The sequence below is a fragment of the Acipenser ruthenus genome, chromosome 38 (genome assembly GCF_902713425.1).
Source record: "Acipenser ruthenus chromosome 38, fAciRut3.2 maternal haplotype, whole genome shotgun sequence".
In the NCBI taxonomy this organism is placed as follows: Eukaryota; Metazoa; Chordata; class Actinopteri; order Acipenseriformes; family Acipenseridae; genus Acipenser; species Acipenser ruthenus.
This window is the reverse complement of record NC_081226.1, coordinates 2,442,023-2,503,232: the sequence shown is the minus strand read 5'-3', so window position 1 is coordinate 2,503,232 and position 61,210 is coordinate 2,442,023. Positions and strand designations below refer to the sequence as shown.

Here is a 61,210-nt window from a genome sequence, read left to right as displayed (position 1 = left end):
TTTTCCTAAGTGGGGGTTGAGCAAGATAAACAAAGCACAGGTATTCAAAAATCTCAGTGCGCCAACTTATGGAATGTTTACAAAAACTTAAATTTGTTCTTATCAGTACTAATCAATAATTCTGCAACCAAGGGTACATTCCGCGAAATCGCACCGGGAACCGCGATCGGATTTTTAATGGAGTATTATACATAGGGATTTAGAAAAAAAAAAGAAAAAAAAAAAAAAAAAACAATAACAAATAAATACATAATAATAATAATAATAATAATAATACTAATAATAATAATAATAATAATAATAATAATGAAATTCTTGTTCACCCTCTGACGCAGTTAAGAATGTTTCCCACACATCCCTGTTCATTTCCATTACCTGTCTGAATCTTCAGTGACGTGATTCATAATCCCTACCACACCCTGTGTATTTTAACTTGATACACCCAGTGTATTTCAAATTAAAACAGAACAAACAGCAAACTTATTTACAGGCCATACAGGTTTCTTCCCTAAACCCAATAAATATTGCATTTTTTTGTTGTTGTTTTTTGAATATATGGTTTTATGACATGTAGGGTTAGTGTTTCATATCTGTGTGGAATAATAGGCTTCAGGCAGACTTTTGAGATATCATTTTGTAGTTTATTTGATTACATTATGTTACATAAAAGGTCTAAATTATGTTCATATAGTTTTTTGGTTTGTTTGTTTGTTTTAAAATGCTCGGTGATGCAACACGTTTGGCCATAGCTCTACTGATGATGATGATGATGATGATGATGATGATGATGATGATGATGATGATGATGATGATGATGATGATGATGATGATGATGATGATGATGATGATGATGATGATGATGATGATGGGCTGTGTGGTCCAGTGGTTAAATAAAAGGGTTTGTAACCAGGAGGTCCCCGGTTCAAATCCCACCTCAGCCACTGACTCATTGTGTGACCCTGAGCAAGTCACTTAACCTCCTTGTGCTCTGTCTTTCTAGTTAGATGTAATTGTAAGTGACTCTGCAGCTGATGCATAGTTCACACACCCTAGTCTCTGTTAGTCACCTTGGATAAAGGCGTCTGCTAAATAAACAAATAATTTCTTAGCAGACGCCCTCATCCAGGGCGACTTACAATTGTTACAAGACATCACATTATTTTTACATACACAGATAAACACTATATTGAAAAGCTAGTGTTTTTGCTTCATCCTTCTTGTAGCTTAGAAGACATCTGCAGGCTGATGATGTTTTGAAAGATGCACATTACAATCTGTGCCTTTGAATAGATAGTTATGATTCCACAAAACGAAAAATCTGTATACTCGTCACACATGAAAATGATGTGCAAAACAGCACCACAAGCAAATCACTGTGATCCTATGACTAATCGTTTTCGTGTGTAGACCACATACACATGTTAAGCTACTGGTACTTATTGGTAAATCCTGTATATAATCACTGTGCTGCAGGAAATAATGAACATTTCAAAACAAGCTACACGATTCCTTTTTGACAAGTTCTTTCTAGCAGTTGTAATAGTACTGATTTGCATCAGTACAAGACAATTATGATATGAGGTTAGTGTCAGATAATTTCATCACCCTTTCATATACTCTATAAAGCAACTGAGACATACACAGTACATATGAAAAATTAATAATATTCAGTCACTTTTTTATTTGATGTAACATCATTGAACAGGTGCTGGAGAACATGTTGTTGGTGTTGAATTACAAGGGAGGTTCTGCAACTCTCATTTCAATTGTAGGAATGCTTATCAACCGTAGAATGATTTCTAATAACATTAATAATAATTCAGACAGACAAAGCTTACCTTGGATTCCAGGCAAAAGGCTGTGGAACTTGATGAGCGAGAGAGAGCAGGCTGTGCAGTGTGGGTGCTTTGAGCAGGCAGTGTGTACAGTAGTGGAAGTGCGCATCATTTCTTATTTGAATAAAGAGCAACCCAACCTATTTTTCTCCTTCCCCTCTCTGATGGGCTGGGTTTGAACATGGATGCTGGTAGACTCTTTAGGCCATAACTGTACATGCCAAACATATTGAATTATAGTTTAGTATTTCCTAATGCAGCAGAGTGTTTAATAGTTTTGGACAAACTAATTGCAGTAACCCGTGCCATCAAAGGAGTGTCTGACTCATGAATACATTCCTTTGCTCTGCTTTAATGACATCTCAATTCTTTAGAGAAAACGGTTTATTAAAACTGCTTTGACTTTTGCCGTTGTAAGTCACTGCTTTTAAGTTCTGTCGATATTTTAGCATCTAGTACGTTGGCCCCTGTATCAATAAGCCTAAAAGGTAACATCAGTTTGATCATTTTTGATCAGGCCCTGCACATGTGAATATTGTTTGTTTTTGATGTGCTTGAAAATGGCAGGGCTGGGGTAAGACTCCCCTCCCTGATAAAACGATTGGAATGTGGTCAGAAATGAATTGGTTTATTGTAAATTTGAGGGGGTGTGAAGGAGGTGGTTCCTGCAGCAGGTATGAATGAATACACAGTGCTAATAAGTTTTTACAATAACACACAGGGTGTAATTTATTGGTTTGGGGGTGGTTCTGCTAAAGGTAACAAAGGGATCATAATGGGATTCCAATTGGGTTTTCTGTTAGGGAAGGTACATTAAATCAATTGTTTAAAAAGCAAACCCATCATAAATTAAACTTGTATTGCAGGTTTGTACTGTATTTACAGATGTTGGCAGTATCAATGACAAACATCTCCTTTGTTTCGAGAAACAAAACGGAATGCAAATATTTGTACAGGGTATGGTTTTGCTGTCGGCCAACACCCCTGCAATCAGATCACAGGAACTTCAGCCAGGTTACCAGGATGTAGCAGCTGATCTACAGTGGAGCGTCAAAATATTTGCATCTGAATTAACTTAAAACAAAAAAATCAAATGATTCTCTGAATAAGGGATGGGAACCAGTAATCATGTTAAAGATCAGAGAGGTAGAAAATGGATTTTAAAAGAATTCAAGTTTATATTCAATGAAATAACTTTAATTTGGGACTAATATTTAAAATCTATATAAAATAATCCTAAAAATTAAAAAATAAATGGACCACACTTTTTTAGAACTACAACAGGGCCTTCCAAGGAACCTGAAAATGCCATTATCCTGGAATTTCATGCATAGTAACAATGGTACTATGGACCAGCTGAGAATTGATTAAAAAACAAACAAGATTTTATAATGATATTCCAAACACGTTCCTGTTTCATTTACTGGTACTTAAATCGTGGCCAGCTGTGTTTAAAGGCTATGTAACTTTAGCACACTTTGTCATTATTTCTTTTTTAAATGCTTCCTTTTACAAATTCCTCCAGTTTTTTTTTTTTTATTGTACCAATACATGTAAGTATTGCTTTCCTGGGGAGTGCACACGGTTCTGATAAATGTGCACAATCAAGTTGTAATTTTGAACATAAAAACCTTTTCCGGAGCCACTCAACAGGAAGAATGCAACCTGTACTACAGTAATAACACAGTACAGTTATATAATTTATTTATTATTTTTCAAATGTCAAACACCGCATAACAAAATAAAAATGATCTTCAAACTTCAGACCTTTTCACGGTTTCAAAAAACAAAAATCCATTCTTACAAGTTATAGAATTACTTACATTTTAGTGCCCCCACCCGAAAACAAAAACATATCTTCTGCTGTTTGTTGCTGAATAATCCCTACCTGCCTCAAAAAGTGAATAAAAAACCCTACCCACTAACCCATCTCTCCTGCCCCTCCCTCCCCAGTTGAAATCACTGTTTCTGCTGCATGGCCTCTTTGCGAGCGGCGTCCTGCAGTAGCTGCGTGTCCACCTCGTCCGCAGGTAGCTGTACGTACCGCACCACGGAGCCACGGATAAAACAGTTCTTCACCGAAAGCTGTGGAACATAAGCAAACACTACAATTGTACTGCGAGCTTCCCAGTTCAATCCCAGCTCAGCCACTGACTCACTGTGCGTGACCCTGAGCAAGTCACTTCATCTCCTTGCGCTCCGTCCTTCGGATGAGACGTAAAACCGAGGTCCTATTGTAAGTGACTCTGCAGCAGCAGTCTCTATTATTATTATTATTAGTAATAATAATACTGCTATTATTATTATTATTATTATTATTATTATTATTATTATTATTATTATTATTAATAATAATAATAATAATAATAATAATAATAATAATAATAATAACTGTGTTATGGTACTTGCTGACACATATGCCTTGGGCTTGACATTTGAATATCCCCCAAATTCTGGTAGTCTCAATAAAGAATGCCCAAGTTTCATTAGACTTGGTTAACAGGTTCTGTTCATTTATGTTAACATACAAGTGTTACAGGCAAACAGCCTCTATGTACCACAGATTATGATATCATCAACAAAATGTGTTAATGAACAGCCTAAGCAAGTTTTAACATACACTGTTCTCTAGAACTAATGGAGTGTGACTAAAAAGTGTGACTTAATTATGCATATATGGAAACGTTCATTATATCACCAGCACAATAATAAAAAAAAAATACTTCTGCATTTATGAAAAACTATTTTAATTCTCAAAAGTACTAAAAGATACCCCACGTTAACGGGCTGTCCCGTTAACACATTATTGAGATTAGGGACAGCATGTGTATTCCTTTTAAAAACAATTACTTTCATTAAATTAAAGTACTTTTTAAGGAGGTCTTAGTGTGAACTACTATTAAAAAAACTGAATAATCCTTGTTGTTTGTCTAAATGTAGTACCAACTTTCTTTCTAGTACTTCTGTGTGTGAGGGTGACCATGTGGGGGTATTTTCCCTGGGTTGGTTACCCTGGCTCAGCTCTGTGTGTGTCTGTGTGTGTGTATATATATATTTGTATATATATATATATGTAGGACTCACCATGTGGGGGTATTTCTCCGGGTCTGTGACACTGATGTCTGTAAGCTTGATGTTCAGATACTGAACAGGAAAGAGAGCAAAATTAGCAACCATATTGAGGAGGCAGAAAAGCTTGGACTGTCTATCCCACAATCTTGATATAAATAAATAAAATAAAAAGTCACAAAAGATAATGAATATTATTCATGACTTATTCAAGATGAACTTGGGGATTATTGAAGGTTTTTACTGTAAAAGTAGGTTACTGGTTTTTGCTCAGTTCCCCCATGCATTAAACTTCCTCATAACGAATATCTGTCAGCTTTCTTATATTTAAAAGACTAAGCTGAGAGTACAAATGCTTCCTAAAAGGGGCAGGCAGTGTCCCTGTTCATCTACCGATGCAAACACGGAGGGTTTCAAAGTGCTTTTAAAAATCAGTTGTAATTTAGTAACTCACTGAGAAACAATTCTAGTCAAAAAAATAAAAGATTTTTTAGTATCACTATCGTCGTGACCTACCTCCACTGGCTGCGAATATAAAAATGTAAGCTGACCATATGTGCAAATGGACAGGCACTGCCTTATCTACCCAGATTCTGACCCTCTTAAAAAAAAACCTTTCTAAATGTCATAAGCAAATTTCATTACAATGGAAAACCGGTTCTCTAAATCAGGGGTTCTCAAACTAGGGTTCTCCTGGGTGGGGCACGAAACAACCACATTAGTTATTTATTTTAAATGTTAAAAATCTACGTGCAGGTTTAGATGCATGTATTTCTGTTTAACAGATCGTCAAACCTTTTACCTGTCATTCAAAAAAAATGTCTGTGTCACATACCCGCATCTCTCTAATTTAATGTATAAAATTGCCTCCTTTCGGATTCTCTGTCGGTTGACAGGACAGATGTACCGCTTTTGATTTTTTTTTTTAAACCTGTTGTATATGAAGTACAAACTCAGGACATCTCCTAAAATGTCAGTTTTCAGATTTCGCGAACGCATTCTTTATTTAATGTATGAACGACAACTACGCAGTCAAAAGGGCTTTGACACGATGCGTCCTTCTTACAGCAAATAGTGAAGCTGCACAGCTGACATATCGCATTCACATGCAACAGAAGTATGAGCCAGCCTTTAATCTCCAAAGTGTGACATGTGTAAAGATAGATAAACTACATTACATCCTTGAAAAGCATACATACCTGATCAACCGAATGCAGAGTTCCACAGATACTACAAAGAATGGAAAAATAAAGCAAGCTGTTATTGAATTACATGTTTTGCTTTGAAAGAAGCAGGGATATAAAAATGGCACTCCAGGACCAGAGTTTTCTGCATACATAGACCACTCTGTAGTCTGGGCTTTAACATGGTTCAGTCATGCCAGAATCAGAGCATGCAGTACTGCGGCATGGACACACGTCAATATGCTTTAAATCAACAGAAAATCTGATTCAAAGCTCACCTCAAATCATTCTTCAGCTCCACCACCACGTCCTTCCCCACCAACGACTTAAAGAACGAGTAGAACAGCTGCAAAGATTGACAAGCTGTTTAATCCACAGAAATATTGCCAGACTGCGTCCCATGCTTTCTCTACCTGCAGCTGAAAAACTGGTTCATGCTTTTGTTTTCTCCAGGATCGATTACTGTAACGCCCTGCTCGCTGGGGTGTCTAACAGCATCCTCACTAAAATTCAATTTGTCCAAAACTTTGCAGCCAGAATTTTGTCTCGGCCCCGCTCAAGAGATCACATTACTCCTGTCTTGGAGGCCTTGCACTGGCATGCCTATCAGGTTCAGAATTGATTTTTGAATGCTGACATACAAGGCTCTTCATGGGCTAGTAAGAGAGCAGGCCATTCGGCCCATCTTGCTCGTTTGGTTGTTAGTAGCTTATTAATCCCAAAATCTTATCAAGCAGCTTCTTGAAGGATCACAGGTTGTCAGTTTCAACAACATTACTGGGGAGTTGGTTCCAGACCCTCACGATTCTCTGTGTAAAAAAGTGCCTCCTATTTTCTGTTCTGAATGCCCCTTTATCTAATCTCCATTTGTGACCCCTGGTCCTTGTTTCTTTTTTCAGGTCAAAAAAGTCCCCTGGGTCGACATTGTCTATACCTTTTAGGATTTGGAATACTTGAATCAGATACACTGTAGCTAATCAAGCTCGTAATAAAATCTGGAATGGGTGAAACTGCTTTGCAACAGGTGTCTTTACTTCCATCCCTGCAACGTTTTTCATGTTGATTTATTGCAGACAGCCACTTAATTGTGTGGACAAAAGTCCCGAGTGTACTGTATTAAGAAATAACCTGGGTTTCTAGTTGCTCAGGTCACACAAAAGAAATGAGTCTCGACTCCACTTAGCCGGCATCATGGTTAACAGCATCACAAAACAAACAATTCTGCACAATTGTCAGGCTCTGCTTGAGAGAGGCCCAGGACTGAATGGCAGATAAGGGGGGGACTGAGGCACAGTGAGAACTAGAAGCGACTGCTACCGGCAGCACAGTATAATCGAACTTGCTTTACTACTCAGAGATTCCTAGACTGTGTTACTGATACATGCTGCACCAGAAATGCATTTCTAGCGTGAAATCAAAATAACGGCCCGAGTCAAACTGACAATATAACAAGTATGGTACTATAACAATCAATTTGTAAATATCTGTTTACATCTCGTCTATTCACAATGGATGCAAGGTTGTTGTCCTCTTAGTTATGCAACGTAAATGTTAAATGCAATGCCGGTTTTGTATTTTAAACACGCCAAAAATGTAATTTCCAGGTTATGATCTAACGTTACAGACCACCTGTGTAGTGTTTTAGTTATTTGTGAATAAATAAATAAATAATAAACAGGATCCTACAAGAAAATGTAAACAACTCTACATTACGGCAGTTTAAAAAAAGCAAGTATTTAATGAACAATATTTATTTCAACATAATACAATCTTACCATTTTCAGATACGAATTCCCTTCTCGCTGCGCGCTAATTCTTCGTTGACAGCTCGCGAGAGTTGATCAGAAACGAGAATTCAGTTCTTATAGTCATCGATAGGAAAATTTGACATGATGTCATCAGGCTGCGCCGGAGTGTGTAACTGTTTTTTTTGTTGACCCACAAGAAAATATAATACTAAGTTTCAGCGTTTTTTTATAAAAACAAAAAAACTGTAGTTTTATAAATAACTCAATAGTTATTTTAGTTTTAGTGTATTAATAAGCTTTTGAGGAAAACGGAGACAACTGTATACAAACTTCCCAGAGTTATGAACGGTTTCTGCAGGTTGCAGCACGCATTTAATTGAGATGGCCTGGTTAATTCGGTCTACCATGGCCAGTGGCAACGAACTTGAGATTTTAGTCCTTAGTTCTGTACTAAATTGAGTACTGTACTAGATACTAATATCTCTGCGGGTCATCCCCAGCTCCTTAAACTATCTTAATAGCAGTTGCAACGGGAACGTACATAACATTAACAGGGTTAAACTGGTCATTTCTAAATAATGGCAGCGAGTGGGGCGGGGGCAGCAGTTAGAGGAGTGCTGCATTTTTCTACTGCATACTTAAACTATAATGTTAAAGCTCCATTATTTTAGGCATTTTCTTACACTATTCGTCATTCTATATTTGTGTATAATTAGTGCTACACCACGAGGATATTAATAGGCGCATTTTACAGAGCATTTTCAGATAAAACATTTTAAGAGAGAGAGAGGGGTGTCAATTGAGTTTCTATACTACTCAATGTGAAGATATTCAGGACCTGAAGATTACAGAAATGAGAAAAATCCAGCAGACATGCTTTGTGCAAACACCATTTAATTAAGTGGAACCTTTTAATCATGTAACGTTTTTTATGTATTATTATTATTCATTTTTTAAAGTATATGGGTGGTGTCTTGATGGTCGAGTAGTTAAAGAAAAGGCCTTGATACCAGGAGGTTCCCGGTTCAAATCCTCGCTCAGCCATGGACTCACTGTCTGTGACCCTGAGCAAGTCACTTAACCTTGTGTTCCGTACTTCAGGTGACGTAAAACAAACAAGGTCTTATTTTATGTGATTCTGCAGCAGTTGTTAATGCATAGTTCACCCCCTAGTCTCTCGCTTTGGATAAACGCGTCTGCTAAATGACTAACAAAAAATAATAATAATAATCTAAATAAATGTAAATGTGCTTTTTTTACTTACACGTTAAGAATTATTTTAACTCAATACTTAATAAATAAAAAAAATAACTGCTTTATTTAATATGCTGAAAATACATATCAAATGGTTCTATTCATATAAGAAGCAAGTTAGTACAGATCTTAGTCTAAAGAATCACTGAACTAGCTTAGTTTTTCTCAATCGCTAAAGCACAGTTACTGATACTATTAGCACAATTCTCAAAACAGTGACAATTTGCAAAACATTAATTACAATTGCAAAGTGAGGCAGACATGTTAAATGTATTCATAGATCTTGCAAAGCCTAATGTGTTTACGTCCACCACCCACGCTCACTCTTTCAGCACAATTTGCAACATCAACCTTTATACATGAGCGACATATAGATTATACATTGTGGAATGTCTATTAGAAGTAATAAGCATTAACTGTGAGCAACAGTATGCAGTTATACAGGTATGTGTTTTGAAAACAAGACACTTATGAAACTTGTATTCAAGTGATGGATTTGCATAAAGTGAACTTTAGAATTGTGCATTTTGGCTGTTAACCAGAGAAATGTGTTAGCAAATGAGGTGTCTGTTTCGTTGTTTGTGGTTTAGAGAATTGAGCTAATCACTTCAGGAAATTTGCTTTAGCACTTGAGAAAAACTGTAATACTGTACATTGTTTTACAACCCTTTTGGGGGTTAGAAGACAGCTACATAGTGTTTGTTGTAATTGAGAATTAAAACCTAACCTGCAGTCTATCTGGAAGGAAGCACTCGACTCGTTACTGATAGTAGTCTGCTTTTAGATTAGTTCTAACCTTTCTCTGACCTGTTTGTATATAATGATTTTGATTCCTGATTTATTATTTAAAAACAGAAAGGGGATCTGAGTGGGCTAAGATAGTCAATAAATACCCTGCCCCAATTGTTCTCCATTAAGGGTTGAGTGTTGTAGAAGGGTAGAGTTGTGGTCCAGGTTAGCAGTAGCAGGAGACAGATTGCAGTTCAAAAAGTGTTTACTGCACAAATGTTAAACAAACGAAAATAAATACAAAACCATTTTACAAAATACAAAGCATTGTCACATGGTTGGCTTGTATGTCTGTTGGAGGGGAATCCAGAAACCATGCAGAGATTCAATATAAAACAAACCCTGTTTTTAAAATACAAATATTAACAATTACACAAACACAGTATATAGAGATGTACATGTGCAGGGTCCCTGCCTGATTCATTTAGGTTATGGAGATGCCGTTGTGTATGCTCTCAATGAAAATTATTTTAATATTCATGGTTGGTAAATGTCGTTTGAGTGCTAGTTTAATTTACTTACATTGGATGTATAAACTTTCTTCATCATATGTAACCTTGTAGGTTTGTAGAATTAATTATAACTCAGCGTTTATTAACAACATTTTCTCGCTATAAATTGTTAACTATTTTCAAGTTTTATGTAGATACCCCAAAATGTTTTTCTTAACCATGCGTTCACTCATGTCATAATGATTTCCATTACACGAGAGTAGATGTTAAAACTTCATGCTGATTTGAACTCGGCTCTCGCCAAGATAAGCACCAACTAAGACGTAGCTTTACAGTAAACTAATGTGATCCATATGTGTCTCCATCCATTTACGTTTCCTTCCATATGATGATGTAGATATCCTTCTGTCTGGTGTTAATGGCTGAAGTGTAATGCTGGCTTCAGGGATCAGCTTATTTTGCCTCCCTGGCGCATCAGCACACAACGGCTGCGATGCTGGCTCCGGGGATCAACCACAGTGCGGCCTCCCCAGCGCATCAGCATGACAACCGTCTGGATTGAGCTAAGTAGGGTACATCTCTGGGGTCTTCAAGTGGGCACCTTCCATCCTCAGTGTTTCGTCGACTAGCCCACGACACCTCAAGAGGGCTCGACGGTGATTCTGGCGTCCCAGCATCACCCCCCTCCGTCCCCCACTCAACTCAGCCCAGCTTACTTACCTGTACATCAGCGTTTCTTTCTATTGTGCTTGAGATCCCCAGCCAGAATCTTTCCGTCTCAACCACAGCCAGTTGCTGCTCCTCTCTGCTGCTTCAGATAAGTTCTTCACTGTGCGACGCAACTCTTGGCCACTGAATCCGACGTCTCTGAGAAACCGGGTTGTAGAGTGTGCCACAAAACCTCGACAACCCACTTCCACTGGGTAAACCCGGACTCTCCATCCTCGCTGTTCCGCTTCAGTGGCTAGTTGAGCATACCGCAGTTTCTTCCTCTCATACGCCTCATCTACAGCATCCTCCCATGGCACTGTTAACTCTACCAGGTGAACAAGGCGTGCTGATCCAGACCACAAGACAATATCTGGTCAAAGGTTAGTGGTGGCAATCTCAGGTGGAAAAATAAGCCGTTGACCAACATCATTTTCCAGTCTCTAGCAGCTTCCAGTTGTCCTGGGCGAGGATTGGTTTTAACACCTTTTCTTGGTGGTTGCTCTCCTGGGCGGAGGAATGTTGTCTTTTGTGTGTAATGTTTTGATGGAACAGGTGGCAACTTATTGGTCATGTTACGCTTGTCTTCCAATGCTAAGGCCAAACATCGCAGCACCTGGTCATGGCGCCAAGTAAACCGTCCTTGGCTAAGAGCCACCTTACATCCTGTCAAAATGTGCCTTAATGTTGCAGGTGATGAACACAAAGGACATGAGGGATCCTCTCCTACCCAGAGGTTTAGGTTCTGTGGTGATGGGAGAACATCATATGTTGACCTGATGAGGAAACTGATCCTGCTCTGTTCCATTGACCATAGGTCTTGCCAGCCAATCCTGCGTTGTTCCACACTCTCCCATCTCATCCATTCTCCCTGCTTAGCCTGGGAAATGGCCTTTATACACCTCATCCTCTCCTCCTGCTTTGCACCTCGTTGACTACCAGCTTCCTCCTTTGAGCTGGGGCTGCCTTGTGCCATGTAGGAGGAGCTGAACTGAGACCAAGACCCCCTCTTCCATGCTGAACTTGCCCCATGATATCACCAATTCGAAGGGCAGCCTTTGCATCTTCCACAGCTTTCTTTGCCGCCCACTTTCTTCCAGTTTTCAACACAGGTGCTGCCTCCCTTATGCATTTGTCGCGTGACTCTACTAATTTCATTTCCAGTCTGACCTTGGCGCACTTAAACTCCTCGGTTAGAGCAGAGACTGGTAGCTGCAGTATTCCTTTACCATAAAGTCCCACTCTGCTGAGGCAGCGTGGAACTCCCAACCATTTCCTGATGTATGAACTGATTAAAGCTTCCAGCTTCTCTACTGTTGTCAAAGAAACCTCGTACACAGTCAGTGGCCACAGCAACCTCGGCAGTAGACCAAACTGAAAGCACCAGAGTTTTAGTTTACCTGGTAGAGCGCAGCTGTCTATGCTCTTCAACCCTTCCACTGCTTCTTGTCTAACTTCTCCCACACGAACTGTGTCCTTTAGATCCCCGTCGTACCATCTCCCAAGACTCTTCACTCAGACACTGTTGGTATTGCCTCACCATTAATGAAGAACATTTTATCTACTACTTTGCCTTTAATTATAGAGATGCTCCTTGATTTAGTGGGCTTGAATTGCATTCGTGCCCATTCAATGTTATTGGTTAATTTGCCCAATAATCGATTAGTGCAGGCTACTGTTGTAGTCATGGTTGTCATGTCATCCATGTATGCTCGAATTAGTGGTAGTCGCATTCCAGAAGCCAAGCGCTCTCCTCCTACTACCCATTTTGATGCCCTAATGATTACTTCCATTGCCATGGTAAAAGCCAGTGGAGAAATGGTGCATCCTGCCATTATTCCAACCTCTACGCATTGCCATGTAGTGCTGAATTCTGAAGTTGAAAAACTGAATTGCAAATCTCCAAAGTAGGCTTTCACTAAATTTGTTATTGTCATCGGTACACTGAAAAAATCAAATGCTACCCAAAGTAGTTCATGTGGCACTGAACCATATGCATTAGCCAAGTCCAGGAATGTCCTCCCCCTCCCCCTCTCTCTCCTCCCCTCTCCCTAAAACCTCCCTCTCCTTTCTCCTCCCCTCCCCTCCCCTCCCTCCTCCCATCTCTCCTCCCCCTCCCCTCTTCTCTCCCTCCCCTATCTCCCCTCCTCCCCTTTCCCCTCCCCTCCCCCGGCTAAATGTACTGTAGTCATGTACTGTATATACACTGTACATTATTGTGGCAGGATAGCCGCAGAGGGAAGACTCAGACAGAAAATGCAGTGAAACAAAAACACTTTAATTGACAAAAACACAAACAAAAAAGCACAAGAGCCAAACAAAAGGTTTAAGCATGAAACAAAGGCTTTCAACAAAACACTGGAACAAATAAATCAAAGTAAACAGGTATCTATACACTTTTACAAACAACCCTTACTCTGTGTCTGTCTGTCTGTCTACCAAACCACACTCCCCAAACAAAGGTATTCTTCTGGTTTTTATAGTCTGTGGCTGGAGCCCAATTAACCAATAATTAACAATTAACCAATTAACCCCCTCCCTGCTGATCCAAACCAAACAAGAATTCTAATAAAACATAAATGAAAACAACAAAATTTGTTGGTACCCGTACAGCTCATTGAAATAATGCTTCATTCCTCCTGAAAAGTGATGAAATTAAAAGCTATTTTATCATGTATACTTGCATGCCTTTGGTATGTCATAGAATAAAGCAAAGAAGCTGTGAAAAGAGATGAATTATTGCTTATTCTACAAAGATATTCTAAAATGGCCTGGACACATTTGTTGGTACCCCTTAGAAAAGATAATAAATAATTGGATTATAGTGATATTTCAAACTAATTAGTTTCTTTAATTAGTATCACACATGTCTCCAATCTTGTAATCAGTCATTCAGCCTATTTAAATGGAGAAAAGTAGTCACTGTGCTGTTTGGTATCATTGTGTGCACCACACTGAACATGGACCAGAGAAAGCAAAGGAGAGAGTTGTCTGAGGAGATCAGAAAGAAAATAGACAAGCATGGTAAAGGCTACAAGACCATCTACAAGCAGCTTGATGTTGCTGTGACAACAGTTGCAAATATTATTAAGAAGTTAAAGGTCCATGGAACTGTAGCCAACCTCCCTGGGCGCGTCCGCAAGAGGAAAATCGACCCCAGATTGAACAGAAGGATAGTGCGAATGGTAGAAAAAAGAACCAAGGATAACTGCCAAAGAGATACAAGCTGAACTCCAAGGTGAAGGTACGTCAGTTGCTTTTTGAGCGAAAGTGGGTTCCATGGAAGAAGACCCAGGAGGACTCCACTTTTGAAAGAAACATAAAAAAGCCAGACTGGAATTTGCTAAAATGCATATTGACAAGACACAATCCTTCTGGGAGAATGTCCTTTGGACAGATGAGTCAAAACTGGAGCTTTTTGGCAAGTCACATCAGTTCTATGTTCAAAGATGAAAAAATGAAGCTTTAAAGAAAAGAACACCATACCTACAGTGAAACATGGAGGAGGCTCGGTTATGTTTTGGGGCTGCTTTGCTGCGCCTGGCACAGGGTGCCTTGAATCTGTACAGGGCACAATGAAATCTCAAGACTATCAAGGCATTCTGGAGCGAAATGTACTGCCCAGTGTCAGAAAGCTCTATCCTATTGGAGGACCCATGACCTGTGACTGAGACAATGACCCATAACACACAGCTAAAAGCACCCAAGAATGGATAAGAACAAAACATTGGACTATTCTGAAGTGGCCTTCTATGAGTCCTGATCTGAATCCTGTTGAACATTTATGGAAAGAGCTGAAACTTGCAGTCTGGAGAAGACACCCATCAAACCTGAGACAGCTGGAGCAGTTTGCTCCGGAAGAGTGGGCCAAACTACTTGTTAACAGGTGCAGAAGTCTCATTGAGAGCTACAGAAAACGTTTGATTGCAGTGATTGCCTCTAAAGGTTGTGCAACAAAATATTAGGTTAGCGGTCCCATCATTTTTGTCCATGCCATTTTCATTTGTTTTATTATTTACAATATTATGTTGAATAAAAAATCAAAAGCAAAGTCAGATTTCTATTAAATATGGAATAAACAATGGTGGATGTCAATTAACTTGAAACTGACAAAAGTATTTCAGAGAAAATTGTGCATTCTTCGTTTTTTGTGGAGGGGTACCAACAAATTTGAGCACGTCTATATATATATATATATACCCACACATACATACACAACACACACAGTTGTGGTCAAAAGTTTACATACCCCAATGGAAACCTACAATTTCTAGAAATTTCTAAAAAACAACGAATTTTAGGAAAAATCTTTTGTAGCAAAAGTTTTGCTTTTGTGGATGAGGAAGAAAAAGTTAGATGTCTACAATTATTTATTTCAGCATTTTTTTTTGCAAAATTCTGATTCAAAAGTATTCAAACCCTTTGATGCTATGATAGTATTGTCTACAAGGTGTTAGATATTTCAATATGATAATGCAGAACCTAATTTCAGAAAAGTTAGAAAATGGAAAACAGTTCTAATTTCTCTTGCACTTCCCTGGTTCTAAATGTTTCTAGTCTCAATTGGTTTTGTACTTCCTATTGGTGCTTCTTGAAGGAACAAAATAGCAGATAGACCTTTAATGCTAGTTGTTTCCCACTTGTTTTCTTTTTTCTCCCTCGCTCAGTTTGTGTATGAGGTTTTTAACAGGGAATTAATAAATGTATCCTGATCAGTAATACTGTGTATAGCTCTCCCTTATTCGCCTGTGTCTAGCATTGGCATAGATAATTGTTTGCCTCCATTTTATGTATTGTAGACTTGCCCAATTGAACTCTTGTTTTGCTAGTTCCCTGCAAAATAATAACAACACAAATTATAGGGGCGAGCTGGCACCCCATCACAATTATATATACAGTACTGTGCAAAAGATTTAGGCAGGTGTGAAAAAATGCTCTAAAGTAAGAATGCTTTCAAAAATAGACATGTTAATAGATTATATTTATCAATTAACTAAATGCAAAGTGAGTGAACAGAAGAAAAATCTAAATCAAATCCATATTTGGTGTGACCACCCTTTGCCTTCAAAACAGCATCAATTCTTCTAGGTACACTTGCACAAAGTCAGGGATTTTGTAGGCATATAGTCAGGTGTATGATTAAACAATTAATTTAAAAATCACTAAAGAATCATGCCTATATCAGATATCCTAATCATTAAGAGGTTATTGTTACTAAAAGTGCCTCAACTAGCTGTTCATTTAATTTTCCTTGTCAGGGTTTGCATACTTTTGATTAGAATTAAAAAAAAAAAAAAAAAAAATGGAGTTTTGAAAAAATACTGAAATAAATAATTGTAGACATCTATTTCTTGTAACATTTTTTCCTCATACACAAAAGCAAAACTTTTGCTACAAAAGATTTTCCTATAATTATTTGTGCTTGTAATTTCAAGCATAATGTACACAATATAGTACAGTACTGTAATCTGGTTATACCAGTGTCTTCTGCTAATCCAATTTGAGAAGTAAACACAATTCTTCAGCCTATACTTAATTTTATATCATACTTGTATTAATAATAATATATTTAAAAGTTAATGCATTTTATTGCTTCATTATTTCTAAAAGTCTGATGTAAAAGATTAAGCAATTTTAAAAGCACAATCCTATAATGTGTGTAAGTGAAAACATGAGAAAATAATTTGAAGCGATAATGAAGCATAATGAATATTACTTTCTATGTAGTTTGCATATATACTGGTCTCAACATATCCGGTCTCTGTCTCAATTTTGGTCTTGACCTCATCCATGGGGACCTGTACGTACCGCACCTTGGAGTCATGATTACAAATGTTCTTCTCTGAAAGCTGTGGAACATAAACAAACACTACAATTGTACTGCAAGGTTCCAGGTTCAATCCCGGTCCACAATTAAGCAAATTACTTTTCAAGCAATTTTATTTTTTTACATTTTGACCAGAACTACATTTCCCACCATCCTCCTGCTCACTGATAAATCCATCTCAGTTACATATGTGAGCAGGAGGATGATGGGAAATGTAGTTCTGAAAGGTCAATGCAGGTACATGAGAAGCCATCTTGAGGTAGGGAATGCAATTTAAAAGTTTAAAAAAAAGTGGTCAAAATGTAAAAAAAAAAAAAAAAAAAGAACAAATTAAAACAATACACACACCTAACGTAAACAGTTGTAGCAACACATGGGAACATGTAACAAATAAAAAGGTCATTATGTACCCTTATGCTACATCCTTCGGATGAGACGTAAAACCGAGGTGCTATTGTAAGTGACTCAGCAGCAGCAGTTGTGATGTGTAGTTCACCCCCTAGTCTAAGTCACTTTGGATAAAAACCATCTGCTAAATGACAACAGCAATACTGCTTTATGGTACTTGCTGACACAGATGCCTTGGGCTTGACATTTGAATATCCCCAAAACTTTGGTAGTCTCAATAAAGAATGCCCTAGTTTCATTAGATTTGGTTAAGAAGTTCTGTTAATTTATGTTAACATAAGTGTAACATAAGTGTAACAGACAGACAACCTCTATGTACTTCAGATTATGGCACCATCAATAAAATGCGCTAATGAATACCCTAAGCAAGTTTATCATGCATTTTTCACTAGAACTAATGCAAAGTTTTTTCTCTATAAAAAAAGTGTGACTTAGTTATGCATATATGGATAAAAAACTTTTGTATTAATGGAAAAGTATTTTAATTGTCAAAAGTACTAAAAAATATCCCACTTATGTTATTCGGCTGTCCTGTTAACATATTTTTGAGATTAGGGACAACATGTGTATTCCTTCTAAAACAGTTACATTTATTTTCATTAAATTAAAGTGCTTTTTAATTAGGTCTTAGTCTGAACCACTACTTAAAAATATAAATAATCCTTGTTCATCTAAATGTGACAAATGTATAAATGTATCTAGTGTCTCCGTAGGACTCGCCACGTGGTGGTATTTCTCTGGGTTTATGTGACGGGGAGAGAAGGAATCTGAGCTGCTAGTCTCCCTCCCAACCAGAAAGGGCACTGTATAAAGTTGGTAGTACGCGTTCCCATAGGCGGGTCAACTCGATGGTAGGGGGGAAAATGGAAGTCAGACATTTTGAAGAAAGCATAATGTTGTGAGATTGCTAAACAAGCCCATTGTGATCAGCTGCAAGGCACGCAACGATTGAATAGACCGTGGGGCCGGGCTGATCACAGGGAGGAGTTTGGCAGCTATGCGAGTACGGCCCTTACACTGAATGTACTAACATGCCCGAGTGCTGCGTCTTATTTTTTTGTTGCAGATGAGTAGAGGTTTGGGAGGTGCAGCTACGGAGCCAGCACTCACACCCTGGAGCACCACTATCCCTGCACAGCACAGACCCAGCCAACCCCCGGAGCACTTTCCCGTGCACGAAAGTGGAATTGATGGATTATTATAGTGTTATTATTTTGGGACTGTAACCCACCGTATTTCACTCCCCCATACCATTGCTGGTATAAGGGGGTGGGGATTGTTATTATTTGAGTAAATAAATATACATTACTGTATTGAATTGGAATTGTTTGGGCACTATTACCCACACGACTCACCTGCCCCAGAGCTGGCTGCCCCAGAGCTAGTTGCCCCAGAGCTAGATGCCGGGTTCTGAACAAGAGAGAGAGAGCAAAATTAGCAAACATATTGAGAAGGCAGAAAAACTTGGCTGCAAAGAATGACAAGGTGTGTAATCCACATAAATATTAAGAGTTCTTCTGGGGTTCCTTACTTTATTTGCAAACTACGGCAAGTAAAATTTGAATTTATAAAGTAGATTTATAAACTCTGGGGCCTGGTATATATAATGACTGGTAAGTGTTACACCTAACTGTAAATAAACTGATCCCAGGGAAACGTTACTTTATCAGGGTTCCTGGAGCCTACTTGGGAACCCCTGGATTATCTTTTATGTTTTTGTTAAAGAATAATAATAATAATAATAATAATAATAATAATAAATAGCAAAATATTGCATGCACACATACAGTTTTGCTAGTTTTGACTACCTTGTTGTGATTTATAATTGTTGTGTGAAAAATAAATTGTACATATATATGCCACTGCATTTCAAATTTCTATTTTTTTATTTTTTCTTTTTCAAACACGTATGAAAATAAGACTCCCGATGCATAGCGGTTTGATCCATTCCTGTTTTTTCTAGGAGTTTAATAAGACACAACTGAGCTTTTTACAGCTAATCAGGCTCGTAATAAAATCTGGAATGGGTGAATCTGCTATGCAATAGGAGCATTGAGACTCTCAGGATTATGGAAGAGGGGAGGCAAGGTGGTGGGATGGGCTTGGGAGGCAGGTTTTTTCTTTTTTTTTTTTTTTATAAGGATAAGGTGAAAGATCCTTGGAAGATAAATTAAGAAGCTCCAAGAAAGGACAGTAGGAGTATTTTTGCTGCAGAATGTTTTCATAATTTTTTGTTTTTAGTAAACTGAAAATGAGATAACTAATTGTTACCATAGCTTATTTTACCATACGCAGCACGCACACGAAGAATGCCACACAATATATGAAAGAAACAGGTGGAAAAAACAACATCAGCCTGGATGTGGACAAAAAACCTTTCTGTATGATACATAGCTCTATTACTTACTGTAATGTATACAATAAAATATAATATACCAAGCATCAAAATAAACTTCACTATTATAACACATTTATTTTCGAAAAGAAAAAAAAAATGTGGAGTAGTGGTTAGGGCTCTGGACTCTTGACCGGAGGGTCGTGGGTTCAATCCCAGGTGGGCGACACTGCTGCTGCTGTACCCTTGAGCAAGGTACTTTACCTAGATTGCTCCAGTAAAAACCCAACTGTATAAATGGGGTATTGTATGTAAAAAATAATGTGATATCTGTATAATGTGAAATAATGTATAATGTGATATCGTGTAACAATTGTAAGTCGCCCTGGGTAAGGGCGTCTGCTAAGAAATAAATAATAATAATAATAATAATAATAAATAATAATAATAACTCAATAGTTCATCCTTGATCATGACACGCTTGAGTGACTATGACTGAAGTATATGCACTTAATCACCTAATTAGTGAGACAGTTGATTGGGCACTGGATATGGAGTGATTTCAGCTGTTGAATTGCAAGCTTGAATAAAAGCAATAAAGGAAATCACAAAAACACACCAATATGCCACGTCTGTCAAGAGAGCAGCGCCTTCGTGCAATCGGCATATTGGAGGCTGGACTAGGGCAGTGTACTGTGGCTCACTGTCTTGGGTGCTCACAGCCAGCAATTTCAAACCTGGCGAGACGGTATAATCAGACACACTCTGTCAATGACAGGCCATGAACTGGGAGACGTGTGGCTTCTAGGGCTCGGAGACTACTGAACAGGCAGATGCTTATCCAGACACTACAAGAGGAATGGGCCAGGATTCCACAAGACAGCATCCGAAACCTGGTGCAAAGCATGCGTCGCAAATGTACTGCTTGTATTGCTTCCAACGGTGGTCACACACGCTACTAGCCTGTGACTTTCACAGTATCCCCAGTCCCTCCATAACTTTAGACAGTAAAATGTCAACTGTTAATCAGCACAATAAAAAGTCACTGCACCTGCTCTAAAACAGAGTTTGTCATTTTTTGATCACATTTAGTGAATTTTATCTAAATATAAGTTTCTATAGATGCTCAAATATAAGTGATAAGTTTCTTTTAATGCTCAGTATGCAATATTAGTGCAATAAGGTAAACTTTTAAAATAGTTTCACCTTGGAGATAACAGACAACCAAAACTACTCTAAATGTACTGCAGGCTCAATTAGAACATTATCCATCCATGCCATTCTTTTAAACATTCCACATGTTCAAGGATGGACAAACCTCTCACAACTTAATATAGGAGTCTCATTTCCATCTCTGCAATGTCTTGCATGTTGATTTATTACAGACAGCCACTTAAATCGTGTACTATATTAAGAAATAACCTGCATTTCTAGCTGCTCGGGTCACACAAATGAAATGAGTCTCGACTCCAATTAGTGGGCATTAGGGTTATCTACATCACCAAAACACAATTCTCTGCTTGAGAGAGGCCCAGGACTGAATGGCAGACAGTGGGAGGCACAGTCAGAACTTTCAGAAGCGACAGGCAGCACAGTTTAAACAAACTCTCTTAACAACTACTCAGAGATTCCTAGACTGTTACTGATACATGCTGAACCGGAAATGCATTTCTAGCGTGATACCAAAATAATGGCTTGAGTTGAAGTAACAAAAGTATAGAAAACGTGGTGCTGTAATGTTAGGATGTTTTGAGTTAACATAGGATTACTGAGTGTCTGTACTGAACACTGCCATCTAGGGGATTGGGGATGTTACTTCGGGGTTGGGAATGTGAAAGTTAATTTAAAAAGCCAGTTTGTTTAGTTTATATACCAGCTCCCGTCCTCTTTAGTTATTACACATGGCGATAGAAGTGAGCGGAAGAGAGCAGAAAAACTATTCTAGCTTCTAAAAGAAACCAAAAGAGAGCGAGAGAAGACAGCTGAGTGAGCTTTGAAAAGAGTTCAAATTAAGAAAACACACAGCCTTGCAGTAACGCAGGACTACGATGGCGGCAGTTTTTCCACATAGTGCCATCGGAAACGTTTCCTTTCAGTAATACTGAAGAATGGCCAAAATGGATACGCCAATTTGAGAGATTTTGAGAAACTTCGGGTTTACGTGAAAAAGACTCACATATTGATGTAAAAACATTAATTTAAAACTATGGCCGATTAAGCAGACGATATATTGGGCTATCTACATATATTGGAAGACGATATTAAGAAAGACTATGATAAGGTTAAAAAAAGCGCTAGAAACACACTTTGTTGTATGGCGCAACACAATCTTTGAAATTGCCAAGTTTAACCAGAGACGGCAAGAGCTGGGAAACTGTTGATAGCTTCATTACTGCTCTGCATGGGAAGCTGAACATATGACAATATGGGGATCTTTATGAGTAGTTATACGAGATAGGCTGGTAGTGGGTCTCTCTGATGTTAAACTGTCAAAAATTACAGCTGGACCCTTATGTCACCCTGGCTAAAGAAGTTAACCAAGCTCGACAAAACGAAATTGACGATTTCGAGAAAAAAAAAACGAAAGTGGCGCTCAGATGCAATTTTCAAGGGGAAGAAGCTAACCCTAATATAGACGCTGACAAAATGCAGGCTTTCAACAGCAAGCCAAAACAAAACTATATAGTACTTACCTCTGTGGACTCTGTTCCCGGGGGAGAGTGCCTGTAAGCAAAAGGAAAACTATGCTTTCTTTTGTAGTATTAAATAAAAACAGAGTGTGTACAGGGGCCAGGTTTACAGAATGAGCGCGTGCCTGGAGCTCTTAACGGACAAGCACCTGCAGCCAACAAGCGTAATGGAAGCCGGGCGCGCTCACAATGTTAAGCGATGGGGAGGTTTTCCTGATAGAAAGTAAATCTAATTAAAACCTGGATTTCAAGGCTGGGGGAATGAATAAACAGATCGTTAGATTGGGTTTGGTTAATTAAGATATCATATGCATAGGGAAATTGTAAGGGAGTTGTTAATTCCATCCTTCACTAGTAAAAACCACGAGAGCTAACATTGCTGTTTCATCGTAGTGTGTTTAACATTGCACTGGTCAAGAAGGACTTAACAGTGTTGAAAGGACTGGAACAAAACGTCAACTGTACTAACTGCTTGTACTTTAAATTTGTAATTGTACATTTAAACCATATTGCAAAAGTATGTAAATCTGTGTACTTACGTTGCTGGGTTATCTGTGAAAGAAAAATTAAGAAAAGTTACTTGTAATCTGTGTAAATATGGTGAAATGTGCATATTTTTTTTAATGAAAAGGTCAGAAGAATATTGCAAGAAGGATGTTTTTTTAAAAATACAAAATACTCAGTAAAAAGATAACAAACTTTTTAAATTCTGTCATAGTTTGTTTTGTTTGTAGTGACGCTCTGCGGGGGCGAGCGCATGTGTAGACGTGCGCATGCATTTATAGCACAGCGCAGCACACAGAAATATCCGCAAGAAAGTGTCATTAGGGCATCAGATGATTCTTAATGGTTAGTTTTAGGGTTAGGTATTGGGTTTGAGGTTAGGTTTGAGGGCTGGGGTTGCTTAAGGTTAGGGTTGGGTTTGGGTTTGGGTTTGGGTTTGGTTTTGGGTCAGGGTGGCTTGATTTCGTAGAGATGCCGAGCTCTGGAAGTGAAAGGTGGGAGTGGTTGGCAAATGCCTTCGAATCATCTGATTCCCTCTAGCGGATATTCATTTACGCTGTATATTGTAGCTAGCGAGAGCGAGCTCACAACGACATTCTGTGTATTTCTTCTAGGTATAATGACGAAAAGCAACAATAAATGAAGAAAATCTAAGATTCAATCAATTTAGATTGATTTACAGTGTTTCAGGTTTAAACAGGTTTTTAATTTGTCAATTTCCTTATTAAGTGCTAATAGGCCGCAGTGCCTAATGAAGCTGAACAGGTGGGTCTCAAGTAAAATAAAGTTTGAGACCCCTGTGCTAATACACTTAGTTATTAATAATATCTACATGCATTGTAAGACAATTATATAATCTTCCGTAAGTATAATCACCCATGAGTGGAATATTCTCTGGAGATCCTGGATTTGCCGGCTGGTTAATTCTAGGTGTGTTTGAAATCCCTTGATTTGCAGACGAGTGAGAAAAACGTGAGATTATTCTGGCAACTTCGTCCACGGTTATGTCTTTGGGTTCCAGGTATTTAAGATTTTTGTCAATTTTATAACTTTCATTTTCTTTATAGAACTGTCTATTAAGTTGATCGATTGCAGCTTTGCACTTTTCCTTTGTGAAGGTCTTCAGACATTCCTCAAGTTGATCTTCCATCTGGTTATGATACATGCTCGTAATGAACGCATTGTGAACTGTATCTTCAGAAGGTTGCTCGTTGTAATTGGGAGTAATGCTACAGCTATAGCTAAAGGAGCAGATTAAGAAACATAGAGACATGACGCATAACAAACATAATCCAGCAACCTGTCAAAAGAAGAAAAAATGACAGAATTATATTGAGTCTACACCCCTTTCAGAACGTTCACCTTTTGTTGCCTTATAGTCTGGAATTAAAATGCATTAAAACAGTGGGTTTTTTTCTTCATTTATCTACACATTCTACCCCACAACTTCCAAGTGAAAAAATATTCTAAAAATTTGTAGAAAATTAATTAAAAATAAAAACTGAAATTTTTTGGATAAAAATTAGTTGGATAAGTGTCCACCCCCCTTGTAATTGCAATCCTAAATTAGCTCAGGTGTAACCAATCGCCTTCAAAATCACACACCAAGTTAAGTGACCTCCACCTGTGTTAAATTGTAGTTATTCAGATGATTTCAGGATAAATTCAGCAGTTCCTGTAGGTTTCCTCTGCTGGGTAGTGAATTTCAAAGCAAAGACTCAACCATGAGCACGAAAGGGTGTTTTCAAAAGAACTCCGGGACAAAGTTGTTGAAAGGCACAGATAAGTGGATGGGTATAAAAAAAATATCAAAGGCCTTGAATATCCCTTGGAGCACGGTCAAGAAGATTATTAAGAAGTGGAAGGTGTATGACACCACCAAGACCCTGCCTAGATCAGGCCGTCCCTCCAAACTGGATGACCGAGCAAGAAGGAGACTGATCAGAGAGGCTACCAAGAGGCCAATGGCAACTTTGCAAGAGCTACAGGCTTTTATGGCCAAGACTGGTCAAAGTGTGCATGTGACAACAATATCCCAAGCACTCCACAAATCTGGCCTGTATGTACCACAAAAAGAGGAATTTATGAACAAAAAAAAATCTTATACATACAGACCCATCACTTTTAATATAGGGACTTGCATCTAACCTGGATTTAACTAAATACAAAGAAAGGACAATGCTTTCAGCAATCATATTGTCAAAAATAACAATGTGGCCTATTTTTCATATGTGTGTTTTTCTTCCTTCATATACAGTGCCTATAGAAAGTTTACACTCCCTTGAATTTGTTTTCACATTTTGTTGTGTCAGTGCCTCAGTTTCATGCATTTAAATGAGGATTTTTTCCCCACTTATCTACACACCGTACTCCACACTGTTAAGGGGAAAAAAGTTTTTATTGAGAAAAAATTATATATTAAATACAAAACTGAAAGATCATAATTTGATAAGTCTCCACCCCCCTGAGTTAATACTTGGTGGAATCACCTTTGGCAGCAATTACAGCTGTGAGTCTGTTGGGATAGGTCTCTACCAACATTGCACACCTAGATTTGGCAATATTTGACCATTCTTTACAAAACTGTCCAAATGAGGTTTATGGTTTTGTATGGTCTTTGCTGTTGTGTATGCTCTCAATAAAATTATTAATTTGGTGTTTAATAATAACATTTCTGTTTTCATTTTTAGCTATTTTTCGAGTGTTATGTAGATACCCCAGAATTGTTTTCGCTTACTTTTAAAAAATCATGGCTGGTTTTTTGGGGGTTTTTTTTGTCACAATATGTATAGTAACTTAACAGTTTTTGCACACTTGTACCTTCTTTAATTCTTCCACAACAAAATCCTTATGGTGAAGGACATATTCTATTTATTTGTGTGTGTTTAGGCATTTTTTTACATTTTGCCAGATGAATCTGGCCCCTGGACCCCAAATAAAAAAATAAACTAAAAAGATAATATAAACACACACTGTCAACATCCTGGTCTCCAGGCACTGTGTAACTATGCCCCCGAAAAGAAAATCATTTTATTTTGCAACAAAGCTGGAAACTGTATTGATCGTTTGAAAAAAGGAGTAACGCAGGCATCTCTCTGTCGTGAATAGAGGTCGTCAAAAAGCACTCTGTTTTTTGGCTTGTTCAGCAACCATGCGGCAAAGCAAAACTGATTAAACAAAAAACAACAAAAACACTTGGAGGATCTGATGAACTTTTCATGTCGGGTTGATCTGGAATAAAAACTCAGTTTGGGATTCTTGCATGTTCGATGAAGGATTTGCTGCACTTTGAAACGATTCATGTGAGACTGATTTAGAATAAAAGTTCAGCTTCAATTCGGGATTTTTGTTTTTTAGACTGCGTGTTTAATTCTTTAACAAATGGGATAAAGCAAAGGCAGAACACTGCACATTTATATATAATATAATCCAAATGAGATTCGTATACGAGAAGAACAGGTACATTAATTCTACTTTTATTCACAATCTCATCTCCTTAACTTACTCCAACAGTTTCTCTTTCACTTTGATTTTCCTTTCGATATAACAAACCGCTCAATATAACGGTTTGTTATAGCGAGTGTACTGTGTAGCTTTAAACTCTGTAATTGTAATCTCGTTTTAAATCTTGCAAGTGTGTACAATCCTCCAACAGAAATGTAGGAATTTTCTGCCTCTCTTTAGTTGGTGTGGGTTTAAAGTATTCAGAACGAATCAATGCGAGATACAAGTCAGGAAAACTGCACTGGGAATTTTTTTTTTCTGTAGATTGTTTTATTTATTTATTTTTTCACCGGGAAACAGGAAAGAGGTCAAGTCAACATGTATTGAGCAACCATTTCCAGTGTTTTTCCAGTGTTTAAGGGATAAACAATGATTTCATTTTTTATTTATTTTTTGTATGGTGGTGGGGGTGTTTGTTGGTGTTTAAAAGTCCTAATTGTGATACAAAAATTCTCTGCTTAATTCTTTTGTGGCCTAGATTCCTGTCAACAGGCAGAGAAATATGTTTGGAGAGTTGCATGATTCTTCCAATGCGTTTCAGGCGTTTCGACAGATCTGGAGTTATACTGCAATATTGCCCTGGAAATGTGTGAAGAATATTTGTGGCTTGCTGCACTTTGTACAATATAGTGGCATCACCTGTGTTTAATAAATCTGTGTGCCTGTGTGGCATGTCAAGACCCACTGTTTTATGTCTGATTCAGTATTATTCAGCATGTTACAAAGCCGAGCACTTTTCTAATAAACATAGGTGGTAATACAGTATGAAACAAATACCTACTGTAGTATACATGAGCTAAAGTATCATTATGTTTAAAAAGTGTTAATGTCCCACAAACATTTTAAAAAGTGTTTATGTCCAACCCCTATTACTTCTAATTGGCTAGCTGTGGTAAAAGCTGATCTTCTATTGGTTACAAAGAAATGGCCGCCAAGAGAGCCTCTGGCAATGCACAGACTAATCTTTTAAATTTAAGGTTTATGTTTTTTTGTATATTAGCAAATAAGTGATACTGCTTTCTTAATAAACAACCCTGACATTTAATTGTCAATTGGCAATCTATTAATGTTAAAAAAACACACACCGCAGTCGCTAAGGTATTAGCGGATTAGAAGAAATCATGTTGTGTAATTTATGGTCAAGCCTGTACTTGTTGGGATGTTTAAAACAAAATATGTGAATTTTACTACTTGGAAGCATTTCAGACAAACTGTACCTGGCAAGAAATGTAATGTTTTTTTTTCTTTTGATTTTACCATACAGTCAGCACTCACATATCTGACCCTATAAAATTTTGACTTCAGTGACGGTTAAACGCGTGTGTGGCAAAGTGCCCCGCCCCTGTGTGCATTTGTGTGTTCTGTGTATGTATGTATGCGTGCGTATGTTAATGTTGGTGTATAGATTGGTACACGGGATATAAACGGGTCTGCTACAGACTCTTATGACCAAGACTGGTCAAAGTGTGCATGTGACAACAATATCCCAACATTTACACACAACACATATAAACATATAAACATATAAACAGAAAATACACACAGGGGCGGGCACTTCGTCACAGTGCCTTTCAACAACTTTGTCCCAGAGTTCTTTTGAAAGCTCCTTGGTGCTCATGGTTGAGTCTTTGCTTTGAAATGCACTACCCAGCAGAAGGAACTTACAGGAGCTGCTGAATTTATACTGAAATCATGTGAATCACTACAATTTAACACAGGTGGAGGCCACTTAACTTGGTGTGTGATTTTGAAGGCGATTGGTTACACCTGAGCTAATTTAGGATTGCTATTACAAGGGGGGTAGACACTTATCCAACCAAGCTATTTCAGTTTTTATTTTTTATTAATTTTCTACAAATTTGTAGAATATATTTTTCACTTGGAAGTTGTGGGGTAGGATGTGTAGATCAATGAAAAAAAATATTTTATGCATTTTAATTCCAGGTTATAAGGCAACAGAAGGTGAACATTTTGAAAGGGGGTGTAGACTTTCCATATGCACTGTAATTAGGCTTCCATTTAGAGGTACAGTACTATATTTTCGACAGAACTATATGATTCTGAAAATATCACTTGTCAAAAGAGATGACATGTGGACTGTAACAGTACTTTTAAATCCGGTACACATTGTAGCAGTATGTAAAATTCCCATAACGACCCAACAGCAAAATGAAACCAAAATGTTACCCATAAACACAACTGCGTACAACATGAAAGTTAATGCAATTTAGCAAAAAGAGAGTCCAAAGTCAGGATTCCAAAATGCAGAATGTAGGATGTAGGATGAAGACCCGGGCCATACGGATAGCGACGGTCAGGGTAACGTTGCCGAGTGCATTACCTTTTCTTTGTAGTTTTGATTACTGTGTTTTATTTTCTCTTTTTTGCTTTTGCCTTTTTATTATGGAATATTATTTTGTTGCACTTGCAAGTGCTCTGTGAACTGTGTACCTATGTTGGTATTGCTGTGGACCTGTCTACCGTTGTCGGTTTTCAGGCCACAGACAACAGCGCCCTCTTCAGGTGAAAATACAGTGCACCCCAGTGGTGTTTCAATTACAAAGTCTTTTTCTTTACTTGATTTTAACAGAAGCGACATTAGTTATTTATTGGACATGCACAACCCATCGATTTGTGAAACCATCAAACCATGAAGACTGACAAATTTGTTAATAATAATAGAAATGAAACGTGTATGAGATGATCTGTACAATGTTTTATTATTTTAAAATAAAATCCAGATTGTAAATCTTATGTATTAATTCATTTACGTATTTCTTTTTCAGTGAGAGTAGTGCAGGGAAAGATTGTTTCCCCCACGCAAATAAAAGCCACCAGGGTATGAAACCAGGATCATCATATACGTCTTTGGGATGTAGCTAAACAATGAACCAGACACAACGTTAAGAATTCATATACATCAATTTACTTTTATGAGTTTGATTATATCAAGTTCGTGTTCTGGTGTTTTTGATATGTTAATTTACATTTTGTTTAAATGAGTAGCTTGTCAGATGTATAACCAATATGTGTGTAATGCACTGTACTGGTACTTAAGCCATTTTTAACGATGTAGGCAAATTGTGTAAAGCTATTCTTGTAATACTTTTTTGTTTAAGATGACAGCAGTAGCAGTAGGTGTGTTAGAATAACTCGAACTAATCATAGTAATTTAGACTAATCGTACGAAGAGTTTTAATTTAATGTGTTTTGATGATTTCTGTGATTTGTATAACCTGAATAATGATATTATATGAAGTTTGATGTTAACAAAGTATTAGATTTACAATGTTGAACTAACACACTGGAATGTGGCCAAGGGTCAGCAGCCCTGTTTTCAGAGAAGTGCATGAGTCAGCGACATGAGGATAGGACACTGTCTCAAATGATAAAGATATAAAGAATATTTTGAGACAGCGATAATTCCTCTTTTCTCCCCAGTCACTTAGTTAATATTCTTGTATTAGGGGAATCAACTTTGTGGGACCTGATAGACACTCTCTCCCTAGCAACTAGAAAAATCAACCAATCAGAAAAGTCGGTAGACAACAGTATCAAGAATACCACAAGGTTGGTTTGAGCTGACTAAGGAAGATAAGAATTACCACAAGTCATGAACTCTGTGCAAAAACTGATTATATAAAGGAACTGTTTGACTTAGTGTTTTTTGAGCCGCCTTAGCGCTTGCTTGCAGAGTCTGTGTTACTCTGTTGAATGCTCCAGTTTGCAAACTAATAAAGTGTGAATTTGCTCCAACTTGTCTCTGTCTCAATCGTTCCCTCAGCACGGGACCGGTGCCTGCTCGGTTGTATGCAGAAAATTCCACCACAGTAGGCTACACTGCATTTCGGTTGACAACACAGAAACAAAGCACTTTGGTGAAAAACAAAATATTCCACGGACCACATGAATGTAGCACAGTTTGCATCAATGGCCCCAAGGTGAATTATTTTGTTTTAACTATTTCAACACTACATACCCGTATATAGGTCTAGGAAGAATAACATAAAATATACTGTGTGTATATGGCGGTTTTCATTTTTTCCAGTATGGATACTGTTTGTTTAATTATCCTAATTCCTTAGTGCTGAAAGACACTGCAATTGCACCTTACGTTTTTGGCAGTATTAGTGGACATTTACTGCATAAATGTTCTGAAAACAGATTATTAGAAATGATGTGATAACAGTTTTATCCAAAGCTTATTAGTATGTTTTATTGTTCTGAAAAGCCTGCACCCAATTGATTTTAAATTAAGATTTATCACTCAACACTTAAAATCAGGGGCTTTATTTTTTAAACTCCCAACACATAATTCTGTTGTAACTGGAAGGCTGAACAAAAGATTGTATGCAATTTTGCACAGTGAAAAATCTTATATACATTTTAAACACATAACATGTGTTTTGTTCTTCATTTAATTTTGGTTTAATAAGGTAATGAATTCACTTGTAAAACAAATGTTGTCTTTGCATTTCCCTTGTGTGGCGTAACTTAGCATGTGTTGATTAAAGTTATTTCTCATATAAAATACTTACAAGAATACAGCACAATATAAAAGATCAGCTGCATTAAAAAAAACACTTACCTGAGACCAAACTTTTTTATATTCTGTGGCTCTCGGTATGTGTTCATTTACTGTCGAGGTTCCGTTCATGCAATCTTTTGAATCCGCACATTCAAGATACTTGCCATCTAGCAATAGAATGACAACCCAGCAAAAACCTGGGTACAAAATACTAAAAAATATTTTGCAAGAAAACGTGCGATTTAAACTCCCACAGCAGATTCTACTTTTCGTTTGCAAAGTGGCAGTGAAACAAGTTAGAACAACGAACGGAGCACAAAAAATTAAAAGAACATAAATGGATTTTATTTTACTGTCACACGGGCACAAGAATTCCTTTTCTATAATGTTTTCAGTTGTCTGTACAATTACCATGACAGTTAATGCCCAGAACAATGTTTTAACGTCAAATCCCTTGATGTTTAAATATTTGTAAAAATCCATCTCTGGACGTTTTGATTGTTGTGTGTTGTCAGTAAATCGGAGTTGTCAGTCAAATTTCATAGGAGTCGGTCGCTGTCGAGATTTTAATTAGGCTAGGTGTTGCCGCCGTCGCAGTTGGATATTTCTGACTGACAGCGAATGCAGATGTATTTCTTCTTAAGTAGACTGAGTGGCAGCTAGTGTTGTGAAACATCCTGCATCATCTAAATATTTTCATCCCACAGCCCTTCGGGTCTCTTCGGAACGCCTCCTTAATTTCTTTCACTTCACGTGCACGCCCAGCTGTGAGACAGGCAGCAGGGAGATTTGAATACTAGCACTTCATCGTTGTGTGCGGTTTTCATTCTCTGGTCAAATATAACCAGTATCCGGGGGAAGAGGGGGCGGGGGTGCAAGCAGGGGCTCTGGCCCCTCCAATAATCATCTCCAAAATGTTGATTCTGCTTACCAATGTATTGCGTTTGCCTTTTCTGTCACTGACACATACAAACTATAACGTGCAGTTAGTACTGGCCACGCTACCTGTTACAGCTACAACTGCAGAAAGATGATCCAGTGTTTAAAAAGCTCCACAGGGTCTGGACTTTCATTAAAATGGCGAGTGTAATGCTATTTATTTATAGTTTAATGTGTCCCCATACGGAAGAAAAATATATGTTTAATATATTATTTAAAATATATTGAATGACAAAATAATATATTCAAATGTTAAGTGGATAATATATGTAAAAAAATATTAAATACATTTTTAATATATAGAAATTGGCCGGATTTCATATATGTAACAATACAATAACAATATATGAAAAATATGTAGTTTAATTATAGTTTTCATACTTTTATAATATATTAATCACATATGAAACATACATTTAAAATGTATGTATTATATAGTATGAATACATGGTATATTGCATGTTTTCATACTTTTACAATATATTTATAATATATTAACCACATATGAACCATACATTTAAAATGTATTTATTATATAGTATGAATACATGGTATCATGTCAAAAATATATGTTTAATACATGTTATTATATATATACACACATTAATAACATATATAGAAATATATATTTCAATAAATGTATGATATCATAATTAAAATGTTGTGTTGGTAATGTATTTACTCATATATGGAAAAATGTGAATTTACATATGTAAACGTGTGATGCAGGAAAAGAGTAATACAAATTGATCACTTCACAAGCAATAACAGTTTGCAAAGTTTTGTGGACTGCTACAGTAGTACGATAAATAAAATGCACCCATTTTATAAATTTATAAAACTTTATTGAACAGTTATCAGTTTGAGCCCTCATCTGAGTGACTGCAAAATCTTGTTTACAATCTTGTTATAAACAGAGTCGGAGTTTCACTGAATTACTTAAAAAAAAAACATTACTTTCATCCCCTAATATTTCTCGGATATACACATGTACATTATCACTATAGATACAATAACACTACTGTAAATTAACACTATTTCTTACGGCAAGCCGAATCATCATTTAGAGATACCTTCAAATATTTGAAGGTATCTCTAACTGGCAGTTTGGCCCTGTAGCTCGCCAAACAGACATATTGAAATATTTGAAGATATCTTAAAATAATTGAAAACTGTAGGAAACCATGGTAAAAGTAAGGTAAATCAATGGTAAAAGTGCAAAAACATTACAATAAAGTCAACAGGGAAAACTTCAATAAGGGATGTTTCATTTGTTTTCGAAATTAAACATCTAAATAAAATACAGGGGAAACCTAAAACAGAACTAGAACTACCACACAGTTTATGACTTCTAAGCCCAGTACCAGTATCAGTTAGTATCATTAAAGCCTTGTGTATTTTTGTGTGCGTTTTTCTTTATTCCATACCTAAGTTCAGCTATTTTCCCATTAATTACAGAACCAATCTGTGATTTGGTGGCAAGTGGAAATTTCATCAGAGTTGCAGCTGAAAAGGAAAAGAAAGTTTTTAAAAAATACATACTTGAGATATAACATTCAAAAGCACTATATGAATCACCATTTTTTGCAAGTTAAAAAAAAAAAAAAACAATTGTACACTCTTACTACTGACCAGCTCAGTTTGTTTCGATGTTTGAATGCTAAGAAACCCATTTTTATTGAGAACTAAATGCAATTCTTTAGTGTTTACCTATCCATATTCAATTGTCAACCAGTACAGTAGTGAGTGCAGGACAAAGCCTGTTCATAGCACCATACATTTATTTACAGACGGTCGTGGATTCAATCTCAGGTGGGGGACCCTTCTGTTGTACCTTTGAACAAGGTGCTATACCTAGATTGCTACAGTAATTATAGTATATATATATATTATATATATATATATATATATATATATATATATATATATATATATATATATATATATATATATATATGGGTAATTGCATGTAAAAATAATGTGATATAATTGTAACAATTGTAAGTTGCCCTGGATAAGGATGTCTGCTAAGAAATACATACATAATAACAAACATATTGAATTCAAAACTATTTTTAAGTGAAAATAGGCTCTATGGAAGAAAAATTATGGACATCTACAAAAAGAAGGTTTAAAAGCATTTAATTAATAACTCTTAAAAACACTCACCGTTCCCCATGTTTCTGTCGTTTGCCACTTCCACCACGTAAATTACTTTTTACTAAAGTTTCAATGTCAAACACAGAGAGCATAGCATTTCTCACAAATGAAGTGTAGGAAGTAGCCTTATTTGTTATTGTCCAAGCCAGCTGGTCTATATACACTCCACTTCCTGGATGAATTTCCACCTGTTTAAAGAAGAAATAAGTTTTATTTTTATAACAAATAAACCAAGAAAAAAACATAAATATGTGGCATTTTCTCAAAACCAGGATTCGGGTAATCCTCTAGCTTGTTCTTGATTCTAGGAAATTGTGTCCTTGCAAATATCATGACTTTATAAGCCTTGATTTAAAATTAATGCTATCTATGGCTCCTTTAAAAGTCTGTGCTTGTCAATAAGGTAAAATACACCACTGAGAATTGACCTTGAAGAGTCTGGTTTTGGGTGAGCATGTATGACCTCTATAGCATCAAGAACCCAGTTACAATAAAGCCGCTTTCACACTGTCACTGACACGGTGTCAAGCGGGTCGGCCGAGAGGTTTCAGACTGCAGTTTATCGACCCGGGTTAGGAGCGACAACAACGCAATGTGCAGACTAAAAAAAAAAACGTCATTTCGCCTCGCTCGACCCGGACCTCCTGAAGTGGGTCGCCTCCTACCCGGGTAAGTGCTTTCACAGTAGCAAAAAAATTACCCGGGTCACCGATAAGTGTGTCATGACCCGGGTCGGAGTGCCAGTGTCAAAAGGGCTTAAGCCTATGATGCAGTCCTCACAAACGCAATAATGATCTACTTGTCTGTTGTGGATGACATGTACAAGCCAAAACAAAAAGTCATTAATTGTTAAAGAACTGCAGAAGTGTCATGGTAAAGTATAATAAAACTAATTAAATTACTGCTCTACAAATTCATATTAAGTTTTCAATTAAATTGGGTTAAATTTGCAAGCTATAAAAAGGATAATGATTCACTGACATATATAAAAGACTGGTTACCACTGCCTGTAATACAACACACTGTTACCTTGTCAAGTTGTCTTCCATTTCCTTGTGATTGAGGAATTGAGGATATGGACACAGTTGATCCTGCAGACGACGCAGCATACCGTGGACTTCCACAAAGACAATTTGCCTCACTGTCAATAGAGTGGTCAGTAGGACCAGAGTTGTCCCTCTTTCCTAGCTCCTCAATTTTGTCCAATATCACAGGGATAGCTGCAATTATACAATATTCGGCTTTATGAAAACCTTTGCAATTCTCTGTTCTACTTCGTCTTTTCTTTTTCAAAATTTGGAAATCGGCAAGCTTTTTTTATACCCCCCCCAATTAGAAATCACCAATTGTATGGACTAATCAAGTAAAGGCAGGTTCACAACGCAGTTGATGTTGATACCAATACCATTGTCTTAACCCATAGGGGCAGCGCCTTAATCAATCATCAATTAATTAATTAATTAATTAATTAATTAAATTAATTAATCTAATAATTTGCCAGTTTTACGTATGGTTCCAGAATAAACAGGAGTTTGTTTTTTTCCACAAATATGTGCATTTCTTAACTTATTTATTAGTCTTTATTAATATAATGCTCCTGACGCTATACTATATTTATTCTGCTTGAAACAATAATGCTTACCTCCAACTACCATTTCCTTGAGCTTCTTATTCTCCTGTTCTAGTTCTTGAATTTTAGTTTTAAGTTGTTGTACCTCTCCATCCTCTTTATTAGTTTGCGGTTTCTTAGTCAGTTGATTCAGAATTTCAGTAGACCTTTGTTGCTTTGCAGATGCTTTAGTCTTTGAGTTCTAAATAAACAAACCAAAAACATTTTTTTTTACTGCTGTCTAAAATAACTGCGGAACTCAATAATACTGTACCAACAACAGCGTCCACTTGTAGCCTTCTGTGACAGATACTGCTTCCTACCTAGGGCCTAATTGCAAATTAAAACCCAGTATTAATGGCAGATTCCCTCAGGCGTAGAAGACTGTAACCTTGTGACAAACAAAAAAAGATACCATCAGCACCAGATTTGTAACTTATGATTAGTGGGTCAAAGTTTTGATTTGGTCCTTGCATCACACCTTAAAATAAATGTAGTATGTTGTTCAGTCTTAAAATTTAACAGAAATGTTAAATAGCAATGTTTACCTGGCACACTTGAGTGTCTTTGGTGTCACTGCTGGATTCATCAGCATATCTGCTATTTTGAAATTTCTTTCTTTTCAAAGCTGGAGTCTCTTCTGCTCTTGTCATTGCATCACGCATTTGAACAAGTTCCAACTGTCTTTCTTAAAAATGAAACAGAAAGGATCATAATTAATCAATACTCAACAAGTTGTTTTCTTGTATTTCAAAAGTATTACATGTTAAAGTAACTAGGAAGATATTGGTTGTTTAAAATTTAAAAAATAATAATAACTTTACTACATTTATAATTATGTAGTGTGCTTATTTTTTTCTAATTACTTCCAAATGAGTAATTTATACAGAGAATCTAACAGCAGTCACCTAAAATTCGGGATGCAGTACTACTACTAGGCCATAGCTATTGTTGCTGGCCTTTCTTGACTTCATGTGATACAGTAATTAACTTTTTTTTTTCAACCTACGATTAAAATATGTATTTCCATTTTTTACTACTTACAAAGATCGTAATTGCTAATGCATCTCTATATCTCAAAGTTGTGGTAAATATGGTATACTAACCTCCCACTTTCTCCACTTCACAATCGAAAGCTTGCCATCCTTCACGTGGTCGTTTACTCCCTCTTCTCCACTCTGCGACATAATGGCGCTCATCTTCGTCGCCTTCTTCTTCAAAATCCTCTATATTAAATCATTTAATCCACTCAGTAGGAATTACACTCAATTTACCGTCATCGTCGCCATTTACCCACTTTACTAGTGCGAACATGCTTGCTCCGTCTCTCTGTGCACCTTCCCAACTGAAAGTCAGCACGAAACGTGTGATGATTTCACTTCCTGTCGGCCAAAAAATACGACGTCCAGATAAATACAAATAAATCGAATAAAAAAGAAATATGAAAACTCCGATCCCTTTTATGTTTCTAATTAATAATTTGGCTAGATAAATATATATTATTTTGTTTCCTTTAGTGTTTTGAAAGCGAATTTGTCAGACAACGGAACTGAAAGTAGGAGGAGCTGTGTGCGACGTCAGCAGCCATAACGCACATGAGCTGCTGTAGTGTTAACATAATGTGTTTCTCATTGTTGGCTGCTTGTGATTTAAGTAATCCATGCAATGTACTTTTACACAGTTTTTTAGGCTGGCACGTGGGCTGTAAATTATGAGTGATTATAATAAAAACGATATCACCACACAGCACAGCGTGGCTACAAACGCTACCTGGCTGACCAAATGGCTGTTCCAGGAAGAACACTTAGACGATGGAAAAGGATAAGGCAAGTAGCTTCACTAGTGTTTTATTTATTAAAGCTGTTCAGTCATAATACGATAGTATATATTCTAAACCTTTATTTTTATTTTATAGGAACAAGGAACAATCAAGTCAAGCAGAAACAACGGTGAGTAAAGTATTTCAACCTAGGCTGTACATAATATAGGCACAGTTAAAACCTGTTAAAATGATAGTAAAACAAGTGAAATAACGAGATCTACTATTTGTTTTAATTGTAGAATAAATAGAAAGCGCTACAAATGATTTAGGATTAATTCTGAAGGAAGTAGTTCATTTTCAAACGGCCGTGTTTGGTAGTTGATTGCACATTACTGTGTGGCTTATTCTGTGTATAATATTTTTTGTACTTTGTTAAATGCAATTGATTTACAGTTTATGTGTGGGTGTGCGTCTGTAGGGTTCTTTAACACATGACGAGATTCGTACTGTAAGCAACATTGAAGATGATGACAGTCTAGAAACTGATGAAGACGTTGATGTACCAGAATCCAGTAATCTATCAGAAGAACGGGAACCTGAAATAACCCCAAATGAACAGGAGAATGCAGATCTTGAGTCATTTACCACGGGAAAGTGCTAGTAATTTTTGTTATTATGTGCTAATGTAGTATAATGTGTAATGCTATATAAAGTAATATATCTAATAAACTTTTTTTTAAAATTTAAATTTTACCTTTTTGCTGTTTCTGTTAAAATAAATGTGACCATTTAAAGCTATAAACGTCTGTATACAGGCACAAATGCAGGAATATGTTAATCTAATAGTTGCTCATGAATTGTAATAATTTATCTGTTCAATAATATCATGTTTATTTTAGAGCTTTTACAAAACACTAAATAGAAACAATATAATTGCAGCACATGTATATTTGTAATACTATAAATGTAGATTTAATTATAGCCTTACCAAACGTTTAATTGTTAAAATACATAAATATGTTAATGAAAAAATAGGAATCAATCATGATAGCTTTGAAAATGAGTGTGATGGTGCTATGATATGAGACGAGTATGATGGCATAGTGTAATTTTCCCATTGCTTGGGGAGAGCCACAAACTGTATAGGATGTAAATGTGCATATTTTTCAATTACAGGAACAGGACATTGAGAATCCTGGCAGTGAACCTTTTCATTCTCTTGATGAATCTACACAAGAAAAGTACCTGCAAGAGGTTTGTGTATATTATTGTGTCTTACCCTATAGTACCCACTGCATAGTGTATTTTAAATCAGCATTCTTTTTAGTGGTAATGAAGGACACTTTCCTCTTTCTTCAAAAGAAAAGGATCATAGAAAGTTGGCTAAGGGTAAATTTGTTTTGGGTGTAATGTAGATTTAAAGATGTGGACTTGTATAAAAACACTGTACTGTAATCTCATTATAATAATGTAGCCTTACAGAACTGCACACAAATCCAAGATTGTAATGTGACTTTTTGTATTTCAGTACTGTGGATATAATTATGGGATGAATATGTGCATGATATAAAATACATTTCCTAAAATATATAATAAATAATAACACTTTCCCTGTTTCAGGATGACAAAGTGTATTCGTCTCAACAACAGAATGGCCTGCTGCTCATGGCATTGAAAATGAAGCACAAGCTTACCAAGGAAGCAGTCTCTGACATGCTGGACATTATTAATCTATTGGCTGGTAAAGACACTGTACCACAATCTTGGTACCACTTAGAAAAACCGTTTGAAGGTTTAAAATATTTTGTAGAAATACATCATGTTTGCAATTTCTGTGAATCTTACTTAGGTAAAGAAACGTACTTACTGTGAGAAAGAATGGATAGAGCAAAGGAGTCTGAAAGAAGGAAACTTTTTCTTTCATTTGCCTTTACATGCACAGATCAAAGCATTTTTAGAGGACCCTGAATTGTCACAAAAGGTAGTAAGAAATAGACATGGCTTCCAGTCACAGACATTCTGTGACATAACATTGTTTATGCCAGCTGGTACACAGATAGTGACCAGGCATCCTGCATTCCTTTTGCTATGAAAATGTTCTTTCAGATCTTACACTGTATAGATAGGAACTCCCGTTCTCTCACCACGGCTAACTTGGTTCGAGGAACTACCGTTCCTTTCGATTTATGAAAAACGCCACAGGTACAATTGTAATAATGTTGTATATAAAAGGCAGTTGTTAAAATTCTTGTTAAATTTTAGCCTCTGCTTATACATGTTTCAAACTACCATGTGTTTTTTCTGTGCAATGTATTTGACCTACAAATGTACAATAAACAGTAAGAAAGTCTAATGTTTTTCATGTTGTTTTTTTAAAGCTATTATTTGCTTTTTTATTTTAATTTTTAAGTGATATGCAGTTAAAATTCTAGCTCTGGCCCACATGCAGTATAGTATGTAGTTTTTAACTGGCTACTAAGGTTTTTTAATTATTACTTTGTAATGTATAATGAAAATCCCATATTGCTTGGAAGATGCCATCACTACATAAGTTATTTTGAAGATGTGATTTACATCAGACTTTAATCGCAAAAGAACTTGACCAAACTCTTTGTTTCAGGGTGAGGTACAGTATTCCACTGAGAATTTTTAGAATTGATGTATTACACAGTACAACATGCATGTTGTTTCTCATACCCAGCATAACCAGTCAGCACAAAAGCATGCATACAAATCAATGTATTTGACCATATATTTTGTAAAAGGTATTTTGTCATATATGATGAATGCGTATGACAAATATATGGACATTAAAGCAATATATTTAAAATATATGAACCAGTACTTCAATATACATTTCCATGTATTATAAATATATGGTTCTTCCGTATGGGTCAAATTGTATTCCTGACCATTATCAAACTAGATTTTTTTTCAGCAGTAGGTTAAAATACATAAAACAAATAATTATTACACAACATACTCCTTGATTTACCTTACCTAACTGTTAGCATTAATCTTTATATTTAAGGTTCAAAATTAGTAATTAAAAATTAAACATAACCTTAGGCGTATTAGGTCAAGTAAAGAAATAAAATGTGCATATTAAAGAAATTATAGATATTTATAAAATATATAAAAAAATGTTTTTTGCCTTTACTGATATCAGGTGGCTCTTTAGTACCCAATAGATGCCCACGTGCCAGGTGTTTGCGTGGAATGGTTAGGGTTAGGATTTTTTGCCCTATTGTTCTTTTAACAGTTTTTGTTTGGGTCCTTGTGAAGTCTTTGGCACAAGCTTGACGAATATGACGCAGTATCCTATACATTAGATTATATTTCTAATGAGATTATAATTATAATCCGCAAATTGTATTCCCTATATCGACCTAATAATGTTTAAGTCTGGCAGAAATGTGTGTTTTTAAACATTTAACTTACAGCTATGGCCAAAGCTTTTGCAGCACACTATAGAATTAACTCATGTTGCTTCATAAAGTCAAAATGTAACCTGCCGGTTAATGACTGCGGTAAAGTTAGCTTGACGTTTGATATTCGTTTGATATTCGACTCACACTAACCCGACATGAATGAAAATGGCTGTATCTCCCCAATCACGGCAGCTAGAGTGCTCAAACCAACTTTAATTTAAAGGACACCAGTTGTGAATTGTTTCACAGTCTATGTTTTACCTGTGAAGCCTAAGAATAATTTGTGAAATACAATATCATATCGCATATACACACCACCGTCCCAGCGTCAATTAAAAGTGCTTGATATCCCCAACCACAGCAGCTAGCGTTTTCAAAACAACTTTAAAAAAAGACCAGTTGTGAATTGTTTCACAGCTTTTGTTTTACATGTGAATCCTAATAATAATTTGTGAAAAACAATAGCATATCGCTTATATGCACCACCGTCCTGGCATCAATGAAAAAGGATTTCTCCCCCCAACCACAGCGCTCAAATCAACTTTTATTTAAAGAACACCAATTGTGAATTATTTCACATGCTCTTTTACCTGTGAAGCCTAAGAATAATTTGTGAAAAACAATAACATCCCGGTAAAATGGTTTGATATCCCCAACCACAGAAGCTAGTGTTTTCAAACCAACATTAATGTGAAGAAGACCAGTTGTGAATTGTTTCACAGTTTCTGCTGTACCTGTGAATAGTATGAATATTGTTTGAAAAACAAGGTATTGTTCATATACGCAGGTATTAACCAGGCATACAATTAAAACAAATAATACAAACAAAAATAATAAGAAAGACCCACTGTGAATCGTTGCACAGTCTCAGTTTTACTTGTGCCTATATAAGTTGTGAAAAGCAATAACATCTCTCAAACACAGTAACAGGGCGAGGTGCCCTGTACATTGTTTTGTTTATTTTATTTTAGAACGGGGGGGGGGGGGGCCCTCCGCCCCGGTGTTATTTTGTATTATTATTATGAATGTATATGACGGCGAGCGCCGTATGTTTCTGTTTTGTTAGTGACGGCGTAGCCGTTTTTGTTATTTAGTAGAGTGGATGGGAAGCCCCATCCACATTGTAATTAATAAACTCGTGCAGATTGTGGCCGAGAGGTAATAGAATAATTAATTGCAAGCTAGTTAAACCCCTCGGACACGATATAAAAAGCCTGCAGCACTCTCAGTTCGAGGTGGGTGTTTTAGGTGCGTAGAGAGGACCAGAACCAGAACCAGAACCAGAACCAGAACCAGAACCAGAACCAGAACCAGAACCAGAACCAAAGAAAGATACCAGGAACAGTGACAGCAACTGCCCAGCCTGACCTGGGATCGTATTATTTTGTGTCAGAGATTATTTATGTTCAAACCTTTTATTTTCGCTCGGTGAGCAAGTGTGTTTTTTGTTTAAATATTTTATTTATTCTGGTTTGTTAATAGAAACGTCAAACGCCACCTTTAACTGCAGTGCTCCTTGGTGTCAGTTTCCCTTCCTGCTTCTGCCTGACGTCACCACACACGCTATCCTGTCACAAACACACATAGGTCAAACAGCATATAGCTTTATAAACAATAAAAATATGCTTGGCTACATATATTCCATATGATTATCCCATGATGAAACCACTCTGTCTTCTACACATCATCTAAATTGAGCTAAACACCACATTGTGGCAAATATATATATATATATATATATATATATATATATATATATATATATATATATATATATTGGTATCAAACTATGAATAGTGAAGTAGGATTTTAGGTCAGCCAAATGTTAATGTATAGTTGAGAATGCATAAGTACTTTTATGCTTTTATCTTACAGCTGCAGTAGAAATGGGGTTAAAATACTGTGCGCTTAACTGTCTGCACAGACCTAATTTAGCACTAACAGGCTGCCTGCATAGAGCAGAACAGGATGCCTTAGCTAAACCACAAACTGTACTGACAAGCTGCACTGACACAGAGAGACCTCAACACAACTTCAGACAGAGAAGAACCTTCTTGAACAAGGGTGCCCAAACTTTAATACCTTGTGGGCCATTTAGCAGGTTAGACTGAAGACAGAGGGTCAAACACTTTTCGAACTTGCTCAGACCAATAACATTGGATTACTACTACTGTCATTTGCAGGTGTAAGGTTATATATTTACTCCATTAAGCTTTTGCATCAATATAAACTCTGCAAGATACTTAAATAATAAAGGTAAAAATAACACATATAAATATAATCCCCAATGTCTTTTACCGTATTCCTAGTGTTCCAGGTTGTACAGACGTTGCTGCTTTCTTTGCTGTTCCAGCTTTTTGAATCCTGGGAAGCCCGTTAACAAAGTGAAATATACAATTATTCACACACCCCATTACTCTCTGTCACTCCTCTTATCCCCAAACTTTTCATAGGGCATTCTAAAACACTTGAAGTGCTTGAAACCAATCGTGGTAAAACGTTGCACAGAGCACGTCTGACAGTTCCCAATGCTAATCAAAAAAAAAAAAAAAAGTTTTAAAATGAATAATAAATCCAACTAGTTTAGAGAGAACCAAGCTGTGTAACATGGTAGTTTTTTTTTTTTTTTTTTAATGAAAGTCTCATTGTTAACTGAGGTTACGTTTCACTCATGTAATGTACAATGATTACGTCACAACTTTTCTAGGGATCTATCCACCTTCATCCTATTACAGCAACTATATAATTTCTTATGAAGTTTTTATTTTACTATGTAAACTACATATACCGGTATTTAAAAAAAAAAAAACACGATCTGCATCAGTATTTTAATATAAGTAGCAGTATTGTTATAACTATAAGAATAAGTATTTTATTTTAATAGTGATACATACCTGTCAGTGAGATGTATGAAACTGTTCCTTCGGCCTCATGATTTTCTCCATGTCTGGACTCAGTTTGTTCGCATATGTAGGTACTTCCAAAAAGAGAGAACATCCAATGAGCGTGCTTTCTTATGCTGGCTGGGTATTTGTCAGAATCAACATATTTGTAGAAGTATTGGAGTGGAACAGTGCTGTATTTTTCTTTTAAAACCGAGTCACACTGCAATTCAATGAGCTGCATTTGAAGTTCTTCTGGCACATCGTCCACTTTGCAAGAAAATTAATGGGAAAATAATGAAAAATCATTTTCACTTGCACTAAAATCTGTAAAACGGCTTTGAAATTCCTGCAACAGATCTCTGACTAATACTGCATACTCTGCATTTTTTCACCTGCAGCGCTGTTTGTACCAGTGTTCACTTCTTTAAAGCTTGAAAACTGAACGAGATTGTCAGCTTTTAGTTGACGTTCAAGAAGCTGCAGTTTCTGTTCAAATGCCTTAATGTTGTTGTTGTGTTTGCATTTTACGTGACTTTACGACAGTTGGTAAAGTACATGAGTGAGATGTGTTTTACGAGTCAGTGTGTGTTTTGCAGTAGTGCTGTTCGGAGTTAATAAAAAGCAATAGTGGTTTAACAAGTTGTCAGCGTCATACATAACATTGGCGATGAGGATGGGATTGGACGCCAACCTGCCAGGCAGCTATTGACACACTGAAAATAAAAATGACTTCTACTCCTACCTTAGCTCACTTTTCCTTGGGAGCCTCTACAATTGTCACTTGTGATGCATCTGCCGTAGCATTAGGGGCTGTATTGTCTCAAATCCAGGGCGGGCGTGAGCTGCCTGTAGCGTTTGCTTCCAGGACACTGTCTCCCACTGAACAAAAATACTCGGTAGGGGAACGGGAAGCACTGGCATGCATTTGGGCCTGTGAACGATGTCATACTTACCTGTATGGTCGACATTTCATCTTACGCACAGATCATCAAGCCCTCACCTCTCTGTTAGCTACCTCAGGCAGTGGTCACACACCACTACGCATATCCAGGTGGTCAGACCGGCTGTATCACTATAACTTCACAGTGGAGTTTAAACCAGGAAAGTTGAACCAAGTAGCAGACTATCTCTCCAGAGTGCTACTTGCTGCAACCCCTGGTCCTGATTTAGAGACTGAGAATGATCTGGTAATGATGCTTACTAGTTCCCTTACCATGGTTATCACACCAGAAGAGGTGGAGAGAGAATCAGGGAATGATTTGCTTCATAGGGCAGTGTGACAGGATAGCTGTGTGGGTGATGGGAGAATAAACAGACCAGTCCTGATTTTAAATAGCAACAAAATACCGCGGCTTTATTTTGGCCACAACAAAAATAATAATGGAGCCAGGATACACAACGATGTGTAACCTGGCAACCACAAAACAACAAAAAAAAGGAACAAGGGAGATTGGTACAATCCACAAAAAACGGGAAAACAATAATCCGTCCTTCCTTAATCCTGGACGGAAAACACGGGGCGTCCCCAGTCCAGCACTTCCGGGTTCGCGCTCCTCCCCTTTTTGCTCTGGAGCGTCCCGTTTGTGCTCTCCCAGACAAAATAAAAACCACAACAGAATTAGCAGCAACACCCGCGCCACACAACCCCTTTTCTTTGCTTCCCTTCCCCTGTTTATCTGTATCCTTTACGTTTTTCTTCTCTCTCTCCGTCTCTCTCGCACAGTACCTTGCAGGAAGTAACAGAAGCCCGGGCCACGCCCCCTTTTGTACACTTCGTCCCGTTCCCATTGGTCAGCGAGGGCAACCACCGTTGACCAATGCGCGATTGCCACAGCGCTTCCCGTCTGAGTTGGTGACGTTGCGCACCGTGGTCCCACCCCCCTTTCCAGGTGGCCGACTTCCACCTTTCCTGGGGATGTCTGCTCCTCCTCCCTAGCGCCCTCACCGGTCGGGAGGGAGATCTAAAACAAGAGTTCATTCTCTCTTTGTCATGGGCAGTGAGACAATATATTACAGAGGGCTGGCCAAAAACAGTTGTTGACAATCTTCAACCCTTCCTTAAAATCAAAGATGAGTTGTCCTGCAGGGGCAAATTCAGCATAGCACGTGGTCACTGTGTCGTCATTCCAGCAGTGTTGCAGTGGCGTATCATCAAAATGGCTCATGAAGGCCATCAGGGTGTCGTACGCATGAAACAACATTGCAGGGACATAGTATGATTGCCTGGGATTGATAGCCAAATTGAGCTGTTCGTAAAGGACTGTGAGGCTTGTTTGTTGAGTGGCAAGTCACAGAGACCACAGACAGCTCCACTTCAGCCGGTGGCTTGACCCTCAGGACCATGGCAGAAAATGCAGCTTGATATATCACCGTATCATCAAAGGTTCCTCCTGGTTGCATATGATTTACATTCAAAATGGCCGGAGGTCTTCCCCACAGCGCTGATTACAACTTCAGTGGTGGTGGAGACACTGGAATCCCTTTTTGCTCGATGGGGGCTGCCAGAGATTATTGTTACTGACAATGGACCTCAATTTGTGTCCCACGTCTTCAAAAAGTACTTAGTAGACAAAGGCATTAACCATATTACTAGCGCCCGCTATCACCTGGAGGCCAATGGAGCGGTGGAAAGGTTCAATCGGACCATGAAAAATGGTCTGCACACCCACCTCCTAGAGGGTTTCTCCTTCACTAGTGCACTAAGATCGACTCTGCAACATTATCGTGCAACACCGCATGCAACCACCTGGGTTTCTCCTGCAACACTGATGATGGGGAGAAACCTTTGACTGCCTTTAGACAAAATAAAACAAGCTGAACCCTTTCACACCCCTGCCGCAATACGCCAAAAAGTAGAGCAACGCCAGGAGGCCATGAAGCAATACGTAGACTTGAAGCGGGGGGCAAGGAAAGTTGATCTTGTGCCACTGTAGCCCGTGTGACTACGATTCTGCGTTGTGTTCTGGTGTATGGATAATGAACAGGACTCTGGACACTGGTTGCCGGTTTCTGGTCTTTTATTCTGAATTAGATGAAATAAATGCAGTGAATACAATGGAATGAATGGTGATGAGCTTCTCTATGTTGCACGCAGTGCACACCTCTCCTCAGTAGAGCCAAAGACAGACTGAGCTGGATTCAATTGATAATACAATAATACAGCTACTTCATTGACCATTACTTAAAACTAATAACATTCTTACAGTGCATAGAAAAATATATATTCCTGCTGCAAAGATTTAACATTTTAAAAGGAAACTATGACAAAAGGAATTGCCCCTAATAAATCAATAAGAAATAATAATATATTTATAAATAAAATAAATCGTTCAGATAAAAGCTCTAGATTATAAAAATAAATACATTTTTGTGTCAAACTGTGGCAAAGTGCCCCGCCCCTGTGTGCATTTGTGTGTTCTGTGTTGTATGTTGCGTGCGTGTGTGTGTTAATGTTGGTGTATAGTCATTGGTACACGGGATATAAACGGGTCTGTGTTTCACGTGTATTTAAAGTGTAGATTTGTATTTAGGCACGAGGAGAGCACAAATCACTTCACGTGCTGGTTAAATGTAATATGTGAGCACGGGGTTGCACAGAATTAATTCACGTGCTGGGATTCAAGTGAATAATTAATTAGTAATTGAATCCCAGCACAATAGTATATATAGACGCACATTTCTTGCAGTCGTGGTTAGGTGTTCAGAGAGTGGAGAACGGGTGAGAGAGAAGGAGTAAAATCGTAAAAGTGAAATATAATAAGTGTTTTGTTTGTACTCACCGTGTTTGTTCGTCTGTCCTGCACCGTCTGTTTAGTGTTTAGTCGTTTTGTATGTCTATTTATTTTGGCGCTAGTGCCGTGTCCTGTTTTCCGTTGTTTAAACCTTTTATTTTGTTATTAAACGCTGATTGCAGCCATTGCACTCAGCTCATCATCACCACCGTCTCTGTCTGTGTTTGAGTTCCTTTCTGGTCTGACGCAACCCACTCTGGCTGTCTTTGTGACACAAACACATTACATTAAAAGACCACCGGCTATATTGTAAATAATGGCAACTCAGCCACATAAATGCAATAAACAACAATACAACTGTAGATTAACATACCTGAATCAGATGAAATAAATGCAGTGAATACAATGGAATGAATGGTGATGAGCTTCTCTATGTTGCACGCAGTGCACACCTGACATGAGGAAAAGTAAAGTGAGCGAGTGCTTACACGTGGGAAGCTACAGACACCCTGCTAGCATGTACTGAAACTAGCTAGCCTAACATTGCAACACTCAGTAAAAAAAAATTGCAAACACATACCTCAATCGATACTCTCCACGGATATGTAAAAAATAAAAACTAACGGAAGGATTTGGGTGAAATACATACAAACGAGTATTAATACTCATTACACCACTCCAGTGGGTCAAAATTAAATGTCCTCAGTCAGGAGACGAGCTGCGGACTCAGTTTTCAAAGCCAATACAAATTTGAAAGCAAGTTGGACCCGCCACCTTCATTCTTCAAGATGGTTCTAAATGGCACAGCAGTAGGTTAATTAGAGCTGCAGCCCCACCACAGGAACCAGAGATGTTGGCCGTGGAGTCCTGGGATTTTGCAACTGCAGGTGAGACCACTACTGAGAATGAGTTGGCTAACCAGTGTCATGGCATATATGCAACTCAGAGACCTCCGAGGACCCGGGCACGAACTTCACTGACTTTGTTACAGACTTCCACACTTAAGTCCTTCATGGGAGGGGGGAGGAAATGTTGTGTTTGCATTTTACGTGACTTTACGACAGTTGGTAAAGTACATGAGTGAGATGTGTTTTACGAGTCAGTGTGTGTTTTGCAGTAGTGCTGTTCGGAGTTAATAAAAAGCAATAGTGGTTTAACAAGTTGTCAGCGTCATACATAACAGTTGTCATACAGTTGATACACAAGATGCTGTTTTCCCTGCAACTGCAAATTCTTTGTATTAAGGAGAATGGTGATGTCAACCAAGAAAGCGAGATCCCAAAGCCATTTTTCATCCAAAAATAGATGAACATCACCTCACTTCTCTTCTATGAACTATTTTATTTCTACTTGGAGGTCAAAAAATCATTTGAGCACTTTGCCACGACTTAACAACCAAATTTCCTGGTGATAAAGAACATCTCCATATTCTGCATCCACTTCCTCCAACATCGCTCAGAACTGCCGGTGATTCAGTGCTTTTGATCTGATGACATTCACCATTTTAATGACTGCTTGCATCACCTCCTTTAATCCCATTGATTTTGCACATAGCTGCTCCTGGTGGAAAATGATATCTGACAACTTTACCACCACTTTCTTCCACTTTTTGACTGACTAAAGTGGCAAGTCCACTCCTGCTGCCAAACATTGACGGTGCCCCATCAGTGGTAATTCCAGTCATCTTTTCCGATGCCAGTCCATACTCATCAATTACCTGTGCCACACATTCAAACAAATCAGCTCCCTTTGAATGCCCACGAAGGCTCTGCGTCCCAGCCAATTCTTGTGTCACTTCTAAATTTTCATGAATGCCCCTTAGAAAATCAAAAGCTGCGCAGTACTGGGTATATCAGTGCTCTCGTCAAAAGCAAGAGAGAACTCTGAAAAATCTTTAGCTTTTCTACACACCTGTTGTGAAATGTCATGGGACATGTCTTCAATGCGCTGAGTGACAGTGTTTCTTGATAGGCTGATGTTTGAGAAGAGATCTTTCTTCGCTGGGCATATATTTTTGGCAGCCAATGTTAGGCATTCTTTCACAAATTTGCCCGTGGCAAACGGTTTACCGCTCTTGCAAATTAACTCTTTCTCATTTCGTGCGAGGCCTGTATATTTGCAGTATGACATGCATGTTTTGTTACGTAATGTCATCTAATATTATACTCCTTCATTACAGCTGAAATAATAATGTGTGCATATAATATGCACATATATACAGTACTGTGCAAAAGTTTTAGGCAGGTGTGAAAAAATGCTGTAAAATAAGAATGCTTTCAAAAATAGACATGTTAATAGATTATATTTATCAATTAACTAAATGCAAAGTAAGTGAACAGAAGAAAAATCTAAATCAAATCCATATTTGGTGTGACCACCCTTTGCCTTCAATACAGCATCAATTCTTCTAGGTACACTTGCACAAAGTCAGGGATTTTGTAGGCATATAGTCAGGTGTATGATTAAACAATTATACCAAACAGGTGCTAATGATCATCAGTTCAATATGTAGGTTGAAACACAATCATTAACTGAAACAGAAACAGCTGTGTAGGAGGAATAAAACTGGGTGAAGGAACAGCCAAACTCAGCTAACAAGGTGAGGTTGCTGAAGACAGTTTACTGTCAAAAGTCATACACCATGGCAAGACTGAGCACAGCAACAAGACACAAGGTATTTATACTGCATCAGCAAGGTCTCTCCCAGGCAGAAATTTCAAGGCAGACAGGGGTTTCCAGATGTGCTGTCCAAGCTCTTTTGAAGAAGCACAAAGAAACGGGCAACGTTGAGGACCGTAGACGCAGTGGTCGGCCAAGGAAACTTTCTGCAGCAGATGAAAGACACATCATGCTTACTTCCCTTCGCAATCGGAAGATGTCCAGCAGTGCCATCAGCTCAGAATTGGCAGAAAACAGTGGGACCCTGGTACACCCATCTACTGTCCGGAGAAGTCTGGTCAGAAGTGGCCTTCATGGAAGACTTGCGGCCAAAAAGCCATACCTCCGACGTGGAAACAAGGCCAAGCGACTCAACTATGCACGAAAACACAGGAACTGGGGTGCAGAAAAATGGCAGCAGGTGCTCTGGACTGATGAGTCAAAATTTGAAATATTTGGCTGTAGCAGAAGGTAGTTTGTTTGCTGAAGGGCTGGAGAGCGGTACATGAATGAGTGTCTGCAGGCAACAGTAAAGCATGGTGGAGGTTCCTTGCAAGTTTGGGGCTGCATTTCTGCAAATGGAGTTGGGGATTTGGTCAGAATTAATGGTCTCCTCAATGCTGAGAAGTACAGGCAGATACTTATCCATCATGCAATACCATCAGGGAGGCATCTGATTGGCCCCAAATTTATTCTGCAGCATGACAACGACCCCAAACATACAGCGAAAGTCATTAAGAACTATCTTCAGCGTAAAGAAGAACAAGGAGTCCTGGAAGTGATGGTATGGCCCCCACAGAGCCCTGATCTCAACATCATCGAGTCTGTCTGGGATTACATGAAGAGAGAGAAGCAACTGAGGCTACCTAAATCCACAGAAGAACTGTGGTTAGTTCTCCAAGATGTTTGGGCCAACCTACCTGCCGAGTTCCTTCAAAAACTGTGTGCAAGTGTACCTAGAAGAATTGATGCTGTTTTGAAGGCAAAGGGTGGTCACACCAAATATTGATTTGATGTAGATTTTTCTTCTGTTCACTCACTTTGCATTTTGTTAATTGATAAATATAAACTATTAACATGTCTATTTTTGAAAGCATTCTTACTTTACAGCATTTTTTCATACCTGCCTAAAACTTTTGCACAGTACTGTATGTCGTCACTATATTTGAAGCATCTGCTGCCTGTACGGATATTGTAATAGTAAAATAAAATTACATTATGACTACAATACTGTTAACTACTAATAATGAAGGAAGGTGTCGGCAGCATTACAGCCATGTATGCAGAGCCTGTAGTATGCGATAGTAGCTTTCACATTTGAGAGACGTATTTATTTATTTATTTATTTATTTATTTATTGGGGGTCAGCAAGTCTTTTCTTTCCCTTTAATTTGATGGGACTCCACACTGGTGGTTCTTAGGGGCGAGCAGGGATATTGAGGTGTAGGGACACAGTGGGTAGAATGGGATTTAAGTGTTATTTTACGTAGTAGGACCTGGGGGCACATTGAAAAATAAAATAAACAGTGCTCTTCTCAGGGTGTTGTTAGAAGTGATTATCTATGATACTTCTTCAGAATACTACCCTTTCCCTGTTTTCAGTGGCGACGCATAGGGGGGGCACGCCTGGTCACGTGCCCCCCCCCAGATTTCTGCCAGGCAGTGGCTTAGCCACTGTGTTAGGATCGTTCACACTGAAACGTGTAAGAAATTGCAATATTGTTATATTTGTCGCTTCCCATTATAGCGGGGCGGACGTGGCATGGGCGGCGCTGATTTTTCTTTTCGCTCACGGAAAGAACTTTTTATTTACCGCGTTGCTATCAACCAATGAGAATACATAAGCAAGCTGTACTTGCTCAACCCCAAACACAGATGCATGAAACATATAGGCTATGATTACTGTATATGCTATGTAGCCTAGCTACTACACACATAGATGTGGTAGAGGACATCTACTATGTAATGAGTAACCTATGTATTTACATAGAATGCACTCGCCTCATGACATATCTTACTGCCAGCTGACCTCTCCAGCAGCCAGCCTACTAATAAGATTATCATTTTTCACGGATTGTGCAGCCAGCTTCATTAAGGCACGGTAACCAAGTCCATCCAGGTCTTAGAGATGGAGTGGTAAATGTACAACCTGTTATTAATTGAATAGCTAAATAAATAAATCAGAATGAAAACAGTTCTGGACGCTGCTGAGAGAAAACCGGCAAAAATGTTTCAATTCCTGAGTTCGGTTACCTACTTGTTTTCATTCTGATTATTTGTTTAGGCTACAGCGTGTCCGTCAGCTCAACTAGCGAATGTCAGTGCAGTGTGATACCAAACAAAATGAGTGGTTGGATTTGCTGTCAATCAACCCAAGTTTTTTGTTGGATCAGCTGTTTGTACATTTTTTTTGTTTTTAAAGGCGCTGTAGTTATACAATGTAGTTAATGCAACTGTGTGCACAAGTCCCTCCTCCCCTGAACCTCCAGAAGATTAGGTACCATCGGCAGTCCTGCGTCAGTCAAAGAGTAATTACATTAGTCAGGATTTGTGAAATTAAATAAAATGGTTTGCTTTGCTCTGAACACCAAATGTGAAATGAACAACCATAAGTACGAATGAAATTATATATAGTTATTTATTATCATAATGTGAAATTGAAATCTGATGCGCATGTTAAAAGTTCAAGTCCTTTGCTTCGTATTTCCTTTTTTGTTTTTAAACGGAAGTGTTCTGAACTGAATCTCTCTTTTTAACTATTTTGCACAACAGTGTATTTGATTATTGGATCTTCTGTTAAAAAAAATGTTCTTTATTTTTCGAAAATAAAACGTCAATGCACTAATAAGAAATCAGGTTGCCAATTTCACCACTGTGACTATTCACCTTAAAAAAGTTACCATTGCCACCCTCTCCCGAAAAAAAAATCTGTTGCCAGGGTTTATTATTTAAAAATGCGCAGTTTATTTCAAACTTTCAAAACATAATAACATAACAAAGAGTGTCTAAGACCCTTCACCGTTATATTTGTTCTCGTGTGAGACTTTCACTTTTTCAGTCAGCGAAAATATGTGCTAAAACGGAGTGAATTTGAGCCTTGTTAAAATGGCAAAAAGACAGCTACGTTTGGAGTTTTTCTACAACAAAAAAGCTAAACCTCCAACGCCAGAGACATCAACAGAAACCGAACCTGACTCTTCTGTAGTTCAGAATGTTATGAACAGCACAAGAGTGTGACGATACTTCCATTTCAAACGCTCAGGTTAGTGCAGGTGCAGCTGTCTGTCGATAAGAGACTCTTGCCTGTAAAGTGTTGTTTGCAGCTCTCTTGATTGTGACAATCTGGTGTAGAACTGTTTGTGATGAAATATCTGGTAATGTTAGAAAGCTAGCTTAATGTTTACATAAAAATGGTTAAAATCGGGCATCGGGTTTGAGCACTTTTTTTTGGGGGGGGGGGGGCTGTGCCCCACCAGTTTTTCAAGCCATGAGTCGCCAATGCCTGTTTTGTACTTGTTGTGGTCCAATGAGAACGGTGTCGAAACAGCCCGTGTGTGTTGACCACGGTTAGTTATCCTTTACTCCCTTTAAAACAGCCTGGGCACCACCGCACGAGCTGCAACTGTCTGTATCATGTATAAAGCTAATGTTGTAATCAAAAACAGAATTCAAAATTAAACCAGCTTTGCTAGTTTATTTCATGGCATTGCACTTGGTTGAGTATTTTATAGGCAGTCCGTGTGCCCTGATATGGAGTATTTTACCATGCATATACTGTATATCTTAAATAAAAAAAAATTAATTAATTACATGCACACATATAACTATATGTTAGAGATGAATTAATATTTATGTATAAATGTCGGCCTATTTGTAACATTGTAAAAATGATTACTTAGCTCATTACATTACTGTTACAAATATTTCAAATGTTCTGATTCAGAGCCACCCCGCCTTGCGCCGTGTCTGGCTCCCTGTAAAAGGATGAAGCGGTTCTGATAATGAATGAATGAAAGAATGATTCAGAGCCCCCTTCAGTTCCTGTTTGGTAACAACAACAATGCTTGATCCTTAGTACCGTACTAAATCTGGGGATCAGCTAGTCTCCAGCTTTGTTCCACTTGTTTTTTTCGATGCAATTGATACTAATTAGTACGCAGCTGGGGATGATCCCAAGATAGTACCATACTAGCTAGTACGCAACTTAGGACGCAGCTCCGTACTAACTCTCCAAGTTCGTTGCAATTGACCTTTCCTTACTACAAAGACAACAGACTGGTGTGAATTTATTTTCCCTACATCAAATACCAAAAGTAATTCAAAGTTACTTACCAGTAGGCCTACTGTCCACGATTGCGCAGTAGCCTATGTGCTTCATTAAAACACGAAGGCAATATTCTCATGTGTAACTACTGACAACTTTGGAAAATGTCTTAGGTGAATAAACATCGGAACTCATAGAAGAATTACATAATAATAATGTAAACACCAATAACCTGACTAAGCTATATTTTTTGGTAGTAGCCTACTGACTAATAGAACTAAAACTGTTTCTTCAATCTCGTGCTGTCACGTGTTTTTTAACCCTCATCGCTGTAGGCTAGTTGTTGAAAACCATTCACAGATTAAGTAAAGATTGTGAAAACATTCCCCATAGCTGTAAGCGTGTGTGACGGGACTGGTTTTATTTGTGTATTGGTGTATGTCACAAGGCTGGCTGAGTGGTGACACGTCAGACCCGGAAGAAACACAGACAGAGACAGCGAGGTTGGTGAAGCTGAGCACTTGGTTGTGCTCAGCATTTAATAAACAAAATAAGAGAACACAAAAACAGGACACGGCACTTGAGGCCAAAATAAATATATAAACAAAACGTACTAACACACAAAACAAGTGGACGAACGTTTAAACAAGTACCGTGCTGGCACTTCCAGCACGCTGTAGCAATTGTTATTCTTTAGCTGTATTTCTCCTTTCTCTCTCTCCCGTTCTCCACTCTCGAACACCCAACCCCGAGTGAATGAAACGTGCATCTATTTATACTGTTGTGCTGGGATTCAATTACTAATTAATTATTCACTTGAATCCCAGCACGTGAATTAATTAAGTGTACTCCCATGACCACACATTACATTTTAACCAGCACGTGAAGTGATTTGTGCCATCCTCGTGCCTAAATACAAATCTACATTTTTAAATCACTCGTGTTACACAGACCCATTTATATCCCATGTACCAATGACTATACACCAACATTTACACACGCAACATACAACATATAACACAAACTACGCACAAGGGCGTGGCCACATTGCCACATATACCCCCCCTTGTGCGCAGCACACATGGCCTCAACGGCCACCTCCCCCCTTAAAAACCCAGCAGTCCAGGACCAAGTCTCGGGCTGGGAAGGGAGGCTTCAGTGGGCCTATGGCTGGCAATGCTGTCAGCACCCCTGCCGGTAGTGGTACGGCTGACAGCATGCTAGTCCACTCCTGCAGCGAAATTGCTGGGGGGGATGCTGGTCTCCTGACCTCTCCCCCTGTCTTTGTAGCCGGTAGCTCCCCTTTCTGGGGCTCCGGCCACCGTACTCCCTGTGGTGGAGGTGCGGGAAGCAGAGACAGCTCCTGCTGTTCTGCTCCTGGCAGTGGCGGAGGCAGAGGCAGCCCCTGCTGCTCTGCTCCTGCCGGTGAAGGTGGCGGAGGCAGAGGCAGCTCCTGCTGCTCTGCTCCTGGCGGTGGTGGAGGCAGAGGCAGAGGCAGCTCCTGCTGCTCTGCTCCTGGTGGTGGCGGAGGTAGAGGCAGCTCCTGCTGCTCTGCTCCTAGTGGAGGAAGCGGTGGAGGTGGCGGAGGCAGAGGCAGCTCCTGCTGCTCTGCTCCTAGTGGCGGAAGCAGTGGAGGTGGGAGCAGCGTGTAGTCTCCTGACGATGGAGGTGGGAGCAGCGTGTAGTCTCCTGACGTTGCAGGGGACTGGTGCGGCTCTGCCTCTCTTGCAGGGGACTGGTGCGGCTCTGCCTCTCTTGCAGGGGACTGTGGTGGAGGCAGTGGCGATGGGGCTGATGCTGGCCACTCAGGGAGGCTGTGGCGGTGCTGGCTCCCTCTGCTGTGGCGGCTGGGCTGGTGTGTGCCGTGCTCCCTTCAGCAGCATAAATAGAGGCTGCTGGGGGACACCAGCATCCTGCCCTTGTCCCCCCCCAGAAAAATTCAGGGGGTTGAGCCTGTAACTCATCCCCTTCTGGCTCTTGGGACGGCAGCAGCAGGTGAACCAACAGGCATGCTTCCTCTGCTGGTGGACACTGGGACAGCAGGCCTTGTTCCTCTGCTGGTGTAGATGGGGACAGCAGGCATTGTTCTTCTGCTGGTGGAGGTGGAACCAGCAGGCATTCTCCCTCTGCTGGCAGCTTGGGTCCTAGGGCTGTGGAAGCCCCGATTTCCCTCTCTTTGGGCTGTGGATGCACCGACTCCTCCCTTTTCGGCTGTGGACGCACCGACTCCTCCCTCTTGGGCTCAGGACGTTCGGGCTCCCCCCACTCAGACGTAGGACGTTTGGGCTCCTCCCACTCAGGGGTAGGACGTTCGGGCTCCTCCCACTCAGGCGTAGGACGTTCGGGCTCCTCCCACTCAGGCGTAGGATGTTTGGGCTCCTCCCCTTTGGGCGCTAGAGAGGACAACAGCCTTGCTAGTAGCGGTGCGGGGCACCTTTTTAACACCGCCTGCAGCTGCTGCGCTGATGTTACTCTGGGGCTCCCTTGCTTCTCCCGATCCAGCAGCCAGTCGATCACCTCCTCTGTCACTGGCCTGCAGGATGGGTGCTGCTGTTGCTTCCTCTCTAGCGTCTTTCCTCCCTCCATGTTTCTTTCCAAAAACTGCGTTATTCTTTCCGGCCTGAGTCTGGGGGGCGCTGTTACCCCGCTTCTGACACCATACGTCACAAGGCTGGCTGAGTGGTGACACGTCAGACAGGGAAGAAACACAGACAGAGACAGCGAGGTTGGTGAAGCTGAGCACTTGGTTGTGCTCAGCATTTAATAAACAAAACAAGAGAACACAAAAACAGGACACGGCACTTGAGGCCAAAATAAATATATAAACAAAACATACTAACACACAAAACAAGTGGACGAACGTTTAAACAAGTACCGTGCTGGCACTTCCAGCACGCTGTAGCAATTGTTATTCTTTAGCTGTATTTCTCCTTTCTCTCTCTCCCGTTCTCCACTCTCGAACACCCAACCACGAGTGACAGAAATGTGCATCTATTTATACTGTTGTGCTGGGATTCAATTACTAATTAATTATTCACTGAATCCCAGCAGGTGAATTAATTAAGTGTACTCCCGTGACCACACATTACATTTTAACCAGCACGTGAAGTGATTTGTGCCATCCTCGTGCCTAAATACAAATCTACATTTTTAAATCACTCGTGTTACACAGACCCATTTATATCCCGTGTACCAATGACTATACACCAACATTTACACACGCAACATACAACATATAACACAAACTACGCACAAGGGCGTGGCCACATTGCCACAGTGTATTATTGTTATTGTTTGGGTATATTGTGTGTATTATTAGTGTAGGTGTGTGGCAGCACGGCAGGGTGTATAGGCTATTGGGTGCCAGGGAGGGGGTTAAAATCCTCCCTGCAAACACCCGTGGGAATGTGGCTGTCAATCGAAAAACATTTTAAATTATTAATTAAGGTGTATAAAATGTGTAAGCGACGGCTCGGTCTACAACCATGGTATTATATATATATATTGTAACGTGCACGGGGGCTTATACAGCAAATATGCGAGACGAGAGTCCATGTTACTCTTGCCCAAATCCTAGATGTGTACACCCTCGTTAGCCCTGCTGTGAGGGGAAATCACCAGTCCGACAGGGCTCTACGGGAAGTGACGAAGCAGAGGCGGTGTGGAGAGTCGGACGGAGAGAGAGCCCCGGGTAGATTAGCGAGTGCAAAAATAAAACTTAGTCGGCGTGGTTGTGGCCAACAGCAACCCTGCAATTGTTGTTTCAGCATATTGTTTTTTGGATTAACTGTTTGTTACCTTTCAGGTTTTTGTCAGTGCCAATAAACCTGGTGTTCCACTCTGTTTAGCCTCCTAGTCACGGTGATTTCCGAATATGTTACACTGGTGATCAGAAGCGGGATACAAAAATGGAACAGGAAATAAAAATGCATGAGTTTCCAGAGATGGAAGAGACACTGTTCATGGCTCGGAGCTGGCCGCCTGAAGGAAGCAACAGTAAAAAGGAAGTAGAAAGCCTGGCGTGCACATTTGAATGGGGCGAGGCGAGTGAGAGAGGAGGGGAGAGTAGGCCGCGTAGAGGAGCAATGACGTCACCGCCGAGTCCAACGGGCGGAGACAAGAGAGGAGACGCCAGCAGGGACGCGCACAGTCAAAATAGCCACGCCCATGAGAATGCACGAGGTAAAAGTCATGGCGCCCATCCCCCAGCGAGGCTCAACACAATAACAACAACAACAATGGCGGCGCCCTTAGGAGACAGCAGGACCCCACACTATTGTATTGACAGTAAGGCCAGCTGGCATGCATTCCTTTTTCAGTTTGAAAAGTTTGCTCAACATGAGGGATGGGACAGTGTGAATAAAGCAATTCAGCTCACTGCCAGTCTAAAGGGGAAAGCTTTAGAGACATTTTTGGTGTTAGACCCGGGTTTAAGCCGAGACTATGAAGCGATAGATGGGCCGTTCTGGGTCAAACATTGTAGAAGAGGAGGAAGATGAGGATGACCATTCAGCTTGGGGACAAGTTCTTTCGCCACCCGGTGTGGGTGGCAGCTGTGCAGGACCCCTGCATCCTGGGGTTGGATTTCTTGAAGAACATTGGGGGCCAACTGGATCTGAGGACTGGGGCCCTACAGTTGAGAGGGGGACCCGCACGACCGATCACTGGCTCAGAGGGAGTCCTCATGACAGCGCGGGGGAACAAAAGGGATCGGGCCCCCTACGCTCGACAACTCCAGGCTAGTTGGCCCCAACCGGCCACAACACCACCCCATACTCCACCGAACCCAGCCATTGCCACCAAGACCCAGCAACCCCTACCGGAGGACACTGGAAGCGCTACTCTAGCTCCAGTAACTGCTGTCTGGCGTCGCAACTGTGCCCGGAGCAGAAGGCCCAGTTGCGGGATCTGTTGTTGGAGTACCGCAACAGCTTCACTACGAGCTCTGAAGAGACTGTAAGGACCCACCTGACCCAGCACACCATTGACACAGGAGAGGCGATCCCAATTAAGCTGCGCCCCCGCCGCCTGCCACTAGCTAGACAAGCTGCTGCTGAAAAGCTGGTGAGAGAGATGAGGGACACAGGACTGCTTGAGCCGTCCGACAGCCCATGGGCGGCAGCAGTAGTGATGGTCCCCAAAAAGGATGGAGCGTGGAGGCTGTGTGTGGACTATCGTCGCCTCAACGAAGTGACACGGAAGGATTCTTACCCCCTTCCCCGGATCGATGAATCCCTGGATCTGGTGGCGGGCTCATCTTGGTTCTCCTCTCTTGACCTGAAGTGTGGCTACTATCAGGTAGCCTTGGCACCCGACGCCCGCCCTAAGACGGCCTTCTCCACCGGCAGGGGGCTCTGGCAGTTCACAGTCATGCCTTTTGGACTGTGTAATGCCCCTGCGACCTTCAAACGCCTGATGGAGAGGGTCCTTGCCGGCATACCACTGCAGGAGTTCCTAGTCTATTTAGATGACTTACTGGTCCATGGAGCCACCTTTCAGACTGCACTGAGTGCCCTGCGGACAGTCTTGGAGAAGGTGACAGCGGCTGGCTTCAAGTTACACCCAGACAAATGCTGCTTCTTGCAACCTGAGGTGACCTTCCTGGGCCACAGAGTAGGAGGAGAGGGCATTAGCACTGAGCCATCCAAGGTAGCTGCTGTTCGCGACTGGCCAGTCCCCACTGACCAGCGCCAACTGAGGGGATTCCTGGGGCTGGCCAGCTACTACCGCCGGTTTGTCCTTAACTTTGCAGGCCGGGCAGCCCCCTTGTTCCAGTTGTTGAAGAAGGGTGTGGCATTCCACTGGACTCCGGCGCAGGACAGGGCCTTCCTCACTCTGAAGGAAGCCCTCACCCAGTCACCTGTCCTGGCACCTCCAGACCCCCATCTGCCATTTGTTCTGGACACCGATGCGAGTAATGAGGGCATTGGAGCTGTGCTGTCTCAGGAAGGACCATCAGGAGAGAAGGTGGTGGCCTACTTCAGCCGCTCCCTCAACAAGACAGAGCGACGCTACTGCGTGACCAGGCGAGAACTGTTGGCCGTGGTCGCATCGGTCCGTCACTTCCGACATTACCTGTGTGGGCTGCCATTTAAGATCCTGTGACAGGTTGGCTGAGGGTGTGGTGTAAAAGATCGCTAGACCAGTCCAGGTTTGTTGGTAAACTCCGGGTTTTAATCCACAACACGGGAAAAATCCAACAATAATAACGCCGGGATACACAACAATGTGTAACCCGGTCAAACAACAATAATAATAATAATAATAATAATAATAATAATAATAATAATAATAATAATAACAGCGCCGGGATACACAACAATGTGTAACCCGACAAACAAAGGGAAAGAAAGGGGTTGCAGTCCCAAATGAAAATGAAACCAAAACGCAAGGACAATCAAACAAAAAACACAGTCCGTCCTTCCTCACTCCCCCCGAGATGAAGTACTGCACACAGTCCGGCACTTCCGGGTCCGCGCTCCTCCAAAGTATTCCCGGAGCGTCCCGTCAGTGCTCTATGGACAGACAAAGGGTGAAGGGGTTAGCAGGTATATTCAAACACAATAAGAACTCTCCTGATTCCGTTTATTTATTCCCCTGCTCGTATACACTGCAGTAAAAATGCGCTCTCGCTCGCCTCTCTCTCTCTCTCTCACACACACTGTACCTTGCCAGAAGGAACAGAACCCTGGGCCACGCCCCCTTTTGTACGCCCCGTCTCGTCCCCATTGGTCAGCGAGGGCAACCGCCGTCAGCCAATGCGCGATTGCCACCGCGCTTCCCGACCGGGTCTGTGACGTTGCGCACCGCGGCTCTGTCTGCTCCTCCTCCCCAGCGTCCTCACCGGTCGGAAGGGAGATCTAAAACAAGAGTTCACTCTCTCTTTGTCACAGATCCGGACAGCCATGCAGCACTACAGTGGCTACTTAGTTTTAG

General features: G+C 39.3%; 2 protein-coding genes and 1 long non-coding RNA gene across 3 annotated transcripts; 1 reads left to right on the top strand and 2 right to left on the bottom strand.

The window, feature by feature from the left end:
- Positions 1-3,525: 3,525 nt before the first annotated feature.
- Positions 3,526-7,987, bottom strand: LOC117965008 (U6 snRNA-associated Sm-like protein LSm2). The gene is made up of 5 exons (XM_034909946.2): positions 7,864-7,987; positions 6,367-6,434; positions 6,104-6,134; positions 4,920-4,979; positions 3,526-3,920 (listed from the first exon to the last, which is right to left on the bottom strand). The coding sequence occupies exons 1-5, from the start codon at positions 7,864-7,866 to the stop codon at positions 3,795-3,797; spliced, it is 288 nt and encodes a 95-aa protein (XP_034765837.2). The 5' UTR covers positions 7,867-7,987; the 3' UTR covers positions 3,526-3,794.
- A 5,309-nt stretch (positions 7,988-13,296) lies between these two features.
- si:dkeyp-122a9.2 (uncharacterized) lies at positions 13,297-31,607 on the bottom strand. Its single transcript, XM_059009178.1, has 6 exons — positions 30,896-31,607; positions 23,680-24,103; positions 22,839-22,851; positions 22,303-22,333; positions 18,630-18,684; positions 13,297-16,888 (listed from the first exon to the last, which is right to left on the bottom strand). The coding sequence occupies exons 1-6, from the start codon at positions 31,316-31,318 to the stop codon at positions 16,866-16,868; spliced, it is 969 nt and encodes a 322-aa protein (XP_058865161.1). The 5' UTR covers positions 31,319-31,607; the 3' UTR covers positions 13,297-16,865.
- A 5,849-nt stretch (positions 31,608-37,456) lies between these two features.
- On the top strand, positions 37,457-40,026 carry LOC117413078 (uncharacterized). Its single transcript, XR_009310958.1, has 3 exons — positions 37,457-37,492; positions 37,784-38,559; positions 38,926-40,026. It is a non-coding gene; the product is annotated as an uncharacterized LOC117413078 (long non-coding RNA).
- Positions 40,027-61,210: the final 21,184 nt, after the last annotated feature.

What these genes read in the sequence shown, in the direction of transcription:
- LOC117965008 (XM_034909946.2), bottom strand. An exon ending in GAGCTGAAGAATGATTTGAG is followed by an intron (nt 6,135 to 6,366) that starts GTGAGCTTTGAA and finishes CATTCTTTGTAG; the next exon opens with TATCTGTGGAACTCTGCATT. An exon ending in CGGAGAAATACCCCCACATG is followed by an intron (nt 3,921 to 4,919) that starts GTGAGTCCTACA and finishes TATGTTCCACAG; the next exon opens with CTTTCGGTGAAGAACTGTTT.
- si:dkeyp-122a9.2 (XM_059009178.1), bottom strand. Translation starts at nt 31,318, where the DNA reads ATGGATTTTTACAAATATTTAAACATCAAGGGATTTGACGTTAAAACA. An exon ending in ATAAAAAAGTTTGGTCTCAG is followed by an intron (nt 24,104 to 30,895) that starts GTAAGTGTTTTT and finishes TTCTTTTGACAG; the next exon opens with GTTGCTGGATTATGTTTGTT. An exon ending in GGCAGCCAGCTCTGGGGCAG is followed by an intron (nt 16,889 to 18,629) that starts GTGAGTCGTGTG and finishes TATGTTCCACAG; the next exon opens with CTTTCAGAGAAGAACATTTG.